We start from the raw sequence: 50,575 nt of genomic DNA, 5'->3' as shown, positions 1-50,575 counted from the left end.
TCTCCTCTCTTCCAGTAATGTCCTCCTCTCCTCTCCTCCAGTAATGTCCTCCTCTCCTCTCCTCCAGTAATGTCCTCCTCTCCTCTCCTCCAGTAATGTCCTCCTCTCCTCTCCTCTCTTCCAGTAATGTCCTCCTCTCCTCTCCTCTCTTCCAGTAATGTCCTCCTCTCCTCTCCTCTCTTCCAGTAATGTCCTCCTCTCCTCTCCTCCAGTAATGTCCTCCTCTCCTCTCTTCCAGTAATGTCCTCCTCTCCTCTCCTCTCTTCCAGTAATGTCCTCCTCTCCTCTCCTCTCTTCCAGTAATGTCCTCCTCTCCTCTCCTCTCCTCTCTTCCAGTAATGTCCTCCTCTCCTCTCCTCTCTTCCAGTAATGTCCTCCTCTCCTCTCTTCCAGTAATGTCCTCCTCTCCTCTCCTCTCCTCCAGTAATGTCCTCCTCTCCTCTCCTCTCCTCTCTTCCAGTAATGTCCTCCTCTCCTCTCCTCTCCTCTCCTCCAGTAATGTCCTCCTCTCCTCTCCTCTCCTTTCTTCCAGTAATGTCCTCCTCTTCTGCTCCCCCTCCTTGTCCGGTAATGTTCGTTTCCGCTCTCCTAATCCCTACTGGTATTGACATGTATAGGGCATTATATGGCGCCATCTATGGCTGGGGTCATTACTGCAGCTTTGTTTCCTTATATATTTTTGCTCCATAACCAAAGTATTTTTCTAGAGACCCGAAGCCGGAGCACCAGTCCCATCACCATATCAGAGGCAGCCGCCATGTTCCTCAGCTCTCTGCAGAAAGCTCAGGAGGAAGGTACGAGGATCCATAACCCTCTCCATGTAATACTAACCCTATCAGATTGTGGAGACTCCAATGCTGTAATCATTATTCTGCTGGTTACCACTACATATACTATGCAAGGTTATAGACAGAGAGGAGCGCAGCTCTGGAGTATAATACAGGATAAGTAATGTAATGTATGTACACAGTGACTGCACCAGCAGAATAGTGAGCGCAGCTCTGGGGTATAATACAGGATAAGTAATGTAATGTATGTACACAGTGACTGTACCAGCAGAATAGTGAGCGCAGCTCTGGGGGATAATACAGGATAAGTAATGTAATGTATGTACACAGTGACTGTACCAGCAGAATAGTGAGCGCAGCTCTGGGGGATAATACAGGATAAGTAATGTAATGTATATACACAGTGACTGCACCAGCAGAATAGTGAGCGCAGCTCTGGGGTATAATACAGGATAAGTAATGTAATGTATGTACACAGTGACTGTACCAGCAGAATAGTGAGCGCAGCTCTGGAGTATAATACAGGATAAGTAATGTAATGTATGTACACAGTGACTGTACCAGCAGAATAGTGAGCGCAGCTCTGGGGGATAATACAGGATAAGTAATGTAATGTATGTACACAGTGACTGTACCAGCAGAATAGTGAGCGCAGCTCTGGAGTATAATACAGGATAAGTAATGTAATGTATATACAGTGACTGCACCAGCAGAATAGTGAGCGCAGCTCTGGAGTATAATACAGGATAAGTAATGTAATGTATGTGCACAGTGACTGTACCAGCAGAATAGTGAGCACAGCTCTGGAGTATAATACAGGATAAGTAATGTAATGTATGTACACAGTGACTGCACCAGCAGAATAGTGAGCGCAGCTCTGGAGTATAATACAGGATAAGTAATGTAATGTATATACACAGTGACTGCACCAGCAGAATAGTGAGCGCAGCTCTGGGGTATAATACAGGATAAGTAATGTAATGTATGTACACAGTGACTGTACCAGCAGAATAGTGAGCGCAGCTCTGGAGTATAATACAGGATAAGTAATGTAATGTATGTACACAGTGACTGTACCAGCAGAATAGTGAGCGCAGCTCTGGAGTATAATACAGGATAAGTAATGTAATGTATGTACACAGTGACTGCACCAGCAGAATAGTGAGCGCAGCTCTGGAGTATAATACAGGATAAGTAATGTAATGTATGTACACAGTGACTGCACCAGCAGAATAGTGAGCGCAGCTCTGGGGTATAATACAGGATAAGTAATGTAATGTATGTACACAGTGACTGCACCAGCAGAATAGTGAGCGCAGCTCTGGAGTATAATACAGGATAAGTAATGTAATGTATGTACACAGTGACTGCACCAGCAGAATAGTGAGCGCAGCTCTGGGGTATAATACAGGATAAGTAATGTAATGTATATACAGTGACTGCACCAGCAGAATAGTGAGCGCAGCTCTGGAGTATAATACAGGATAAGTAATGTAATGTATGTACACAGTGACTGCCCCAGCAGAATAGTGAGCGCAGCTCTGGAGTATAATACAGGATAAGTAATGTATGTACACAGTGACTGTACCGGCAGAATAGTGAGCGCAGCTCTGGAGTATAATACAGGATAAGTAATGTAATGTATGTACACAGTGACTGTACCAGCAGAATAGTGAGCGCAGCTCTGGAGTATAATACAGGATAAGTAATGTATGTACACAGTGACTGCACCAGCAGAATAGTGAGCGCAGCTCTGGAGTATAATACAGGATAAGTAATGTAATGTATGTACACAGTGACTGCACCAGCAGAATAGTGAGCGCAGCTCTGGGGTATAATACAGGATAAGTAATGTAATGTATGTACACAGTGACTGCACCAGCAGAATAGTGAGCGCAGCTCTGGAGTATAATACAGGATAAGTAATGTAATGTATGTACACAGTGACTGCACCAGCAGAATAGTGAGCGCAGCTCTGGTGTATAATACAGGATAAGTAATGTAATGTATGTACACAGTGACTGCACCAGCAGAATAGTGAGCGCAGCTCTGGGGTATAATACAGGATAAGTAATGTAATGTATGTACACAGTGACTGCACCAGCAGAATAGTGAGCGCTGCTCTGGAGTATAATACAGGATAAGTAATGTAATGTATGTACACAGTGACTGTACCAGCAGAATAGTGAGCGCAGCTCTGGTGTATAATACAGGATAAGTAATGTAATGTATGTACACAGTGACTGCACCAGCAGAATAGTGAGCGCAGCTCTGGAGTATAATACAGGATAAGTAATGTAATGTATGTACACAGTGACTGTACCTGCAGAATAGTGAGTGCAGCTCTGGAGTATAATACAGGATAAGTAATGTAATGTATGTACACAGTGACTGCACCAGCAGAATAGTGAGCGCTGCTCTGGAGTATAATACAGGATAAGTAATGTAATGTATGTACACAGTGACTGCACCAGCAGAATAGTGAGCGCAGCTCTGGAGTATAATACAGGATAAGTAATGTAATGTATGTACACAGTGACTGTACCAGCAGAATAGTGAGCGCAGCTCTGGAGTATAATACAGGATAAGTAATGTAATGTATGTACACAGTGACTGTACCAGCAGAATAGTGAGCGCAGCTCTGGAGTATAATACAGGATAAGTAATGTATGTACACAGTGACTGCACCAGCAGAATAGTGAGCGCAGCTCTGGAGTATAATACAGGATAAGTAATGTATGTACACAGTGACTGCACCAGCAGAATAGTGAGCGCAGCTCTGGAGTATAATACAGGATAAGTAATGTAATGTATGTACACAGTGACTGCACCAGCAGAATAGTGAGCGCAGCTCTGGAGTATAATACAGGATCAGTAATGTAATGTATGTACACAGTGACTGCACCAGCAGAATAGTGAGCGCAGCTCTGGAGTATAATACAGGATAAGTAATGTAATGTATGTACACAGTGACTGTACCAGCAGAATAGTGAGCGCAGCTCTGGGGTATAATACAGGATAAGTAATGTAATGTATGTACACAGTGACGGTACCAGCAGAAAAGTGAGCGCAGCTCTGGGGTATAATACAGGATAAGTAATGTAATGTATATACACAGTGACTGTACCAGCAGAATAGTGAGCGCAGCTCTGGAGTATAATACAGGATAAGTAATGTAATGTATGTACACAGTGACTGTACCAGCAGAATAGTGAGCGCAGCTCTGGAGTATAATACAGGATAAGTAATGTAATGTATGTACACAGTGACTGTACCAGCAGAATAGTGAGCGCAGCTCTGGGGTATAATACAGGATAAGTAATGTAATGTATGTACACAGTGACTGTACCGGCAGAATAGTGAGCACAGCTCTGGAGTATAATACAGGATAAGTAATGTAATGTATGTACACAGTGACTGCACCAGCAGAATAGTGAGCGCAGCTCTGGGGTATAATACAGGATAAGTAATGTAATGTATGTACACAGTGACTGTACCAGCAGAATAGTGAGCGCAGCTCTGGAGTATAATACAGGATAAGTAATGTAATGTATGTACACAGTGACTGTACCAGCAGAATAGTGAGCGCAGCTCTGGGGTATAATACAGGATAAGTAATGTAATGTATGTACACAGTGACTGTACCGGCAGAATAGTGAGCACAGCTCTGGAGTATAATACAGGATAAGTAATGTAATGTATGTACACAGTGACTGCACCAGCAGAATAGTGAGCGCAGCTCTGGAGTATAATACAGGATAAGTAATGTAATGTATGTACACAGTGACTGTACCGGCAGAATAGTGAGCGCAGCTCTGGAGTATAATACAGGATAAGTAATGTAATGTATGTACACAGTGACTGCACCGGCAGAATAGTGAGCGCAGCTCTGGAGTATAATACAGGATAAGTAATGTAATGTATGTACACAGTGACTGTACCAGCAGAATAATGAGCGCAGCTCTGGAGTATAATACAGGATCAGTAATGTAATGTATGTACACAGTGACTGCACCAGCAGAATAGTGAGCGCAGCTCTGGAGTATAATACAGGATAAGTAATGTAATGTATGTACACAGTGACTGCACCAGCAGAATAGTGAGCGCAGCTCTGGAGTATAATACAGGATCAGTAATGTAATGTATGTACACAGTGACTGCACCAGCAGAATAGTGAGCGCAGCTCTGGAGTATAATACAGGATAAGTAATGTAATGTATGTACACAGTGACTGTACCAGCAGAATAATGAGCGCAGCTCTGGAGTATAATACAGGATAAGTAATGTAATGTATGTACACAGTGACTGTACCAGCAGAATAGTGAGCGCAGCTCTGGAGTATAATACAGGATAAGTAATGTAATGTATGTACACAGTGACTGCACCAGCAGAATAGTGAGCGCAGCTCTGGAGTATAATACAGGATCAGTAATGTAATGTATGTACACAGTGACTGCACCAGCAGAATAGTGAGCGCAGCTCTGGAGTATAATACAGGATAAGTAATGTAATGTATGTACACAGTGACTGTACCAGCAGAATAATGAGCGCAGCTCTGGAGTATAATACAGGATAAGTAATGTAATGTATGTACACAGTGACTGTACCAGCAGAATAATGAGCGCAGCTCTGGAGTATAATACAGGATGTAACTCAGGACAAGTCGTGTAATATTTATAGTTACTGGTGTTCATTGGTTTCAGCTGAAGATGGCGCTCTGGACCAGGCGGGGTATCTACCGGAGCCGTTATTCAGCTGGTGACGGTGCCGCTTACTCTTCTCATGTATTATCAGTTCTATTCCGGGCCCCGGTGACATCTCCTCTCTGCCGTGTCTTCTTCCGTTCCGTTGATGCTTCGCCTCTTCCTTCTTTCCCCAGCAGTGATAGAATAAGGACAATGTACAGAGGGGAAGGTTTTGTATCCAGAGATCAGACAATAAAGTTCATGTGAAGTATTTTGGTTACAATTTGGAGTCTCTGATTGTTACTAATGGGTGACATCTCTGTAGAGGAGCCTCATGTCCTACTCCAGACACATACAAAGCTGCAGATAATCACATGTCCAATGTCACCCAGTTTCCTCCAGTCACACCACATGTGCTGTCAGACCTCAATATATGATCTTGTAAATGAAGCTCTGGATGTGACTAGAGTAGAAGACATGATAAGCCTCAGGGTGTAAGTACGAAGACCGAGCTTCAGCCCCTTCCCCAAAATAACACAGACCACACAGGACACTGGAAGCAAGGATATATTAACTATTTCACTACCACACACATATCAGACATAAAAGCAATATCTATATCTTGCAGGAGACACTATCAGCTCTGCCACAGGGGGGCGCCAGTACAATGTACAGAACTAGTACATGTAAGACATTAGTTCCTGTATTCTCCATGTTTCTTCTTCTTACCCTGAGACACCGGGCCAAGAGCAAATGTGGACTTTATGTTCTGGCGATCCCTCTCCACCTCCTCATCCTCATCATAGCGCTCATCATCCTCCACATCATCATCATCACTTTCACGGGGGCTTGAGGGCTGAGACACTGATGGAGATGGCGGGACAGAGGACGGTCTGGGGAATCGGAAACCATCAGTCTAGAAAGGGGAAGAGACGACAAAAATATATAGAGAGTATAAAGATGGAGTGTGAGAGGAGGAGAGGCTGATAACAGATAGTAATAGATTGTATTCCCCTGTCCTACAGTCGGCCTCTCCTCTCCTGACATGGCTGATAACAGATAGTAATAGATTGTATTCTCCTGTCCTACAGTCGGCCTCTCCCCTCCTGACATGGCTGATAACAGATAGTAATAGATTGTATTCCCCTGTCCTACAGTCGGCCTCTCCTGACACGGCTGATAACAGATAGTAATAGATTGTATTCCCCTGTCCTACAGTCGGCCTCTCCTCTCCTGACATGGCTGATAACAGATAGTAATAGATTGTATTCCCCTGTCCTACAATCGGCCTCTCCTCTCCTGACATGGCTGATAACAGATAGTAATAGATTGTATTCCCCTGTCCTACAGTCGGCCTCTCCTCTCCTGACATGGCTGATAACAGATAGTAATAGATTGTATTCCCCTGTCCTACAGTCGGCCTCTCCCCTCCTGACATGGCTGATAACAGATAGTAATAGATTGTATTCCCCTGTCCTACAGTCGGCCTCTCCTGACATGGCAGATAACAGATAGTAATAGATTGTATTCCCCTGTCCTACAGTCGGCCTCTCCTGACATGGCAGATAACAGATAGTAATAGATTGTATTCCCCTGTCCTACAGTCGGCCTCTCCTCTCCTGACATGGCTGATAACAGATAGTAATAGACTGTATTCCCCTGTCCTACAGTCGGCCTCTCCTGACATGGCTGATAACAGATAGTAATAGATTGTATTCTCCTGTCCTACAGTCGGCCTCTCCTCTCCTGACATGACTGATAACAGATAGTAATAGATTGTATTCCCCTGTCCTACAGTCGGCCTCTCCTCTCCTGACATGGCTGAAAACAGATAGTAATAGATTGTATTCTCCTGTCCTACAGTCGGCCTCTCCTCTCCTGACATGGCTGATAACAGATAGTAATAGATTGTATTCTCCTGTCCTACAGTCAGCCTCTCCTCTCCTGACATGGCTGATAACAGATAGTAATAGATTGTATTCTCCTGTCCTACAGTCGGCCTCTCCTCTCCTGACATGGCTGATAACAGATAGTAATAGATTGTATTCTCCTGTCCTACAGTCGGCCTCTCCTCTCCTGACATGGCTGATAACAGATAGTAATAGATTGTATTCCCCTGTCCTACAGTCGGCCTCTCCTCTCCTGACATGGCAGATAACAGATAGTAATAGATTGTATTCTCCTGTCCTACAGTCGGCCTCTCCTCTCCTGACATGGCTGATAACAGATAGTAATAGATTGTATTCCCCTGTCCTACAGTCGGCCTCTCCTGACATGGCTGATAACAGATAGTAATAGATTGTATTCTCCTGTCCTACAGTCGGCCTCTCCTCTCCTGACATGGCTGATAACAGATAGTAATAGATTGTATTCTCCTGTCCTACAGTCGGCCTCTCCTCTCCTGACATGGCTGATAACAGATAGTAATAGATTGTATTCTCCTGTCCTACAGTCGGCCTCTCCTCTCCTGACATGGCTGATAACAGATAGTAATAGATTGTATTCTCCTGTCCTACAGTCGGCCTCTCCTCTCCTGACATGGCAGATAACAGATAGTAATAGATTGTATTCTCCTGTCCTACAGTCGGCCTCTCCTCTCCTGACATGGCTGATAACAGATAGTAATAGATTGTATTCTCCTGTCCTACAGTCGGCCTCTCCCCTCCTGACATGGCTGATAACAGATAGTAATAGATTGTATTCTCCTGTCCTACAGTCGGCCTCTCCTCTCCTGACATGGCTGATAACAGATAGTAATAGATTGTATTCCCCTGTCCTACAGTCGGCCTCTCCCCTCCTGACATGGCTGATAACAGATAGTAATAGATTGTATTCCCCTGTCCTACAGTTGGCCTCTCCCCTCCTGACATGGCTGATAACAGATAGTAATAGATTGTATTCCCCTGTACTACAGTCGGCCTCTCCCCTCCTGACATGGCTGATAACAGATAGTAATAGATTGTATTCTCCTGTCCTACAGTCGGCCTCTCCTCTCCTGACATGGCTGATAACAGATAGTAATAGATTGTATTCCCCTGTCCTACAGTCGGCCTCTCCTCTCCTGACATGGCTGATAACAGATAGTAATAGATTGTATTCCCCTGTACTACAGTCGGCCTCTCCCCTCCTGACATGGCTGATAACAGATAGTAATAGATTGTATTCCCCTGTCCTACAGTCGGCCTCTCCTGACATGGCTGATAACAGATAGTAATATATTGTATTCCCCTGTCCTACAGTCGGCCTCTCCTCTCCTGACATGGCTGATAACAGATAGTAATATATTGTATTCCCCTGTCCTACAGTCGGCCTCTCCTCTCCTGACATGGCTGATAACAGATAGTAATAGATTGTATTCTCCTGTCCTACAGTCGTCCTCTCCTGACATGGCTGATAACAGATAGTAATAGATTGTATTCCCCTGTCCTACAGTAGGACAGGGGAATACAATCTATTACTATCTGTTATCAGCCATGTCAGGAGAGGAGAGGCCGACTGTAGGACAGGGGAATACAATCTATTACTATCTGTTATCAGCCATGTCAGGAGAGGAGAGGCCGACTGTAGGACAGGAGAATACAATCTATTACTATCTGTTATCAGCCATGTCAGGAGAGGCCGACTGTAGGACAGGGGAATACAATCTATTACTATCTGTTATCAGCTATGTCAGGAGAGGAGAGGCCGACTGTAGGACAGGAGAATACAATCTATTACTATCTGTTATCAGCCATGTCAGGAGAGGAGAGGCCGACTGTAGGACAGGAGAATACAATCTATTACTATCTGTTATCAGCCATGTCAGGAGAGGAGAGGCCGACTGTAGGACAGGGGAATACAATCTATTACTATCTGTTATCAGCCATGTCAGGAGAGGAGAGGCCGACTGTAGGACAGGGGAATACAATCTATTACTATATGTTATCAGTCATATCAGGAGAGGCCGACTGTAGGACAGGGGAATACAATCTATTACTATCTGTTATCAGCCATGTCAGGAGAGGAGAGGCCGACTGTAGGACAGGGGAATACAATCTATTACTATCTGTTATCAGCCATGTCAGGAGAGGAGAGGCCGACTGTAGGACAGGGGAATACAATCTATTACTATCTGTTATCAGCCAGGGACAGGAGAGGAGAGACCGACTGTAGGACAGGGGAATACAATCTATTACTATCTGTTATCAGCCATGTCAGGAGGGGCCGACTGTAGGACAGGAGAATACAATCTATTACTATCTGTTATCAGCCATGTCAGGAGAGGCCGACTGTAGGACAGGGGAATACAATCTGACTATCACTTGTTCTGGCTCAGACTTTATGATTTTATTGATTGTGGGTAATAAAGTGTTAATTACTGTGAGGAGAGAATTCGGAGGAATTAAAGCGGAGAGGACGGACGCCCCGACACCCAGAATTCCCCTGTCATACCCGGTCTGGTGCAACCCAGCTTTCCACACATCCCTTCCATATGATCCTGAATCAGGTTGCCCTGGATGAGCAGAGCAGGAGGATCTACAAGTAGGTGCCTCCTCGCCATCTCTCACCTTCGGGGGCGCACTCGGCTCCATTTCAAACTTCTCTGGAAACATTCTAGAAAGAGCCAAATGTCTGCCGTGCATGTAGAACTGCGGAGAGAAGAGAGGTGATACTGTGCAGTGTGTATATACAGAAGAGAGGTGATACTGTGCAGTGTGTACATACAGAAGAGAGGTGATACTGTGCAGTGTGTATATACAGAAGAGAGGTGATACTGTGCAGTGTGTATATACAGAAGAGAGGTGATACTGTGCAGTGTACATACAGAAGAGAGGTGATACTGTGCAGTGTGTATATACAGAAGAGAAGTGATACTGTGCAGTGTATACATACAGAAGAGAGGTGATACTGTGCAGTGTGTATATACAGAAGAGAGGTGATACTGTGCAGTGTGTACATACAGAAGAGAGGTGATACTGTGCAGTGTGTACATACAGAAGAGAGGTGATACTGTGCAGTGTGTATATACAGAAGAGAGGTGATACTGTGCAGTGTGTATATGCAGAAGAGAGGTGATACTGTGCAGTGTGTACATACAGAAGAGAGGTGATACTGTGCAGTGTGTATATACAGAAGAGAGGTGATACTGTGCAGTGTGTATATACAGAAGAGAGGTGATACTGTGCAGTGTGTATATACAGAAGAGAGGTGATACTGTGCAGTGTGTATATGCAGAAGAGAGGTGATACTGTGCAGTGTGTATATACAGAATAGAGGTGATACTGTGCAGTGTGTACATACAGAAGAGAGGCGATACTGTGTAGTGTGTACATACAGAAGAGAGGCGATACTGTGCAGTGTGTACATACAGAAGAGAGGTGATACTGTGCAGTGTGTACATACAGAAGAGAGGTGATACTGTGCAGTGTGTACATACAGAAGAGAGGCGATACTGTGCAGTGTGTATATACAGAAGATAGGTGATACTGTGCAGTTTGTATATACAGAAGAGAGGTGATACTGTGCAGTGTGTACATACAGAAGAGAGGTGATACTGTGCAGTGTGTATATACAGAAGAGAGGCGATACTGTGCAGTGTACATACAGAAGAGAGGTGATACTGTGCAGTGTGTACATTTAGAAGAGAGGTGATACTGTGCAGTGTGAATATACAGAAGAGAGGCGATACTGTGCAGTGTGTACATACAGAAGAGAGGTGATACTGTGCAGTGTGTACATACAGAAGAGAGGTGATACTGTGCAGTGTGTATATACAGAAGAGAGGTGATACTGTGCAGTGTGTATATACAGAAGAGAGGTGATACTGTGCAGTGTGTATATACAGAAGAGAGGTGATACTGTGCAGTGTGTATATACAGAAGAGAGGTGATACTGTGCAGTGTGTACATACAGAAGAGAGGTGATACTGTGCAGTGTGTACATACAGAAGAGAGGTGATACTGTGCAGTGTGTATATACAGAAGAGAGGTGATACTGTGCAGTGTGTACATACAGAAGAGAGGTGATACTGTGCAGTGTGTATATACAGAAGAGAGGTGATACTGTGCAGTGTGTATATACAGAAGAGAGGTGATACTGTGCAGTGTGTATATACAGAAGAGAGGTGATACTGTGCAGTGTGTATATACAGAAGAGAGGTGATACTGTGCAGTGTGTACATACAGAAGAGAGGCGATACTGTGCAGTGTGTACATACAGAAGAGAGGCGATACTGTGCAGTGTGTTATACAGAAGAGAGGTGATACTGTGCAGTGTGTATATGCAGAAGAGAGGTGATACTGTGCAGTGTGTACATACAGAAGAGAGGTGATACTGTGCAGTGTGTATATACAGAAGAGAGGTGATACTGTGCAGTGTGTATATACAGAAGAGAGATGATACTGTGCAGTGTGTACATACAGAAGAGAGGTGATACTGTGCAGTGTGTACATACAGAAGAGAGGTGATACTGTGCAGTGTGTATATACAGAAGAGAGGCGATACTGTACAGTGTGTACATACAGAAGAGAGGTGATACTGTGCAGTGTGTATATACAGAAGAGAGGTGATACTGTGCAGTGTGTATATACAGAAGAGAGGTGATACTGTGCAGTGTGTATATAGAGAAGAGAGGTGATACTGTGCAGTGTATACATACAGAAGAGAGGTGATACTGTGCAGTGTGTATGTACAGAAGAGAGGTGATACTGTGCAGTGTACATACAGAAGAGAGGTGATACTGTGCAGTGTGTATATACAGAAGAGAAGTGATACTGTGCAGTGTATACATACAGAAGAGAGGTGATACTGTGCAGTGTGTATATACAGAAGAGAGGTGATACTGTGCAGTGTGTACATACAGAAGAGAGGTGATACTGTGCAGTGTGTACATACAGAAGAGAGGTGATACTGTGCAGTGTGTATATACAGAAGAGAGGTGATACTGTGCAGTGTGTATATGCAGAAGAGAGGTGATACTGTGCAGTGTGTACATACAGAAGAGAGGTGATACTGTGCAGTGTGTATATACAGAAGAGAGGTGATACTGTGCAGTGTGTATATACAGAAGAGAGGTGATACTGTGCAGTGTGTATATACAGAAGAGAGGTGATACTGTGCAGTGTGTATATGCAGAAGAGAGGTGATACTGTGCAGTGTGTATATACAGAATAGAGGTGATACTGTGCAGTGTGTACATACAGAAGAGAGGCGATACTGTGTAGTGTGTACATACAGAAGAGAGGCGATACTGTGCAGTGTGTACATACAGAAGAGAGGTGATACTGTGCAGTGTGTACATACAGAAGAGAGGTGATACTGTGCAGTGTGTACATACAGAAGAGAGGCGATACTGTGCAGTGTGTATATACAGAAGATAGGTGATACTGTGCAGTTTGTATATACAGAAGAGAGGTGATACTGTGCAGTGTGTACATACAGAAGAGAGGTGATACTGTGCAGTGTGTATATACAGAAGAGAGGCGATACTGTGCAGTGTACATACAGAAGAGAGGTGATACTGTGCAGTGTGTACATTTAGAAGAGAGGTGATACTGTGCAGTGTGAATATACAGAAGAGAGGCGATACTGTGCAGTGTGTACATACAGAAGAGAGGTGATACTGTGCAGTGTGTACATACAGAAGAGAGGTGATACTGTGCAGTGTGTATATACAGAAGAGAGGTGATACTGTGCAGTGTGTATATACAGAAGAGAGGTGATACTGTGCAGTGTGTATATACAGAAGAGAGGTGATACTGTGCAGTGTGTATATACAGAAGAGAGGTGATACTGTGCAGTGTGTACATACAGAAGAGAGGTGATACTGTGCAGTGTGTACATACAGAAGAGAGGTGATACTGTGCAGTGTGTATATACAGAAGAGAGGTGATACTGTGCAGTGTGTACATACAGAAGAGAGGTGATACTGTGCAGTGTGTATATACAGAAGAGAGGTGATACTGTGCAGTGTGTATATACAGAAGAGAGGTGATACTGTGCAGTGTGTATATACAGAAGAGAGGTGATACTGTGCAGTGTGTATATACAGAAGAGAGGTGATACTGTGCAGTGTGTACATACAGAAGAGAGGCGATACTGTGCAGTGTGTACATACAGAAGAGAGGCGATACTGTGCAGTGTGTTATACAGAAGAGAGGTGATACTGTGCAGTGTGTATATGCAGAAGAGAGGTGATACTGTGCAGTGTGTACATACAGAAGAGAGGTGATACTGTGCAGTGTGTATATACAGAAGAGAGGTGATACTGTGCAGTGTGTATATACAGAAGAGAGATGATACTGTGCAGTGTGTACATACAGAAGAGAGGTGATACTGTGCAGTGTGTACATACAGAAGAGAGGTGATACTGTGCAGTGTGTATATACAGAAGAGAGGCGATACTGTACAGTGTGTACATACAGAAGAGAGGTGATACTGTGCAGTGTGTATATACAGAAGAGAGGTGATACTGTGCAGTGTGTATATACAGAAGAGAGGTGATACTGTGCAGTGTGTATATAGAGAAGAGAGGTGATACTGTGCAGTGTATACATACAGAAGAGAGGTGATACTGTGCAGTGTGTATGTACAGAAGAGAGGTGATTCTGTGCAGTGTGTACATACAGAAGAGAGGTGATACTGTGCAGTGTGTATATACAGAAGAGAGGTGATACTGTGCAGTGTGTATATACAGAAGAGAGGTGATACTGTGCAGTGTGTATATGCAGAAGAGAGGTGATACTGTGCAGTGTGTATATACAGAAGAGAGGTGATACTGTGCAGTGTGTATATACAGAAGAGAGGTGATACTGTGCAGTGTGTACATACAGAAGAGAGGTGATACTGTGCAGTGTGTATATACAGAAGAGAGGTGATACTGTGCAGTGTGTATATACAGAAGAGAGGTGATACTGTGCAGTGTGTACATACAGAAGAGAGGTGATACTGTGCAGTGTGTACATGCAGAAGAGAGGTGATACTGTGCAGTGTGTATATACAGAAGAGAGGTGATACTGTGCAGTGTGTGTATACACAGGAGAGAGGTGATACTGTGCAGTGTGTATATACAGAAGAGAGGTGATACTGTGCAGTGTGTATATACAGAAGAGAGGTGATACTGTGCAGTGTGTACATACAGAAGAGAGGTGATACTGTGCAGTGTGTACATACAGAAGAGAGGTGATACTGTGCAGTGTGTATATACAGAAGAGAGGTGATACTGTGCAGTGTGTATATACAGAAGAGAGGTGATACTGTGCAGTGTGTACATACAGAAGAGAGGTGATACTGTGCAGTGTGTATATACAGAGCAGAGGTGATACTGTGCAGTGTGTACATACAGAAGAGAGGTGATACTGTGCAGTGTGTATATACAGAAGAGAGGTGATACTGTGCAGTGTGTATGTACAGAAGAGAGGTGATACTGTGCAGTGTACATACAGAAGAGAGGTGATACTGTGCAGTGTGTACATACAGAAGAGAGGTGATACTGTGCAGTGTGTATATACAGAAGAGAGGTGATACTGTGCAGTGTGTATATACAGAAGAGAGGCGATACTGTGCAGTGTGTATATACAGAAGAGAGGTGATACTGTGCAGTGTGTACATACAGAAGAGAGGTGATACTGTGCAGTGTGTATATACAGAAGAGAGGTGATACTGTGCAGTGTGTATATACAGAAGAGAGGTGATACTGTGCAGTGTGTACATACAGAAGAGAGGTGATACTGTGCAGTGTGTACATACAGAAGAGAGGTGATACTGTGCAGTGTGTACATACAGAAGAGAGGTGATACTGTGCAGTGTGTATATACAGAAGAGAGGTGATACTGTGCAGTGTGTATATACAGAAGAGAGGCGATACTGTGCAGTGTGTATATACAGAAGAGAGGTGATACTGTGCAGTGTGTATATACAGAAGAGAGGTGATACTGTGCAGTGTGTATATACAGAAGAGAGGTGATACTGTGCAGTGTGTATATACAGAAGAGAGGCGATACTGTGCAGTGTGTATATACAGAAGAGAGGTGATACTGTGCAGTGTGTATATACAGAAGAGAGGTGATACTGTGCAGTGTGTATATACAGAAGAGAGGTGATACTGTGCAGTGTGTATATACAGAAGAGAGGTGATACTGTGCAGTGTGTACATACAGAAGAGAGGTGATACTGTGCAGTGTGTATATGCAGAAGAGAGGTGATACTGTGCAGTGTGTATATACAGAAGAGAGGTGATACTGTGCAGTGTGTGTATATACAGGAGAGAGGTGATACTGTGCAGTGTGTATATACAGAAGAGAGGTGATACTGTGCAGTGTGTATATACAGAAAAGAGGTGATACTGTGCAGTGTGTACATACAGAAGAGAGGTGATACTGTGCAGTGTGTACATACAGAAGAGAGGTGATACTGTGCAGTGTGTATACACAGAAGAGAGGTGATACTGTGCAGTGTGTACATACAGAAGAGAGGTGATACTGTGCAGTGTGTATACACAGAAGAGAGGTGATACTGTGCAGTGTGTATATACAGAAGAGAGGTGATACTGTGCAGTGTGTATATACAGAAGAGAGGTGATACTGTGCAGTGAGTATATACAGAAGAGAGGTGATACTGTGCAGTGTACATACAGAAGAGAGGTGATACTGTGCAGTGTGTATATGCAGAAGAGAGGTGATACTGTGCAGTGTGTACATACAGAAGAGAGGTGATACTGTGCAGTCTGTATATACAGAAGAGAGGTGATACTGTGCAGTGTGTACATACAGAAGAGAGGTGATACTGTGCAGTGTGTACATACAGAAGAGAGGTGATACTGTGCAGTGTGTATATACAGAAGAGAGGTGATACTGTGCAGTGTGTATATACAGAAGAGAGGTGATACTGTGCAGTGTGTATATACAGAAGAGAGGTGATACTGTGCAGTGTGTATATGCAGAAGAGAGGTGATACTGTGCAGTGTGTATATACAGAAGAGAGGTGATACTGTGCAGTGTGTATATACAGAAGAGAGGTGATACTGTGCAGTGTGTATATACAGAAGAGAGGTGATACTGTGCAGTGTGTATATACAGAAGAGAGGTGATACTGTGCAGTGTGTACATACAGAAGAGAGGTGATACTGTGCAGTGTGTATATACAGAAGAGAGGTGATACTGTGCAGTGTGTACATACAGAAGAGAGGCGATACTGTGCAGTGTGTACATACAGAAGAGAGGTGATACTGTGCAGTGTGTACATACAGAAGAGAGGCGATACTGTGCAGTGTGTATATACAGAAGAGAGGTGATACTGTGCAGTGTGTATATACAGAAGAGCGGTGATACTGTGCAGTGTGTACATACAAAAGAGAGGTGATACTGTGCAGTGTGTATATACAGAAGTGAAGCGATACTGTGCAGTGTACATACAGAAGAGAGGTGATACTGTGCAGTGTGTACATTCAGAAGAGAGGTGATACTGTGCAGTGTGTATATACAGAAGAGAGGCGATACTGTGCAGTGTGTACATACAGAAGAGAGGTGATACTGTGCTGTGTGTACATACAGAAGAGAGGTGATACTGTGCAGTGTGTACATACAGAAGAGAGGCGATACTGTGCAGTGTGTATATACAGAAGAGAGGTGATACTGTGCAGTGTGTATATACAGAAGAGAGGTGATACTGTGCAGTGTGTATATACAGAAGAGAGGCAATACTGTGCAGTGTACATACAGAAGAGAGGTGATACTGTGCAGTGTGTACATACAGAAGAGAGGTGATACTGTGCAGTTTGTATATACAGAAGAGAGGCGATACTGTGCAGTGTGTACATACAGAAGAGAGGTGATACTGTGCAGTGTGTACATACAGAAGAGAGGTGATACTGTGCAGTGTGTATATACAGAAGAGAGGTGATACTGTGCAGTGTGTATATAGAGAAGAGAGGTGATACTGTGCAGTGTGTATATACAGAAGAGAGGTGATACTGTGCAGTGTGTACATACAGAATAGAGGTGATACTGTGCAGTGTGTATATACAGAAGAGAGGCGATACTGTGCAGTGTGTACATACAGAAGAGAGGCGATACTGTGCAGTGTGTTCTACAGAAGAGAGGTGATACTGTGCAGTGTGTATATGCAGAAGAGAGGTGATACTGTGCAGTGTTTACATACAGAAGAGAGGTGATACTGTGCAGTGTGTATATACAGAAGAGAGGCGATACTGTGCAGTGTGTACATACAGAAGAGAAGTGATACTGTGCAGTGTGTACATACAGAAGAGAGGTGATACTGTGCAGTTTGTATATACAGAAGAGAGGTGATACTGTGCAGTGTGTATATACACAAGAGAGGTGATACTGTGCAGTGTGTACATACAGAAGAGAGGTGATACTGTGCAGTGTGTATATGCATAAGAGAGGTGATACTGTGCAGTGTGTATATACAGAAGAGAGGTGATACTGTGCAGTGTGTGTATATACAGGAGAGAGGTGATACTGTGCAGTGTGTATATACAGAAGAGAGGTGATACTGTGCAGTGTGTATATACAGAAGAGAGGTGATACTGTGCAGTGTGTATATACAGAAGAGAGGTGATACTGTGCAGTGTGTACATACAGAAGAGAGGTGATACTGTGCAGTGTACATACAGAAGAGAGGTGATACTGTGCAGTGTGTACATACAGAAGAGAGGTGATACTGTGCAGTGTGTACATACAGAAGAGAGGTGATACTGTGCAGTGTGTACATACAGAAGAGAGGTGATACTGTGCAGTGTGTATACACAGAAGAGAGGTGATACTGTGCAGTGTGTACATACAGAAGAGAGGTGATACTCTGCAGTGTGTATATACAGAAGAGAGGTGATACTGTGCAGTGTGTATATACAGAAGAGAGGTGATACTGTGCAGTGTGTATATACAGAAGAGAGGTGATACTGTGCAGTGAGTATATACAGAAGAGAGGTGATACTGTGCAGTGTACATACAGAAGAGAGGTGATACTGTGCAGTGTGTATATGCAGAAGAGAGGTGATACTGTGCAGTGTGTACATACAGAAGAGAGGTGATACTGTGCAGTCTGTATATACAGAAGAGAGGTGATACTGTGCAGTGTGTACATACAGAAGAGAGGTGATACTGTGCAGTGTGTACATACAGAAGAGAGGTGATACTGTGCAGTGTGTATATACAGAAGAGAGGTGATACTGTGCAGTGTGTATATACAGAAGAGAGGTGATACTGTGCAGTGTGTATATACAGAAGAGAGGTGATACTGTGCAGTGTGTACATACAGAAGAGAGGTGATACTGTGCAGTGTGTACATACAGAAGAGAGGTGATACTGTGCAGTGTGTATATACAGAAGAGAGGTGATACTGTACAGTGTGTACATACAGAAGAGAGGTGATACTGTGCAGTGTGTATATACAGAAGAGAGGTGATACTGTGCAGTGTGTATATACAGAAGAGAGGTGATACTGTGCAGTGTGTATATAGAGAAGAGAGGTGATACTGTGCAGTGTATACATACAGAAGAGAGGTGATACTGTGCAGTGTGTATATACAGAAGAGAGGTGATACTGTGCAGTGTGTACATACAGAAGAGAGGTGATACTGTGCAGTGTGTATATACAGAAGAGAGGTGATACTGTGCAGTGTGTATATACAGAAGAGAGGTGATACTGTGCAGTGTGTATATGCAGAAGAGAGGTGATACTGTGCAGTGTGTATATACAGAAGAGAGGTGATACTGTGCAGTGTGTATATACAGAAGAGAGGTGATACTGTGCAGTGTGTATATACAGAAGAGAGGTGATACTGTGCAGTGTGTACATACAGAAGAGAGGTGATACTGTGCAGTGTTTATATGCAGAAGAGAGGTGATACTGTGCAGTGTGTATATACAGAAGAGAGGTGATACTGTGCAGTGTGTGTATATACAGGAGAGAGGTGATACTGTGCAGTGTGTATATACAGAAGAGAGGTGATACTGTGCAGTGTGTACATACAGAAGAGAGGTGATACTGTGCAGTGTGTACATACAGAAGAGAGGTGATACTGTGCAGTGTGTACATACAGAAGAGAGGTGATACTGTGCAGTGTGTATATACAGAAGAGAGGTGATACTGTGCAGTGTTTATATACAGAAGAGAGGTGATACTGTGCAGTGTGTACATACAGAAGATAGGTGATACTGTGCAGTGTGTACATACAGAAGAGAGGTGATACTGTGCAGTGTGTACATACAGAAGAGAGGTGATACTGTGCAGTGTGTATATACAGAAGAGAGGTGATACTGTGCAGTGTGTATATACAGAAGAGAGGTGATACTGTGCAGTGTGTACATACAGAAGAGAGGTGATACTGTGCAGTGTGTATATACAGAAGAGAGGTGATACTGTGCAGTGTGTACATACAGAAGAGAGGTGATACTGTGCAGTGTGTATATACAGAAGAGAGGTGATACTGTGCAGTGTGTATATACAGAAGAGAGGTGATACTGTGCAGTGTGTACATACAGAAGAGAGGTGATACTGTGCAGTGTGTATATACAGAAGAGAGGTGATACTGTGCAGTGTGTACATACAGAAGAGAGGTGATACTGTGCAGTGTGTATATACAGAAGAGAGGTGATACTGTGCAGTGTGTACATACAGAAGAGAGGTGATACTGTGCAGTGTGTATATACAGAAGAGAGGTGATACTGTGCAGTGTGTACATACAGAAGAGAGGTGATACTGTGCAGTGTGTATATACAGCAGAGAGGTGATACTGTGCAGTGTGCGGCCAGCAGGACATCTATCTCTGTGCAGTATATATGCCCCCACCAGGGTCCCCCTACCACCACCCCGACACTTACGAGGTCCTACAAAGGGAAGCCGTCCACTTCCAACCCAAAGGCAGAGTACTAATATGCGGAGACCTGAATGCAAGGACAGGCACAGAGATAGACTACCTGCCTCCTGACGACAACCCACATACGCACGGTAGTGAGATCCACCACCCAGAACCCACACAGACAAGAAGAAACAGCCAAGACAGAATTGTCAACAAGAGTGGGAGACAACTGCTGAACATGTGCCGAAGCCTAGGACTGTACATAATAAACGGACGTACCACAGGCGATCCCAGAGGACGCTTCACACTAAACTCTCAAGTGGGCAACAGCGTGGTGGACTATGCCATTACAGACGCAGACCTGTCAGACATTGAAGACTTCACAATCGCACCTGACTCCCATCTATCAGACCACAACCAGATCCTACTATACATGAGAACCAGGAACAAAACACCCATACATGAGCCCCAACAGTCCGGCCTCTACAACCTACCAAGACATTTCACATGGGCCAACCACCAGGCCATAGAATATAGCAACGCAACCAACCGACCCGAAATCAAGACACTGCTCACAAACTTCCATACAAACAACTATCAGCCAGACCAACAGGGAGTCACCAGAGCTGTGAAGGATCTCAAGTACATCCTACAGACCACAGCAGAACTAGCAGGCCTGAAACCAACCAAACCCATAAGACAAACCAACAAACAGTCCCACAAATGGTTCGACAGCGACTGCAGAGCACTACGCCATACCCTAAGAACAGCCTCCAACCAAAAACACAGGGACCCCAACAACAAGGAGGTGAGGGAAGCCTACAGCAATCTATGCAAGCAATACAAGGGCACCCTCAGAGAGAAGAAACAGAGGTACCTCTCCCACAAAATAGAGCAACTAGAGGACTCCCTCCAGGACAGCTCATTCTGGGAGACCTGGCACCACATGGGCACAAAGCCCAAGAAAAACTCTCTCCACATCCAAAATGGCAATATCTGGCTCAACTACTTCAGAGGTCTCTACAAAAACATCCCAGAAGAAGAACTAACTGCAGAACAGCAACAGATAATCACCAAACTGAGGGACATGGAGAAAGTCATCAAAGACTTCCAGAACCCTCTGGACTCACCAATCACCATAAAAGATATACAGGAAAGAATTGTCCTGCTGAAAGGCAAAAAGGCCAGTGGCCCTGACGGCATCCTACCAGAGATGATGAAATACAGCTCTCCAGCAATACACGCGGCACTGGCAAAGCTATTCACCCTCGTGCTCAATGCTGGACACTTCCCCGAAGACTGGAACAAAGGCCTCATAACCCCCATCTACAAGAATGGGGACCAATATGACCCCAACAACTACAGAGGGATCTGCGTCAGCAGCACATAGCTGGGGAAACTGTACAACAGCATCATCAATAACAGAATCCTCACCTTCCTCACACAACACGGGGTCCTCAGCAAGAGCCAAGCAGGGTTCATGCCAAACCACCGCACCACAGACCATATCTACACCCTGCACAGCCTCATCAAGACACACGTCCACAACACCAGAAGAGGCAAGATATTCACCTGCTTCGTGGACTTTAAGAAGGCGTTTGATTCAGTATGGCACCCAGGCCTACTCCTAAAGCTCCTAGAGAGTGGAATAGGAGGAAGAACGTACGACGTCATCAAGAGCTCCTACACCGGAAACCAGTGCAGTGTGAAGGTGAATGGGAAAAGGACAGCATACTTCCAACAGGCCCGAGGGGTCAGACAAGGCTGTAGCCTGAGCCCAACGCTCTTCAACATCTATATCAATGAACTGGCTACAGCCCTGGAGGCCTCACCAACCCCAGGCCTCACCCTGAACAATCGAGAGGTGAAGTTCCTGCTATACGCCGACGACCTCCTACTCCTGGCCCCCACCGAGAAAGACCTCCAAGAAAGCCTGTCAGTGCTGGAAAAATTCAGCACCACATGGGCCCTACCTATCAACCAGAAGAAGACCAAAATCATGGTATTCCAGAAGAAGGGCCACAATAAAGCCTCCACCACCTCACAATTCACACTGAACGGCTCCACACTGGAGAAAACCAACAGCTACACCGACCTGGGGCTGGAGCTCAGCCAATCAGGAAGCTTCAAAGCAGCAATAGAAACCCTGAAAGCAAAAGCCTGCAGAACCTTCTACGCCATCAGAAGACAACTGTACCACCTCAAACCACCGGTGAGGGTCTGGATGAAGATATTTGACGCTGTCATCTCCCCGATCCTTCTCTATGGCAGTGAGGTTTGGGGCCCAGCCACCTACCCAGACCAGTCAAGGTGGGATTCCAGCCCAACAGAGAACTTCCACCTGGAGTTCTGCAAATACCTGCTCCATCTCCATCGCAACACCACCAACATGGCCTGCAGGGCAGAGCTAGGCAGACTCCCCCTATGGCTCACCATACAGAAGAGGGCGCTAGCTTTCCAGGCACACATCCAGGTGAGCGACTCCTACCACCACCAAGCATGGCTAAGCCACCGGAGCAAACCAGACATTCACCAACCAAACAGCAGCCAACCACCAAACCAAAAACACCAACAGATGATAACCAAGGCCGAAATAAAGGCGACCACAGAGGCAAACAGAGAGCGGTACATTGAAGAATGGAGAAACGAAATAAATAACTCCAAGAAACTCACCAATGTGTACCAATCCCTACAAAGGGACTACACCATGGCCACCTACCTGGAGAGAATACGCCACCCCAAGCACAGACAGACCCTGAGCCGGTACAGACTGAGCGCCCACAACCTAGAGATAGAGACGGGGCGATACAGGCAGACGTACAAGCCACGGGAGAAGAGACTGTGCCAGCACTGTGACCAGGGGGCCCTAGAAGACCAGACCCACTTCCTGCTACACTGCACCAAATACTCAGCTATGAGGGCCGTCTACTACCAAAGACTCTCTGCCCACATCCCAGACTGGGAGAAGAGGAAACTCTACATCCTACTGGGAGAAGAAGAGGCCACTGTGGAGATCGCTGCCCAATACGTGTCCAGCTGTCACCAAACCAGAGGAAGATGAGACTCCATGGACTGTTATATTTATCCCAAAACACCCGCCCCACCCCCACCTCCCCATATAGCAGCCACCAACTAAGAGGAAGATGAGACTCCATGGACTGTTATAACCGAACCCCCCCCCCCATACCAACCACCCACCCAACCCAACTCCCCCCCCACCCACCCACCCACTTTACTAGCTTTGGCAATGCCAAATACCTATTCGGACGTGCCAATAAAGCATTTTTGATTTGATTTGATTTGATTTACAGAAGAGAGGTGATACTGTGCAGTGTGTATATATAGAAGAGAGGTGATACTGTGCAGTGTGTACATACAGAAGAGAGGTGATACTGTGCAGTGTGTATATATAGAAGAGAGGTGATACTGTGCAGTGTGTACATACAGAAGAGAGGTGATACTGTGCAGTGTGTACATACAGAAGAGAGGTGATACTGTGCAGTGTGTATATACAGAAGAGAGGTGATACTGTGCAGTGTGTATATACAGAAGAGAGGCGATACTGTGCAGTGTGTATATACAGAAGAGAGGTGATACTGTGCAGTGTGTATATACAGAAGAGAGGTGATACTGTGCAGTGTGTATATACAGAAGAGAGGTGATACTGTGCAGTGTGTATATACAGAAGAGAGGCGATACTGTGCAGTGTGTATATACAGAAGAGAGGTGATACTGTGCAGTGTGTATATACAGAAGAGTGGTGATACTGTGCAGTGTGTATATACAGAAGAGAGGTGATACTGTGCAGTGTGTATATACAGAAGAGAGGTGATACTGTGCAGTCTGTATATACAGAAGAGAGGTGATACTGTGCAGTGTGTACATACAGAAGAGAGGTGATACTGTGCAGTGTGTATATGCAGAAGAGAGGTGATACTGTGCAGTGTGTATATACAGAAGAGAGGTGATACTGTGCAGTGTGTGTATATACAGGAGAGAGGTGATACTGTGCAGTGTGTACATACAGAAGAGAGGTGATACTGTGCAGTGTGTATATACAGAAGAGAGGTGATACTGTGCAGTGTGTACATACAGAAGAGAGGTGATACTGTGCAGTGTGTATATACAGAAGAGAGGTGATACTGTGCAGTGTGTATATACAGAAGAGAGGTGATACTGTGCAGTGTGTACATACAGAAGAGAGGTGATACTGTGCAGTGTGTATATACAGAAGAGAGGTGATACTGTGCAGTGTGTATATACAGAAGAGAGGTGATACTGTGCAGTGTGTACATACAGAAGAGAGGTGATACTGTGCAGTGTGTATATACAGAAGAGAGGTGATACTGTGCAGTGTACATACAGAAGAGAGGTGATACTGTGCAGTGTGTATATACAGAAGAGAGGTGATACTGTGCAGTGTACATACAGAAGAGAGGTGATACTGTGCAGTGTGTATGTACAGAAGAGAGGTGATACTGTGCAGTGTACATACAGAAGAGAGGTGATACTGTGCAGTGTTTATATGCAGAAGAGAGGTGATACTGTGCAGTGTGTATATACAGAAGAGAGGTGATACTGTGCAGTGTGTGTATATACAGGAGAGAGGTGATACTGTGCAGTGTGTATATACAGAAGAGAGGTGATACTGTGCAGTGTGTATATACAGAAGAGAGGTGATACTGTGCAGTGTGTACATACAGAAGAGAGGTGATACTGTGCAGTGTGTACATACAGAAGAGAGGTGATACTGTGCAGTGTGTATATACAGAAGAGAGGTGATACTGTGCAGTGTGTATATACAGAAGAGAGGTGATACTGTGCAGTGTGTACATACAGAAGAGAGGTGATACTGTGCAGTGTGTACATACAGAAGAGAGGTGATACTGTGCAGTGTGTACATACAAAAGAGAGGTGATACTGTGCAGTGTGTATATACAGAAGAGAGGTGATACTGTGCAGTGTGTATATACAGAAGAGAGGTGATACTGTGCAGTGTGTACATACAGAAGAGAGGTGATACTGTGCAGTGTGTATATACAGAAGAGAGGTGATACTGTGCAGTGTGTACATACAGAAGAGAGGTGATACTGTGCAGTGTGTATATACAGAAGAGAGGTGATACTGTGCAGTGTGTACATACAGAAGAGAGGTGATACTGTGCAGTGTGTATATACAGAAGAGAGGTGATACTGTGCAGTGTGTATATGCAGAAGAGAGGTGATACTGTGCAGTGTGTACATACAGAAGAGAGGTGATACTGTGCAGTGTGTATATACAGAAGAGAGGTGATACTGTGCAGTGTGTATGTACAGAAGAGAGGTGATACTGTGCAGTGTGTATCTACAGAAGAGAGGTGATACTGTGCAGTGTGTATATACAGAAGAGAGGTGATACTGTGCAGTGTGTATATACAGAAGAGAGGTGATACTGTGCAGTGAGTATATACAGAAGAGAGGTGATACTGTGCAGTGTACATACAGAAGAGAGGTGATACTGTGCAGTGTGTATATGCAGAAGAGAGGTGATACTGTGCAGTGTGTATATACAGAAGAGAGGTGATACTGTGCAGTGTGTATATACAGAAGAGAGGTGATACTGTGCAGTGTGTATATACAGAAGAGAGGTGATACTGTGCAGTGAGTATATACAGAAGAGAGGTGATACTGTGCAGTGTACATACAGAAGAGAGGTGATACTGTGCAGTGTGTATATGCAGAAGAGAGGTGATACTGTGCAGTGTGTACATACAGAAGAGAGGTGATACTGTGCAGTCTGTATATACAGAAGAGAGGTGATACTGTGCAGTGTGTACATACAGAAGAGAGGTGATACTGTGCAGTGTGTATATACAGAAGAGAGGTGATACTGTGCAGTGTGTATATACAGAAGAGAGGTGATACTGTGCAGTGTGTATATACAGAAGAGAGGTGATACTGTGCAGTGTGTACATACAGAAGAGAGGTGATACTGTGCAGTGTGTATATACAGAAGAGAGGTGATACTGTGCAGTGTACATACAGAAGAGAGGTGATACTGTGCAGTGTGTATATACAGAAGAGAGGTGATACTGTGCAGTGTACATACAGAAGAGAGGTGATACTGTGCAGTGTGTATATACAGAAGAGAGGTGATACTGTGCAGTGTGTATATACAGAAGAGAGGTGATACTGTGCAGTGTGTACATACAGAAGAGAGGTGATACTGTGCAGTGTGTACATACAGAAGAGAGGTGATACTGTGCAGTGTGTATATACAGAAGAGAGGTGATACTGTGCAGTCTGTATATACAGAAGAGAGGTGATACTGTGCAGTGTGTATATACAGAAGAGAGGTGATACTGTGCAGTGTGTACATACAGAAGAGAGGTGATACTGTGCAGTGTGTATATACAGAAGAGAGGTGATACTGTGCAGTGTGTACATACAGAAGAGAGGTGATACTGTGCAGTGTGTATATACAGAAGAGAGGTGATACTGTGCAGTGTGTACATACAGAAGAGAGGTGATACTGTGCAGTGTGTATATACAGAAGAGAGGTGATACTGTGCAGTGTGTATATACAGAAGAGAGGTGATACTGTGCAGTGTGTATATACAGAAGAGAGGTGATACTGTGCAGTGTGTATATACAGAAGAGAGGTGATACTGTGCAGTGTGTATATGCATAAGAGAGGTGATACTGTGCAGTGTGTATATACAGAAGAGAGGTGATACTGTGCAGTGTGTGTATATACAGGAGAGAGGTGATACTGTGCAGTGTGTATATACAGAAGAGAGGTGATACTGTGCAGTGTGTACATACAGAAGAGAGGTGATACTGTGCAGTGTGTATATACAGAAGAGAGGTGATACTGTGCAGTGTGTATATACAGAAGAGAGGTGATACTGTGCAGTGTGTACATACAGAAGAGAGGTGATACTGTGCAGTGTGTACATACAGAAGAGAGGTGATACTGTGCAGTGTGTACATACAGAAGAGAGGTGATACTGTGCAGTGTGTATACACAGAAGAGAGGTGATACTGTGCAGTGTGTACATACAGAAGAGAGGTGATACTGTGCAGTGTGTATATACAGAAGAGAGGTGATACTGTGCAGTGTGTATATACAGAAGAGAGGTGATACTGTGCAGTGTGTACATACAGAAGAGAGGTGATACTGTGCAGTGTGTACATACAGAAGAGAGGTGATACTGTGCAGTGTACATACAGAAGAGAGGTGATACTGTGCAGTGTGTATATACAGAAGAGAGGTGATACTGTGCAGTGTGTATATATAGAAGAGAGGTGATACTGTGCAGTGTGTACATACAGAAGAGAGGTGATACTGTGCAGTGTGTATATACAGAAGAGAGGTGATACTGTGCAGTGTACATACAGAAGAGAGGTGATACTGTGCAGTGTGTATATACAGAAGAGAGGTGATACTGTGCAGTGTGTATATACAGAAGAGAGGTGATACTGTGCAGTGTGTATATACAGAAGAGAGGTGATACTGTGCAGTGTGTACATACAGAAGAGAGGTGATACTGTGCAGTGTGTACATACAGAAGAGAGGTGATACTGTGCAGTGTGTATATACAGAAGAGAGGTGATACTGTGCAGTGTGTATATACAGAAGAGAGGTGATACTGTGCAGTGTGTATATACAGAAGAGAGGTGATACTGTGCAGTGTGTATATACAGAAGAGAGGTGATACTGTGCAGTCTGTATATACAGAAGAGAGGTGATACTGTGCAGTGTGTACATACAGAAGAGAGGTGATACTGTGCAGTGTGTATATACAGAAGAGAGGTGATACTGTGCAGTGTGTGTATATACAGGAGAGAGGTGATACTGTGCAGTGTGTACATACAGAAGAGAGGTGATACTGTGCAGTGTGTATATACAGAAGAGAGGTGATACTGTGCAGTGTGTATATACAGAAGAGAGGTGATACTGTGCAGTGTGTATATACAGAAGAGAGGTGATACTGTGCAGTGTCTATATACAGAAGAGAGGTGATACTGTGCAGTGTGTATATACAGAAGAGAGGTGATACTGTGCAGTGTGTATATACAGAAGAGAGGTGATACTGTGCAGTGTGTATATACAGAAGAGAGTTGATACTGTGCAGTGTGTACATACAGAAGAGAGGTGATACTGTGCAGTGTGTACATACAGAAGAGAGGTGATACTGTGCAGTGTGTATATACAGAAGAGAGGTGATACTGTGCAGTGTGTATATGCAGAAGAGAGGTGATACTGTGCAGTGTGTACATACAGAAGAGAGGTGATACTGTGCAGTGTGTATATACAGAAGAGAGGTGATACTGTGCAGTGTGTATGTACAGAAGAGAGGTGATACTGTGCAGTGAGTTTATACAGAAGAGAGGTGATACTGTGCAGTGTGTATATACAGAAGAGAGGTGATACTGTGCAGTGTGTATATGCAGAAGAGAGGTGATACTGTGCAGTTTGTACATACAGAAGAGAGGTGATACTGTGCAGTGTGTATATACAGAAGAGAGGTGATACTGTGCAGTGTGTATATGCAGAAGAGAGGTGATACTGTGCAGTGTGTACATACAGAAGAGAGGTGATACTGTGCAGTGTGTATATACAGAAGAGAGGTGATACTGTGCAGTGTGTATATACAGAAGAGAGGTGATACTGTGCAGTGTGTACATACAGAAGAGAGGTGATACTGTGCAGTGTGTATATACAGAAGAGAGGTGATACTGTGCAGTGTGTATATACAGAAGAGAGGTGATACTGTGCAGTGTGTATATACAGAAGAGAGGTGATACTGTGCAGTGTGTACATACAGAAGAGAGGTGATACTGTGCAGTGTGTATATACAGAAGAGAGGTGATACTGTGCAGTGTGTACATACAGAAGAGAGGTGATACTGTGCAGTGTACATACAGAAGAGAGGTGATACCGTGCAGTGTGTATATACAGAAGAGAGGTGATACTGTGCAGTGTGTACATACAGAAGAGAGGTGATACTGTGCAGTGTCTGTATCTTACACGGCCCAGGTATCTCCAGTCCAGCAGATCTGACAGCCGTTCCGTCCGGTTCCGCTGGATGATTCTTTGGCGCCGTGACTGCTGACAGAAGGAGTACAGGATCTGGGTCAGCTGATTACACGATTCATCAGGGGAGCGGAAACGACGGTCCACAATGTAAATCCCTAAAATGAATCACAGGTTACATCTAACCACAGTACACTGGAGGCCAGAGTCCACAGCAGCACAGAGGGATTAAGGAAGGCAGGCTCTTTTACCATAAGCAGCTGGGTCCGCAACATGTTCCTGCATGAAGCAGCCAAATCCGGAGAGGTTGGTGGTGACGCTGGGGATTCCCATCACTGTGCATTCAGCTGGAGAGAAGAAAACCAGATCAGTCAGTGAAAACTTTATTAATATCAGAAAACAAGAACAAAAATAATAGACCCCAGACCTTTAAATATCCAGTGTGAGATACAGATTCACATTGTCCTCACCCTTACTACCTGACTATACAATCTGTTTGTGCTGTGTGCAGAATCTTCAGTGTATTGTATGTCATACAGCTTCACATTGTTCTCTTCTGACTCATATTACCTGAGATACAGCTTCATACTGCCTGACTATACTATCTATATGTCCTGTGTGCAGAATCTCCAGTGTATATTATGAGATACAGCTTCATACTGCCTGGCTATACTACCTGTGTCTCCTGTGTGCAGAATCACCAATGTATCTTTTGAGATAGGACTTCATACTGCCTGTCTATACTACCTGTGTGCAGAATCTCCAATGTATATTATGAGATCCAGCTTTGTACTGCCTGTCTATACTATCTATATGTCCTGTGTGCAGAATCTCCAGTGTATATTATGAGATCCAGCTTTGTACTGCCTGTCTATACTATCTCTGTGTCCTGTGTGCAGAATCTCCGGTGTATATTTTGAGATACAGCTTCATACTGCCTGTCTATACTACCTGTGTCTCCTGTGTGCAGAATCTCCGGTGTATATTTTGAGATACAGCTTCATACTGCCTGTCTATACTATGTCTTTGTCCTGTGTGCAGAATCTCCGGTGTATATTTTGAGATACAGCTTCATACTGCCTGTCTATACTACCTGTGTCTCCTGTGTGCAGAATCTCCGGTGTATATTTTGAGATAAAGCTTCATACTGCCTGTCTATACTACCTGTGTCTCCTGTGTGCAGAATCTCCGGTGTATATTTTGAGATAAAGCTTCATACTGCCTGTCTAAACTATCTCTGTGTCCTGTGTGCAGAATCTCCGGTGTATATTTTGAGATAAAGCTTCATACTGCCTGTCTAAACTATCTCTGTGTCCTGTGTGCAGAATCTCCAGTGTATATTTTGAGATACAGCTTCATACTGCCTGTCTATACTATCTCTGTGTCCTATGTGCAGAATCTCCAGTGTATATTTTGAGATACAGCTTCATACTGCCTGTCTATACTATGTCTTTGTCCTGTGTGCAGAATCTCCGGTGTATATTTTGAGATACAGCTTCAGGGCTCATTCACACGGAGTAAACGCGGCACGTAACGTGCCGCGTTTACGGGACGTTTGTGCCACGATTTTGACAGTGCATGTTTGCGGTTAGGACTTCAGAATAGTTATTTTGGATACATTGTAACAAACCTGTTGGGGATTCGTCGCAGTGTTACAGGGAAGGAGCAGTGAGATACGTCTCCATGACTGAACGCCGTCATGTAACGCCGTCCACGTGCCGGCTATATAACACCGGCCTCATATTTCTCACAGCTGGGGATTCGTCACAGTGGACAGCTTTGATTATTATGTGGGTGTTTAATTCTCACATAGGCAGTAATTAATGGCGTGCGGCGATGTGGGATACGATGGCGAAACGATCAATAACGTAATGGAGTCACTGACCTGTAACTGCGTCTATCATGTGAGAGCTCAATGTGTACAGCGACCAGAGGGGCACTGACCCCAGACCCCGCACCACGGACACCGAGGACCAACACTCACCAGGTGACTATATATATATATATATATATATATATACACTGTATAGCCTCACACTCACCAGGTGTATATATATATACTGTATAGCCTCGCACTCACCAGGTGTATATATATATATACACTGTATAGCTTCACACTCACCAGGTGTATATATATATATACTGTATAGCCTCGCACTCACCAAGTGTGTATATATATATATATATACTGTATAGCCTCGCACTCACCAGGTATATATATATATATATATACTGTATAGCCTCGCACTCACCAGGTGTATATATATATACACTGTATAGCCTCACACTCACCAGGTGTATATATATATACTGTATAGCCTCGCACTCACCAGGTATATATATATATATATATATATACTGTATAGCCTCGGACTCACCAGGTGTATATATATATATACTGTATAGCCTCGCACTCACCAGGTATATATATATATACACTGTATAGCCTCACACTCACCAGGTGTATATATATATACACTGTATAGCCTCACACTCACCAGGTGTATATATATATATATATACTGTATAGCCTCGCACTCACCAGGTGTATATATATATACACTGTATAGCCTCACACTCACCAGGTGTATATATATATATACTGTATAGCCTCGTACTCACCAGGTGTATATATATATACACTGTATAGCCTCACACTCACCAGGTGTATATATATATACACTGTATAGCCTCACACTCACCAGGTGTATATATATATACTGTATAGCCTCGCACTCACCAGGTGTATATATATATATATATATATATACAGTATAGCCTCGGACTCACCAGGTGTATATATATATATACTGTATAGCCTCGCACTCACCAGGTGTACATATATATATACTGTATAGCCTCGCACTCACCAGGTATATATATATATATATATACTGTATAGCCTCGCACTCACCAGGTATATATATATATATATATATATATATATATATATATATATACACTGTATAGCCTCGCACTCACCAGGTGTATATATATATACTGTATAGCCTCGCACTCACCAGGTGTATATATATATATATATATATATACTGTATAGCCTCGCACTCACCAGGTGTATATATATATATCAGATGATAACCAAGGCCGAAATAAAGGCGACCACAGAGGCAAACAGAGAGCGGTACATTGAAGAATGGAGAAACGAAATAAATAACTCCAAGAAACTCACCAATGTGTACCAATCCCTACAAAGGGACTACACCATGGCCACCTACCTGGAGAGAATACGCCACCCCAAGCACAGACAGACCCTGAGCCGGTACAGACTGAGCGCCCACAACCTAGAGATAGAGACGGGGCGATACAGGCAGACGTACAAGCCACGGGAGAAGAGACTGTGCCAGCACTGTGACCAGGGGGTCCTAGAAGACCAGACCCACTTCCTGCTACACTGCACCAAATACTCAGCTGTGAGGGCCGTCTACTACCAAAGACTCTCTGCCCACATCCCAGACTGGGAGAAGAGGAAACTCTACATCCTACTGGGAGAAGAAGAGGCCACTGTGGAGATCGCTGCCCAATACGTGTCCAGCTGTCACCAAACCAGAGGAAGATGAGACTCCACGGACTGTTATATTTATCCCAATACACCCACCCCACCCCCACCCCCCCATATAGCGGTCACCAAACCAGAGGAAGATGAGACTCCACGGACTGTTATATTTATCCCAAAACACCCGCCCCACCCCCACCTCCCCATATAGCAGTCACCAACTAAGAGGAAGATGAGACTCCATGGACTGTTATAACCAAACCCCCCCCCCCCATACCCACCACCCACCCACCACCCACCCAACCCAACTCCCCCCCCCACCCACCCACTTTACTAGCTTTGGCAATGCCAAATACCTATTCGGACGTGCCAATAAAGCATTTTTTTTTATTTATATACTGTATAGCCTCGCACTCACCAGGTATATATATATATATATATATATATATATATATATATATATACTGTATAGCCTCGCACTCACCAGGTGTATATATATATATATATATACTGTATAGCCTCGCACTCACCAGGTGTATATATATATATATATATATATATATATATATACTGTATAGCCACGCACTCACCAGGTGTATATATATATATATATATATATATACTGTATAGCCACGCACTCACCAGGTGTATATATATATATACTGTATAGCCTCGCACTCACCAGGTGTATATATATATATATATATATATATACTGTATAGCCACGCACTCACCAGGTGTATATATATATATATATATATATATATACTGTATAGCCACGCACTCACCAGGTGTATATATATATATATACTGTATAGCCTCGCACTCACCAGGTGTATATATATATATACTGTATAGCCTCGCACTCACCAGGTGTATATATATATATATATATATACACTGTATAGCCTCGGACTCACCAGGTGTATATATATATATATATATACTGTATAGCCACGCACTCACCAGGTGTATATATATATATATACTGTATAGCCTCGCACTCACCAGGTGTATATATATATATACTGTATAGCCTCGCACTCACCAGGTGTATATATATATATATATATATACACTGTATAGCCTCGGACTCACCAGGTGTATATATATATATATATACTGTATAGCCTTGCACTCACCAGGTGTATATATATATACTGTATAGCCACGCACTCACCAGGTGTATATATATATACTGTATAGCCTCGCACTCACCAGGTGTATATATATATATATACTGTATAGCCTCGGACTCACCAGGTGTATATATATATATATATACTGTATAGCCACGCACTCACCTGGTGTATATATATATATACTGTATAGCCTCGCACTCACCAGGTGTATATATATATATACTGTATAGCCTCGCACTCACCAGGTGTGTATATATATATATATATATATATACTGTATAGCCTCGGACTCACCAGGTGTATATATATATATACTGTATAGCCTCGCACTCACCAGGTGTGTATATATATATACTGTATAGCCACGCACTCACCAGGTGTATATATATATATATATATATACTGTATAGCCTCGCACTCACCAGGTGTATATATATATATACTGTATAGCCTCGCACTCACCAGGTTTGTATATATATATATATATATATACTGTATAGCCTCGCACTCACCAGGTTTGTATATATATATATATATATATATATATATATATATATATATATACTGTATAGCCTCGGACTCACCAGGTGTATATATATATATATATATACTGTATAGCCTCGGACTCACCAGGTGTATATATATATACTGTATAGCCTCGCACTCACCAGGTGTGTATATATATATATATATACTGTATAGCCTCGGACTCACCAGGTTTGTATATATATATATATATATATATATATATATATACTGTATAGCCTCGCACTCACCAGGTGTATATATATATATACTGTATAGCCTCGGACTCACCAGGTGTATATATATATATATACTGTATAGCCTCGCACTCACCAGGTTTGTATATATATATATATATATATATATATATATATATATATATATACTGTATAGCCTCGGACTCACCAGGTGTGTATATATATATATATATATACTGTATAGCCTCGGACTCACCAGGTGTATACCCCCAGGGCTCATAGTATGATGGGAAGACTCCCAGGTGACAACCTCGTACAAACTCCTCGTAGTCGAGCGGCAGGAGCGGGCTGGTGGAGGTCAGGAACTCAGGGTGCAGGATGACCTGTCAGACATAGCAGAGTTCAGTGTGTCAGACCCCCTTGTGGACCCCCTGACACCCCGCACTGGTCACCTGCTCATGAATATTACATGGAGTGAGGAATAGACAAATTTTGGGTCTCTATCACCAACCTTCACTCTGTCTGTCCGACTGTTGAAGAGGCCGATCCGCCGCACTGTGTTCAGGATGGGATCCGCAGAGTCGTCCACCATGTTGTGTGTGGTGACCGGAGGAAGTGACTGACGCTGGAGGGAAGGTCAAAACTAGTCAGACACAACCTGGGTCCAAGATGGTGCCCAACACCGGTCAGACATATAGATTATATCACAATGCGAGGTGTATGCTATATATATATATATATACAGGCCTAGCTGTTATTAGGGCCCTGAGAGCACTGCTATGTGTCACTATATATATATGTATACAGGAAAGAATTGCCCTGCTGAAAGGCAAAAAGGCCAGTGGCCCTGACGGCATCCTACCAGAGATGATCAAATACAGCCCTCCAGCAATACACGCGGCACTGGCAAAGCTATTCACCCTCGTGCTCAATGCTGGACACTTCCCCGAAGACTGGAACAAAGGGCTCATAACCCCCATCTACAAGAATGGGGACCAATATGACCCCAACAACTACAGAGGGATCTGCGTCAGCAGCACATAGCTGGGGAAACTGTTCAACAGCATCATCAATAACAGAATCCTCACCTTCCTCACACAACACGGGGTCCTCAGCAAGAGCCAAGCAGGGTTCATGCCAAACCACCGCACCACAGACCATATCTACACCCTGCACAGCCTCATCAAGACGCACGTCCACAACACCAGAAGAGGCAAGATATTCGCCTGCATCGTGGACTTTAAGAAGGCGTTTGATTCAGTATGGCACCCAGGCCTACTCCTAAAACTCCTAGAGAGTGGAATAGGAGGAAGAACGTACGACGTCATCAAGAGCTCCTACACCGGAAACCAGTGCAGTGTGAAGGTGAATGGGAAAAGGACCGCATACTTCCAACAGGCCCGAGGGGTCAGACAAGGCTGTAGCCTGAGCCCAACGCTCTTCAACATCTATATCAATGACCTGGCTACAGCCCTGGAGGCCTCACCAACCCCAGGCCTCACCCTGAACGACCGGGAGGTGAAGTTCCTGCTATACGCCGATGACCTCCTACTCCTGGCCCCCCACCGAGAAAGACCTCCAAGAAAGCCTGTCAGTGCTGGAAACATTCAGCACCACATGGGCCCTACCCATCAACCAGAAGAAGACCAAAGTCATGGTATTCCAGAAGAAGGGCCACAATAAAGCCTCCACCACCTCACAATTCACACTGAACGGCTCCACACTGGAGAAAACCAACAGCTACACCTACCTGGGGCTGGAGCTCAGCCAATCAGGAAGCTTCAAAGCAGCAATAGAAACCCTGAAAGCAAAAGCCTGCAGAACCTTCTACACCATCAGAAGACAACTGTACCACCTCAAACCACCGGTGAGGGTCTGGCTGAAGATATTTGACGCTGTCATCTCCCCGATCCTTCTCTATGGCAGTGAGGTTTGGGGCCAAGCCACCTACCCAGACCAGTCACAGTGGGATTCCAGCCCAACAGAGAACTTCCACCTGGAGTTCTGCAAATACCTGCTACATGTCCATCGCAACACCACCAACATGGCCTGCAGGGCAGAGCTAGGCAGACTCCCCCTATGGCTCACCATACAGAAGAGGGCGCTAGCTTTCCAGGCACACATCCAGGGGAGCGACTCCTACCACCACCAAGCATGGCTAAGCCACCGGAGCAAACCAGACACTCACCAACCAAACAACAGCCAACCACCAAACCAAAAACACCAACAGATGATAACCAAGGCCGAAATAAAGGCGACCACAGAGGCAAACAGAGAGCGGTACATTGAAGAATGGAGAAACGAAATAAATAACTCCAAGAAACTCACCAATGTGTACCAATCCCTACAAAGGGACTACACCATGGCCACCTACCTGGAGAGAATACGCCACCCCAAGCACAGACAGACCCTGAGCCGGTACAGACTGAGCGCCCACAACCTAGAGATAGAGACGGGGCGATACAGACAGACGTACAAGCCACGGGAGAAGAGACTGTGCCAGCACTGTGACCAGGGGGCCCTAGAAGACCAGACCCACTTCCTGCTACACTGCACCAAATACTCAGCTGTGAGGGCCGTCTACTACCAAAGACTCTCTGCCCACATCCCAGACTGGGAGAAGAGGAAACTCTACATCCTACTGGGAGAAGAAGAGGCCACTGTGGAGATCGCTGCCCAATACGTGTCCAGCTGTCACCAAACCAGAGGAAGATGAGACTCCATGGACTGTTATATTTATCCCAAAACACCCGCCCCACCCCCACCTCCCCATATAGCAGTCACCAACGAAGAGGAAGACGAGACTCCACGGACTGTTATACCCCAAACCAACCGCCCCGCCCCACCCCACCTCCAACCCCCCCCATATAGCAGTCACCAACGAAGAGGAAGATGAGACTCCATGAACTGTTATATTTATCCCAATACACCCGCCCCACCCCCACCTCCCCATATAGCGGCCACCAACTAAGAGGAAGATGAGACTCCATGGACTGTTATATGGCGCCAGCTCTGCTACATGGGGGACATGTTGTGCTGTGGTCTCGGTACACTATAGGCTGTGTATATGGCTCTGTACAGTTAATATACTGTCTTATGTATCAGCCCCTCAATATATATATATATATACACACCTGTGTGGAGAATATCGCCCTCTTCATGATTGTCAGGTCGTCGCGGTCCAGGATCTTGTTCAGATCAGGTATTTCCCCCCTGATGAGAGAATAATTATGGGATATCATATATTGCCTGCCCCGTGTAAATATATATGTTATATGGACAAGAGCCTTGATCTGGAAGAACGGCCATAATAGTCAGCACCCAGCTTTTCCAGCTACAGATAGTGAAAGTTACCTCAGCAAAGCTTCATACAACTTCTTTCCAAACTTCTCCTTCACAGTGTGAGCCGTGTCCCTGCAACCAGTGTAATGTAATATAAGATATATACCCTATACTATATACACTCTATAGCATGCAATATATACACCCTATACTATATAATATAAGATATATACCCTATACTATATACACTCTATAACATGCACTATATACACCCTATACTATATACACTCTATAACATGCACTATATACACCCTATACTATATACACCCTATACTATATACACTCTATAGCATGCAATATATACACCCTATACTATATAATATAAGATATATACCCTATACTATATACACTCTATAACATGCAATATATACACCCTATACTATATACACCCTATACTATATACACTCTATAACATGCAATATATACACCCTATAATATATACACCCTATACTATATACACTCTATAACATGCAATATATACACCCTATACTATATAAGATATACACCCTATAATATATACACCCTATACTATAAGATATACACCCTATACTATATACACCCTATACTATATAATATATACACCCTATACTATATAATATATACATTTTTGGGGTATAACAGTCCGTGGAGTCTCATCTTCCTCTTGTTTGGTGACCGCTATATGGGGAGGTGGGGCGGGTGTATTGGGATAAATATAACAGTCCGTGGAGTCTCATCTTCCTCTTGTTTGGTGACCGCTATATGGGGAGGTGGGGCGGGTGTATTGGGATAAATATAACAGTCCGTGGAGTCTCATCTTCCTCTTGTTTGGTGACCGCTATATGGGGAGGTGGGGCGGGTGTATTGGGATAAATATAACAGTCCGTGGAGTCTCATCTTCCTCTTAGTTGGTGACCGCTATATGTGGGGGTGGGGCGGGTGTATTGGGATAAATATAACAGTCCGTGGAGTCTCATCTTCCTTTTAGTTGGTGACCGCTATATGGGGAGGTGGGGTGGGTGGGGCGGGTGTATTGGGATAAATATAACAGTCCATGGAGTCTCATCTTCCTCTTGTTTGGTGACAGCTGGACACGTATTGGGCAGCGATCTCCACAGTGGCCTCTTCTTCTCCCAGTAGGATGTAGAGTTCCCTCTTCTCCCAGTCTGGGATGTGGGCAGAGTCTTTGGTAGTAGACGGCCCTCATAGCTGAGTATTTGGTGCAGTGTAGCAGGAAGTGGGTCTGGTCTTCTAGGGCCCCCTGGTCACAGTGCTGGCACAGTCTCTTCTCCCGTGGCTTGTACGTCTGTCTGTATCGCCCCGTCTCTATCTCTAGGTTGTGGGCGCTCAGTCTGTACCGGCTCAGGGTCTGTCTGTGCTTGGGGTGGCGTATTCTCTCCAGGTAGGTGGCCATGGTGTAGTCCCTTTGTAGGGATTGGTACACATTGGTGAGTTTCTTGGAGTTATTTATTTCGTTTCTCCATTCTTCAATGTACCGCTCTCTGTTTGCCTCTGTGGTCGCCTTTATTTCGGCCTTGGTTATCATCTGTTGGTGTTTTTGGTTTGGTGGTTGGCTGTTGTTTGGTTGGTGAGTGTCTGGTTTGCTCCGGTGGCTTAGCCATGCTTGGTGGTGGTAGGAGTCGCTCACCTGGATGTGTGCCTGGAAAGCTAGCGCCCTCTTCTGTATGGTGAGCCATAGGGGGAGTCTGCCTAGCTCTGCCCTGCAGGCCATGTTGGTGGTGTTGCGATGGACATGTAGCAGGTATTTGCAGAACTCCAGGTGGAAGTTCTCTGTTGGGCTGGAATCCCACCTTGACTGGTCTGGGTAGGTGGCTGGGCCCCAAACCTCACTGCCATAGAGAAGGATCGGGGAGATGACAGCGTCAAATATCTTCATCCAGACCCTCACCGGTGGTTTGAGGTGGTACAGTTATATACACCCTATAGGCCTATACTATATAATATAAGATATATACACTATTATATACAATAATGGAGTTTCCATCCTCACCACAGCTGCTTCCTCACCGCCTGACCCTTCAGTGTCTCCACATTGAAGTTATTAGTCTTTGTTGGCATAATGAAGAAGACGACAACAGTGACATCACTGCGATGGACCTGGAGACCAAAATAACAGAATGTCTGAGAGGTAGTCACAGCCCCGCCCCCTGTTACTGACAACCAGCTGTATATACCATGTCTGAGAGGTAGTCACAGCCCCGCCCCCTGTTACTGACAACCAGCTGTATATACCATGTCTGAGAGGTAGTCACAGCCCCGCCCCCTGTTACTGACAACCAGCCTGTATATACCATGTCTGAGAGGTAGTCACAGCCCCGCCCCCTGTTACTGACAACCAGCTGTATATACCATGTCTGAGAGGTAGTCACAGCCCCGCCCCCTGTTACTGACAACCAGCCTGTATATACCATGTCTGAGAGGTAGTCACAGCCCCGCCCCCTGTTACTGACAACCAGCTGTATATACCATGTCTGAGAGGTAGTCACAGCCCCTCCCCCTGTTACTGACAACCAGCTGTATATATCATGTCTGCGAGGTAGTCACAGCCCCGCCCCCTGTTACTGACAACCAGCCTGTATATAGCATGTCTGAGAGGGAGTCACAGCCCCGCCCCCTGTTACTGACAACCTGCCTGTATATACCATGTCTGAGAGGTAGTCACAGCCCCGCCCCCTGTTACTGACAACCAGCCTGTATATATCATGTCTGAGAGGTAGTCACAGCCCCGCCCCCTGTTACTGACAACCAGCTGTATATAGCATGTCTGAGAGGTAGTCACAGCCCCGCCCCCTGTTACTGACAACCAGCCTGTATATACCATGTCTGAGAGGTAGTCACAGCCCCACCCCCTGTTACTGACAACCAGCTGTATATATCATGTCTGAGAGGTAGTCACAGCCCCGCCCCCTGTTACTGACAACCAGCTGTATATACCATGTCTGAGAGGTAGTCACAGCCCCGCCCTCTGTTACTGACAACCAGCCTGTATATACCATGTCTGAGAGGTAGTCACAGCTCCGCCCCCTGTTACTGACAACCAGCCTGTATATACCATGTCTGAGAGGTAGTCACAGCCCCGCCCCCTGTTACTGACAACCAGCTGTATATATCATGTCTGAGAGGTAGTCACAGCCCCGCCCCCTGTTACTGACAACCAGCCTGTATATATCATGTCTGAGAGGTAGTCACAGCCCCGCCCCCTGTTACTGACAACCAGCCTGTATATATCATGTCTGAGAGGTAGTCACAGCCCCGCCCCCTGTTACTGACAACCAGCTGTATATATCATGTCTGAGAGGTAGTCACAGCTCCGCCCCCTGTTACTGACAACCAGCTGTATATACCATGTCTGAGAGGTAGTCACAGCCCCGCCCCCTGTTACTGACAACCAGCTGTATATATCATGTCTGAGAGGTAGTCACAGCTCCGCCCCCTGTTACTGACAACCAGCCTGTATATATCATGTCTGAGAGGTAGTCACAGCTCCGCCCCCTGTTACTGACAACCAGCCTGTATATATCATGTCTGAGAGGTAGTCACAGCCCCGCCCCCTGTTACTGACAACCAGCTGTATATAGCATGTCTGAGAGGTAGTCACAGCCCCGCCCCCTGTTACTGACAACCAGCCTGTATATACCATGTCTGAGAGGTAGTCACAGCCCCACCCCCTGTTACTGACAACCAGCTGTATATATCATGTCTGAGAGGTAGTCACAGCTCCGCCCCCTGTTACTGACAACCAGCTGTATATACCATGTCTGAGAGGTAGTCACAGCCCCGCCCTCTGTTACTGACAACCAGCTGTATATATCATGTCTGAGAGGTAGTCACAGCTCCGCCCCCTGTTACTGACAACCAGCTGTATATACCATGTCTGAGAGGTAGTCACAGCTCCGCCCTCTGTTACTGACAACCAGCTGTATATACCATGTCTGAGAGGTAGTCACAGCCCCGCCCCCTGTTACTGACAACCAGCCTGTATATATCATGTCTGAGAGGTAGTCACAGCCCCGCCCCCTGTTACTGACAACCAGCCTGTATATACCATGTCTGAGAGGTAGTCACAGCCCCGCCCCCTGTTACTGACAACCAGCTGTATATATCATGTCTGAGAGGTAGTCACAGCCCCGCCCCCTGTTACTGACAACCAGCCTGTATATATCATGTCTGAGAGGTAGTCACAGCCCCGCCCCCTGTTACTGACAACCAGCTGTATATATCATGTCTGAGAGGTAGTCACAGCTCCGCCCCCTGTTACTGACAACCAGCTGTATATACCATGTCTGAGAGGTAGTCACAGCCCCGCCCCCTGTTACTGACAACCAGCCTGTATATATCATGTCTGAGAGGTAGTCACAGCTCCGCCCCCTGTTACTGACAACCAGCTGTATATACCATGTCTGAGAGGTAGTCACAGCCCCGCCCCCTGTTACTGACAACCAGCTGTATATATCATGTCTGAGAGGTAGTCACAGCCCCGCCCCCTGTTACTGACAACCAGCCTGTATATACCATGTCTGAGAGGTAGTCACAGCCCCGCCCCCTGTTACTGACAACCAGCTGTATATATCATGTCTGAGAGGTAGTCACAGCTCCGCCCCCTGTTACTGACAACCAGCCTGTATATACCATGTCTGAGAGGTAGTCACAGCCCCGCCCCCTGTTACTGACAACCAGCTGTATATATCATGTCTGAGAGGTAGTCACAGCTCCGCCCCCTGTTACTGACAACCAGCTGTATATACCATGTTTGAGAGGTAGTCACAGCCCCGCCCCCTGTTACTGACAACCAGCTGTATATATATCATGTCTGAGAGGTAGTCACAGCCCCGCCCCCTGTTACTGACAACCAGCCTGTATATATCATGTCTGAGAGGTAGTCACAGCCCCGCCCCCTGTTACTGACAACCAGCCTGTATATATCATGTCTGAGAGGTAGTCACAGCCCCGCCCCCTGTTACTGACAACCAGCCTGTATATACCATGTCTGAGAGGTAGTCACAGCCCCGCCCCCTGTTACTGACAACCAGCCTGTATATATCATGTCTGAGAGGTAGTCACAGCCCCGCCCCCTGTTACTGACAACCAGCTGTATATATCATGTCTGAGAGGTAGTCACAGCTCCGCCCCCTGTTACTGACAACCAGCTGTATATACCATGTCTGAGAGGTAGTCACAGCCCCGCCCCCTGTTACTGACAACCAGCCTGTATATATCATGTCTGAGAGGTAGTCACAGCCCCGCCCCCTGTTACTGACAACCAGCTGTATATACCATGTCTGAGAGGTAGTCACAGCCCCGCCCCCTGTTACTGACAACCAGCCTGTATATATCATGTCTGAGAGGTAGTCACAGCTCCGCCCCCTGTTACTGACAACCAGCTGTATATACCATGTCTGAGAGGTAGTCACAGCCCCGCCCCCTGTTACTGACAACCAGCTGTATATATCATGTCTGAGAGGTAGTGACAGCCCCGCCCCCTGTTACTGACAACCAGCTGTATATATCATGTCTGAGAGGTAGTCACAGCTCCGCCCCCTGTTACTGACAACCAGCCTGTATATATCATGTCTGAGAGGTAGTCACAGCCCCGCCCCCTGTTACTGACAACCAGCCTGTATATACCATGTCTGAGAGGTAGTCACAGCCCCGCCCCCTGTTACTGACAACCAGCCTGTATATACCATGTCTGAGAGGTAGTCACAGCCCCGCCCCCTGTTACTGACAACCAGCTGTATATACCATGTCTGAGAGGTAGTCACAGCCCCTCCCCCTGTTACTGACAACCAGCCTGTATATACCATGTCTGAGAGGTAGTCACAGCCCCGCCCCCTGTTACTGACAACCAGCCTGTATATAGCATGTCTGAGAGGGAGTCACAGCCCCGCCCCCTGTTACTGACAACCTGCCTGTATATACCATGTCTGAGAGGTAGTCACAGCCCCGCCCCCTGTTACTGACAACCAGCTGTATATAGCATGTCTGAGAGGTAGTCACAGCCCCGCCCCCTGTTACTGACAACCAGCCTGTATATACCATGTCTGAGAGGTAGTCACAGCCCCACCCCCTGTTACTGACAACCAGCTGTATATATCATGTCTGAGAGGTAGTCACAGCTCCGCCCCCTGTTACTGACAACCAGCTGTATATACCATGTCTGAGAGGTAGTCACAGCCCCGCCCTCTGTTACTGACAACCAGCTGTATATATCATGTCTGAGAGGTAGTCACAGCTCCGCCCCCTGTTACTGACAACCAGCTGTATATACCATGTCTGAGAGGTAGTCACAGCTCCGCCCTCTGTTACTGACAACCAGCTGTATATACCATGTCTGAGAGGTAGTCACAGCCCCGCCCCCTGTTACTGACAACCAGCCTGTATATATCATGTCTGAGAGGTAGTCACAGCCCCGCCCCCTGTTACTGACAACCAGCCTGTATATACCATGTCTGAGAGGTAGTCACAGCCCCGCCCCCTGTTACTGACAACCAGCTGTATATATCATGTCTGAGAGGTAGTCACAGCCCCGCCCCCTGTTACTGACAACCAGCCTGTATATATCATGTCTGAGAGGTAGTCACAGCCCCGCCCCCTGTTACTGACAACCAGCTGTATATATCATGTCTGAGAGGTAGTCACAGCTCCGCCCCCTGTTACTGACAACCAGCTGTATATACCATGTCTGAGAGGTAGTCACAGCCCCGCCCCCTGTTACTGACAACCAGCCTGTATATACCATGTCTGAGAGGTAGTCACAGCCCCGCCCCCTGTTACTGACAACCAGCCTGTATATACCATGTCTGAGAGGTAGTCACAGCCCCGCCCCCTGTTACTGACAACCAGCTGTATATATCATGTCTGAGAGGTAGTCACAGCTCCGCCCCCTGTTACTGACAACCAGCCTGTATATACCATGTCTGAGAGGTAGTCACAGCCCCGCCCCCTGTTACTGACAACCAGCTGTATATATCATGTCTGAGAGGTAGTCACAGCTCCGCCCCCTGTTACTGACAACCAGCTGTATATACCATGTTTGAGAGGTAGTCACAGCCCCGCCCCCTGTTACTGACAACCAGCCTGTATATATCATGTCTGAGAGGTAGTCACAGCCCCGCCCCCTGTTACTGACAACCAGCTGTATATATCATGTCTGAGAGGTAGTCACAGCCCCGCCCCCTGTTACTGACAACCAGCCTGTATATATCATGTCTGAGAGGTAGTCACAGCTCCGCCCCCTGTTACTGACAACCAGCTGTATATACCATGTCTGAGAGGTAGTCACAGCCCCGCCCCCTGTTACTGACAACCAGCCTGTATATATCATGTCTGAGAGGTAGTCACAGCTCCGCCCCCTGTTACTGACAACCAGCCTGTATATATCATGTCTGAGAGGTAGTCACAGCCCCGCCCCCTGTTACTGACAACCAGCCTGTATATACCATGTCTGAGAGGTAGTCACAGCCCCGCCCCCTGTTACTGACAACCAGCCTGTATATACCATGTCTGAGAGGTAGTCACAGCCCCGCCCCCTGTTACTGACAACCAGCCTGTATATATCATGTCTGAGAGGTAGTCACAGCCCCGCCCCCTGTTACTGACAACCAGCCTGTATATATCATGTCTGAGAGGTAGTCACAGCCCCGCCCCCTGTTACTGACAACCAGCCTGTATATACCATGTCTGAGAGGTAGTCACAGCCCCGCCCCCTGTTACTGACAACCAGCCTGTATATATCATGTCTGAGAGGTAGTCACAGCCCCGCCCCCTGTTACTGACAACCAGCTGTATATATCATGTCTGAGAGGTAGTCACAGCTCCGCCCCCTGTTACTGACAACCAGCTGTATATACCATGTCTGAGAGGTAGTCACAGCTCCGCCCCCTGTTACTGACAACCAGCTGTATATACCATGTCTGAGAGGTAGTCACAGCCCCGCCCCCTGTTACTGACAACCAGCCTGTATATATCATGTCTGAGAGGTAGTCACAGCCCCGCCCCCTGTTACTGACAACCAGCCTGTATATATCATGTCTGAGAGGTAGTCACAGCCCCGCCCCCTGTTACTGACACCCAGCTGTATATATCATGTCTGAGAGGTAGTCACAGCTCCGCCCCCTGTTACTGACAACCAGCTGTATATATCATGTCTGAGAGGTAGTCACAGCCCCGCCCCCTGTTACTGACAACCAGCTGTATATATCATGTCTGAGAGGTAGTCACAGCTCCGCCCCCTGTTACTGACAACCAGCTGTATATACCATGTCTGAGAGGTAGTCACAGCCCCGCCCCCTGTTACTGACAACCAGCTGTATATACCATGTCTGAGAGGTAGTCACAGCCCCGCCCCCTGTTACTGACAACCAGCTGTATATATCATGTCTGAGAGGTAGTCACAGCCCCGCCCCCCGTTACTGACAACCAGCCTGTATATATCATGTCTGAGAGGTAGTCACAGCCCCGCCCCCTGTTACTGACAACCAGCCTATATATATCATGTCTGAGAGGTAGTCACAGCCCCGCCCCCTGTTACTGACAACCAGCTGTATATACCATGTCTGAGAGGTAGTCACAGCCCCGCCCCCTGTTACTGACACCCAGCTGTATATATCATGTCTGAGAGGTAGTCACAGCTCCGCCCCCTGTTACTGACAACCAGCTGTATATATCATGTCTGAGAGGTAGTCACAGCCCCGCCCCCTGTTACTGACAACCAGCTGTATATATCATGTCTGAGAGGTAGTCACAGCTCCGCCCCCTGTTACTGACAACCAGCTGTATATACCATGTCTGAGAGGTAGTCACAGCCCCGCCCCCTGTTACTGACAACCAGCTGTATATACCATGTCTGAGAGGTAGTCACAGCCCCGCCCCCTGTTACTGACAACCAGCTGTATATACCATGTCTGAGAGGTAGTCACAGCCCCGCCCCCCGTTACTGACAACCAGCCTGTATATATCATGTCTGAGAGGTAGTCACAGCCCCGCCCCCTGTTACTGACAACCAGCCTGTATATATCATGCCTGAGAGGTAGTCACAGCCCCGCCCCCTGTTACTGACAACCAGCTGTATATATCATGTCTGAGAGGTAGTCACAGCCCCGCCCCATGTTACTGACAACCAACTGTATATATCATGTCTGAGAGGTAGTCACAGCCCCGCCCCCTGTTACTGACAACCAGCTGTATATACCATGTCTGAGAGGTAGTCACAGCTCCGCCCCCTGTTACTGACAACCAGCTGTATATACCATGTCTGAGAGGTAGTCACAGCCCCGCCCCCTGTTACTGACAACCAGCCTGTATATACCATGTCTGAGAGGTAGTCACAGCCCCGCCCCCTGTTACTGACAACCAGCTGTATATATCATGTCTGAGAGGTAGTCACAGCTCCGCCCCCTGTTACTGACAACCAGCCTGTATATACCATGTCTGAGAGGTAGTCACAGCCCCGCCCCCTGTTACTGACAACCAGCTGTATATATCATGTCTGAGAGGTAGTCACAGCTCCGCCCCCTGTTACTGACAACCAGCTGTATATACCATGTTTGAGAGGTAGTCACAGCCCCGCCCCCTGTTACTGACAACCAGCCTGTATATATCATGTCTGAGAGGTAGTCACAGCCCCGCCCCCTGTTACTGACAACCAGCTGTATATATCATGTCTGAGAGGTAGTCACAGCCCCGCCCCCTGTTACTGACAACCAGCCTGTATATATCATGTCTGAGAGGTAGTCACAGCTCCGCCCCCTGTTACTGACAACCAGCTGTATATACCATGTCTGAGAGGTAGTCACAGCCCCGCCCCCTGTTACTGACAACCAGCCTGTATATATCATGTCTGAGAGGTAGTCACAGCTCCGCCCCCTGTTACTGACAACCAGCCTGTATATATCATGTCTGAGAGGTAGTCACAGCCCCGCCCCCTGTTACTGACAACCAGCCTGTATATACCATGTCTGAGAGGTAGTCACAGCCCCGCCCCCTGTTACTGACAACCAGCCTGTATATACCATGTCTGAGAGGTAGTCACAGCCCCGCCCCCTGTTACTGACAACCAGCCTGTATATATCATGTCTGAGAGGTAGTCACAGCCCCGCCCCCTGTTACTGACAACCAGCCTGTATATATCATGTCTGAGAGGTAGCCACAGCCCCGCCCCCTGTTACTGACAACCAGCCTGTATATACCATGTCTGAGAGGTAGTCACAGCCCCGCCCCCTGTTACTGACAACCAGCCTGTATATATCATGTCTGAGAGGTAGTCACAGCCCCGCCCCCTGTTACTGACAACCAGCTGTATATATCATGTCTGAGAGGTAGTCACAGCTCCGCCCCCTGTTACTGACAACCAGCTGTATATACCATGTCTGAGAGGTAGTCACAGCTCCGCCCCCTGTTACTGACAACCAGCTGTATATACCATGTCTGAGAGGTAGTCACAGCCCCGCCCCCTGTTACTGACAACCAGCCTGTATATATCATGTCTGAGAGGTAGTCACAGCCCCGCCCCCTGTTACTGACAACCAGCTGTATATACCATGTCTGAGAGGTAGTCACAGCCCCGCCCCCTGTTACTGACACCCAGCTGTATATATCATGTCTGAGAGGTAGTCACAGCTCCGCCCCCTGTTACTGACAACCAGCTGTATATATCATGTCTGAGAGGTAGTCACAGCCCCGCCCCCTGTTACTGACAACCAGCTGTATATATCATGTCTGAGAGGTAGTCACAGCTCCGCCCCCTGTTACTGACAACCAGCTGTATATACCATGTCTGAGAGGTAGTCACAGCCCCGCCCCCTGTTACTGACAACCAGCTGTATATACCATGTCTGAGAGGTAGTCACAGCCCCGCCCCCTGTTACTGACAACCAGCTGTATATATCATGTCTGAGAGGTAGTCACAGCCCCGCCCCCCGTTACTGACAACCAGCCTGTATATATCATGTCTGAGAGGTAGTCACAGCCCCGCCCCCTGTTACTGACAACCAGCCTGTATATATCATGTCTGAGAGGTAGTCACAGCCCCGCCCCCTGTTACTGACAACCAGCTGTATATACCATGTCTGAGAGGTAGTCACAGCCCCGCCCCCTGTTACTGACACCCAGCTGTATATATCATGTCTGAGAGGTAGTCACAGCTCCGCCCCCTGTTACTGACAACCAGCTGTATATATCATGTCTGAGAGGTAGTCACAGCCCCGCCCCCTGTTACTGACAACCAGCTGTATATATCATGTCTGAGAGGTAGTCACAGCTCCGCCCCCTGTTACTGACAACCAGCTGTATATACCATGTCTGAGAGGTAGTCACAGCCCCGCCCCCTGTTACTGACAACCAGCTGTATATACCATGTCTGAGAGGTAGTCACAGCCCCGCCCCCTGTTACTGACAACCAGCTGTATATACCATGTCTGAGAGGTAGTCACAGCCCCGCCCCCCGTTACTGACAACCAGCCTGTATATATCATGTCTGAGAGGTAGTCACAGCCCCACCCCCTGTTACTGACAACCAGCTGTATATATCATGTCTGAGAGGTTGTCACAGCCCCGGCCCCTGTTACTGACAACCAGCTGTATATATCATGTCTGAGAGGTAGTCACAGCCCCGCCCCATGTTACTGACAACCAACTGTATATATCATGTCTGAGAGGTAGTCACAGCCCCGCCCCCTGTTACTGACAACCAGCTGTATATACCATGTCTGAGAGGTAGTCACAGCCCCGCCCCCTGTTACTGACAACCAGCTGTATATACCATGTCTGAGAGGTAGTCACAGCCCCGCCCCCTGTTACTGACAACCAGCCTGTATATATCATGTCTGAGAGGTAGTCACAGCCCCGCCCCCTGTTACTGACAACCAGCCTGTATATCATGTCTGAGAGGTAGTCACAGCCCCGCCCCCTGTTACTGACAACCAGCTGTATATATCATGTCTGAGAGGTAGTCACAGCCCCGCCCCCTGTTACTGACAACCAGCCTGTATATATCATGTCTGAGAGGTAGTCACAGCCCCGCCCCCTGTTACTGACAACCAGCTGTATATATCATGTCTGAGAGGTAGTCACAGCCCCGCCCCCTGTTACTGACAACCAGCTGTATATATCATGTCTGAGAGGTAGTCACAGCCCCGCCCCCTGGTACTGACAACCAGCTGTATATATCATGTCTGAGAGGTAGTCACAGCCCCGCCCCCTGTTACTGACAACCAGCTGTATATACCATGTATGAGAGGTAGTCACAGCCCCGCCCCCTGTTACTGACAACCAGCTGTATATATCATGTCTGAGAGGTAGTCACAGCCCCGCCCCCTGGTACTGACAACCAGCTGTATATACCATGTCTGAGAGGTAGTCACAGCCCCGCCCCCTGGTACTGACATCACTGATATAACAGTAATACGATGCTGACATACTTACACGGAGAAGGAAGTTCAGTCTTGACAAGGACTCCAGGAATATGTCGGCCCCCTTATTGGAATATTCGTAGCGCCCAGCAATGAAGAAGAAGAGCGTCTTGTCCAGGTTGAAGTCCAGGTGTCTGTAAGGATGACACAGTGGAGA

General features: G+C 45.9%; 1 protein-coding gene across 1 annotated transcript; it reads right to left on the bottom strand.

Moving 5' to 3' along the window:
* Nucleotides 1-6,047: 6,047 nt before the first annotated feature.
* On the bottom strand, nt 6,048-50,552 carry LOC142188979 (glycogen [starch] synthase, liver-like). The gene is made up of 10 exons (XM_075262088.1): nt 50,432-50,552; nt 40,002-40,108; nt 38,024-38,083; nt 37,804-37,882; nt 35,181-35,294; nt 34,926-35,052; nt 29,543-29,638; nt 29,286-29,449; nt 10,021-10,101; nt 6,048-6,389 (listed from the first exon to the last, which is right to left on the bottom strand). Exons 2-10 carry the CDS (start codon nt 40,067-40,069, stop codon nt 6,168-6,170), a joined length of 1,011 nt encoding a protein of 336 aa, XP_075118189.1. The 5' UTR covers nt 40,070-40,108; nt 50,432-50,552; the 3' UTR covers nt 6,048-6,167.
* Between the last annotated feature and the right edge of the window lie 23 nt (nt 50,553-50,575).

This window comes from Leptodactylus fuscus, unplaced genomic scaffold, assembly GCF_031893055.1.
Source record: "Leptodactylus fuscus isolate aLepFus1 unplaced genomic scaffold, aLepFus1.hap2 HAP2_SCAFFOLD_902, whole genome shotgun sequence".
NCBI classification, from domain to species: Eukaryota; Metazoa; Chordata; class Amphibia; order Anura; family Leptodactylidae; genus Leptodactylus; species Leptodactylus fuscus.
Note: the sequence above shows the minus strand (reverse complement) of the source record. Positions and strands in the feature narration are given on the sequence as shown.

Excerpts from the sequence above, each read along its gene's own strand:
- LOC142188979 (XM_075262088.1), bottom strand. The coding sequence starts at position 40,069 with ATGCCAACAAAGACTAATAACTTCAATGTGGAGACACTGAAGGGTCAG. Across the intron at positions 38,084-40,001 it reads GCGGTGAGGAAGCAGCTGTG|GGACACGGCTCACACTGTGA; the intron begins GTGAGGATGGAA and ends CACTGGTTGCAG. Across the intron at positions 29,639-34,925 it reads GCCCTGGGGGTATACACCTG|CTGAATGCACAGTGATGGGA; the intron begins GTGAGTCCGAGG and ends TCTTCTCTCCAG.